This window comes from Staurois parvus, unplaced genomic scaffold, assembly GCF_062004578.1.
Source record: "Staurois parvus isolate SC_StPar_1 unplaced genomic scaffold, SC_StPar_1.0 ptg000018l, whole genome shotgun sequence".
In the NCBI taxonomy this organism is placed as follows: Eukaryota; Metazoa; Chordata; class Amphibia; order Anura; family Ranidae; genus Staurois; species Staurois parvus.
Genome location: NW_028317814.1, coordinates 20,917,196 through 20,989,284, shown reverse-complemented (window position 1 = coordinate 20,989,284; position 72,089 = coordinate 20,917,196). Strand labels below are relative to the sequence as shown.

The window sequence follows — 72,089 nt, the reverse complement described above, 5'->3', positions numbered from 1 at the left end:
AACTTAAATACAAAACAGTCTTCAATCATATCAAAGCAAACCAAGCCCTAGCAACCTGAAGGTTGCAGACTGATAGTGCTAAGCCACTATCTTCCAATTGACAGTGGCATTGTCAGTCTGCTGTGCAAGTTGCCTTAGTTGTCCATTTGGCTGCCTCTCTGACAAATCTGATAGGCTGCCCGATGGCCAACTGAACGAATTCACTCATCAGACTGGAAATGGTAACTGGAAACACAAGGGAAATGTGAAAAATATTCTGAGAATTACATGGGACGAAAGTGATTAAAAGGTGAAGATTAGGTGGCCAAAGGAATATTGTACAAGTAGGAAAGATGACAAGGTGAGTTATATGGGGTCATTGAAGGTTTATGAGGAGTTACCTGGAAATAGTGAGTGAGGTGTGGTCAGGCAACAAAGGGTTCATGAAATGGTGTTGGTCAATGTGATTTAGGTGTGGACAGCCAGCACAGGTTTCATGGAGAAGTTCTGTATCAGAAATAGAGGAGTGATGTGTAGTAAGGTAGTAAAGGGTTCATGGAAAGGTGTAGGACAGAGGTAAGCAAGGTGTGGTTGGGCAACAAAGGATTCCTGGAATAGAAACGGAGAGGTGAGTGACGTGGGGACACGAATCAGAGGGTTCACAAAGAGGTGTCGGGAAGAGGAGAGTAAGTTGTAGGCAGGCAGCGGAATGTTCACAGAGAACAGACAGGTAGAGATGAGTGAGGTGAGTGATGTGTGGACACAAAAATAAGAGTTCATGAAGAGGTGTCAGGTTGAGGTAAGCAAGGTGTGGGCAGGTAGGAAGAGGGCTCCTGAGAAATGTGAACGAGAAGTGGGCAAGCAATAGATTGAGATTAGAGAAGGAGAGTGGATGGCAAAAATGGAAACATGAGCAGAATGCTCTTAAAGTAAAAAATATAGGACATATAGGAAATTAATAAGGTGTAGTCAGGCAGCAGGGGTTCATGGAGAGGTGTTAGGGAGAAGTGGGTCAGTTGTGGTCAGGCAGCAGAGGGTTTATGGAGAAATGCAAGTGAGATGTGGACAAGGCATAAAATAGCTAGTATTGGGAGGTGTGGACAAGCAGCAAAGGGTTCATAGAAAGGAAACAAAGAGATGTGAGTGAGGTGTAGATGGCAAGCAGAGGGTTCATGAAGAGGTGTCAGGCAGAGGTAAGTAAGGTGTGGGCAGGCAGAGGGTTCATGGAGAGGAAACAGAGAGAGGTGAATGAAGTGTGGGCAGGAAGAAAGCGGGTGGGAGAGGTGAGAGGTGGGAACAAGTTGGAGAGGGTTCATAGGGAGATGTTGAGAAGAGGTGAGCGAGGTGGGGACAGGTAGCAGAGCACTGATTGAGATTACAGAAGGAGAGTGGAGGGCAAAAATGGAAACACAGGCAGAATACCCTTATGACAAATATATACAGAACAGAATTGGTAGCAGGGGTTCATGGAGAGGTGTTGGGCATTGGTAGATTACGTGTGGTCAGGGAGCAGAGGGTGTATGGAGAAGGGTTGTGTAGAGATGAACAAGTTGTGGACAGGAAACAGAGAATTCATGGATAGATGCAGGTGAGTTGCGAACAAGGTGTGATATGCCAGAAATACAATCTAAGAAACAACAAGAAGCTATTTAAATTGGCCAGTGAGCTCCTAAATCACCAGCCTGGCATGTCCTCTTCATACATTGTGCAGATACACTTAGAGGAGCTCTGCAGATACACTTTTTGCCGGCTTGGAATTAATCTTATTTTCATCCTACTTCTTCTTCTTCTTCTTCTTCATCCTCATCCTCAGAAGAAGAAGAAGAGGATGAGGATGAGGATGAAGAAGAAGAAGAAGAAGTAGGAGCTCCTCTAAGTGTATCTGCAGAATAGAGGAGCTCTGCAGATACACTTTTTGCCGGCTTGGAATTATTCTTATTTTCATCCTACTTCTTCTTCTTCTTCTTCTTCCTCTTCATCCTCTTCTTCTTCTTCTGAGGATGAGGATGAAGAAGAAGAAGAAGTAGGATGAAAATAAGAATAATTCCAAGCCGGCAAAAAGTGTATCTGCAGAGCTCCTCTATTCTGCAGATACACTTAGAGGAGCTCTGCAGATACACTTTTTGCCGGCTTGGAATTATTCTTATTTTCATCCTACTTCTTCTTCTTCTTCTTCTTCATCCTCATCCTCAGAAGAAGAAGAAGAGGATGAGGATGAGGATGAAGAAGAAGAAGAAGAAGAAGAAGTAGGATGAAAATAAGAATAATTCCAAGCCGGCAAAAAGTGTATCTGCAGAGCTCCTCTATTCTGCAGATACACTTAGAGGAGCTCTGCAGATACACTTTTTGCCGGCTTGGAATTAATCTTATTTTCATCCTACTTCTTCTTCTTCTTCATCCTCATCCTCAGAAGAAGAAGAGGATGAGGAAGAAGAAGAAGAAGAAGAAGAAGAAGTAGGATGAAAATAAGAATAATTCCAAGCCGGCAAAAAGTGTATCTGCAGAGCTCCTCTAAGTGTATCTGCAGAATGTCATTTATGGAAACAAATAGATACAATGTTTCAACCGCTGTATGGAGTGAATGTCCCAGAACTGTCAGAAATAGGCTATTTCTGACAGTTCTGGGACATTCACTCCATACAGCGGTTGAAACATTGTGTAAGGGACCGCCCGGCGGTACTACTAGCACTCCACTGAATAGGCGTCCCCAGCGCACGGAGTCTAAGTCCCAGGGTGCTTGTTCACCAGGGCCCCTGATGGTGGGGATGGACTTGGAGCTCCCTGAGACCAGGTCGTGACTACCGGGTGCGTCCGTCAGTGGTAGTAGAATGCGCAAGGGGCTCCCACGGGGAAGAGTCTGATGTGAGGAGGTCAGAAGACCCCACTGCACGGGATGGATGGATGGATGAGCAGGGTCAGACGGGCCCGGGTCGGTAACAGAGAGGGCGGCAAGGTACAAGGCAGCGGGCATAGAATGGTCGGGTCACACGCCAGGTCAGCAACAGCAGGTCAAATCCAATAGGGGGCATTCAGGAGAGAGGTCAGGCAAAGCAAGGGTCAGAACAGGAGAAAACAGCAAGGTCAGGTACAATCCGGGTCAATAACTTACAGGGTACAGGTTCACAGGATTCAGAATGCAGGAAAGACCAGAAGGCACTGAATGACAGCTCAGGGTTGTTTAAATATCCCGCCCTGCGCTGCCATTGGTGCCCAGCGGGCGGCCGCGGCTTCTACTGCGCATGCGCGAACTCGAACGCCGCGGCCGGCCCGGAACCAGTGCTCGAGTCCCTGCGCCGGGCGGCATACTGCGCCTGCGCCGGGACCAACGCGGCGGGGATCGAGGGGATCCCTGACATTGCCCCCCCCCTACGGGCAACCTCCGGATGCCCACCCGATCTCTCCACCACGGGTGATCGCGAAAGAACCTCCGGACAAGTCTGGGTGCATGGACATTATGGGCTGGTTCCCAAGAATTGTCCTCAGGACCATAGCCCTTCCATTTGATAAGGAATTGGGTCTGGCCTCCCCTCCTTCGACACTTCAGGATAGTTTCAACCTCAAATTCTTCTTCTCCTTCGACCGTTACCGCTTCCGGGGGTCTAGATTCCCGGTCAGGGAAGGCGTCTGGGACCACAGGCTTCAGAAGGGATACATGAAAGACCGGGTGGATCTTGAGCGTGTCAGGGAGGGCGAGTTCATAGGCTACTTCGTTAACCATCCGTTTAATGCAGAAGGGGCCTATGAATTTGGGTCCCAATTTCTTTGACGGGCAAAGCATCTTTAGATTGGACGTCGCCAGCCAAACCTTCTCCCCAGGCCGCAATACCAGATCTCCTCTCCGTTTCCTGTTGAATGCTTTCCTGTAGTTTTCCTGGGCCCGACTGATGGCCACTTGAAGCTTCTTATTGTTCGCAGTGAAGAACGTTACCACATCTTGTGTTGCTGGTACTGGGCATTCCGACACCAAATCCGGGAGGAAGACTGGGTGAAAGCCATAGTTGGCGAAGAACGGGGACTGCCCTGTTGCTGAGTGGCGAGCGTTGTTATACGCAAATTCTGCTAAAGGAAGAAGTGGCAGCCAGTCATCTTGAGTAAACGAGGTATAGCATCTTAAATATTGCTCTAAGGTCTGATTGGTCCTTTCGGTTTGACCGTTAGTTTGAGGGTGGAACGCAGAAGAGAGAGATAATTTGATGTCCAGGGCTTTGCACAGTGCTCTCCAGAATCTGGACGTGAACTGGACCCCTCGGTCCGAGACAATGTCTTCGGGGACCCCATGCAACCTGACTACCTCACGAATGAAGACTCGCGCGGTCTCGGCCGCCGAGGGGGTCTTCTTCAACGGGATGAAGTGGGCCATCTTGGACAAGCGGTCCACGACTACCAGGATTGCCGTGTGGTCTCGGGATGGCGGAAGCTCGACTATAAAGTCCAGTGAGATCTTTTGCCAAGGCCGTTCAGGAATAGGTAAGGGTCGCAGCAGACCCCAAACCTTGTTTCTTGAGGGCTTGTTCTTCTGGCAGGTGACACAGGACCTGACATAGCCCTTACAATCTTTAGCCATGTCTGGCCACCAGAATGAGCGTCGGAGAAGTTCCAGGGTCTTTTCTGGGCCAAAGTGCCCCGCCATTGGGTGGTCGTGGCAATGCCCCAAGACCAGGGTTCGAGCTTCTTCCGGCACCACAATTCGATCTTCCCTCCATAGGAGTCCCCCCTTGTTCTGGAGCGGCCCTCCGCCTGGGGTAGAGAAGTTTGTGGATGCCTCCATTAGCCTGGAACGAAGGTCCGACTGAAGGACCAAGAAGTTACCCGAGGACAGGATGGTGTCAGGTACTGGGGTCTCTTTGGCGTCTTCGTACATCCGTGATAACGCATCCGGCTTAGTGTTCTTTGATCCCGGCCGGTACGTAATATGGAAGTTGAATCTTGAAAAGAATAGTGCCCATCTCGCCTGTCGCGGGCGTAGACGCTTGGCAGTTCTCAGATACTCTAAGTTCTTATGGTCAGTAAATATTAAGATGGGGTGCACCGCACCTTCCAGCAGGTACCTCCATTCCTCTAACGCCGTTTTGATCGCTAGTAGCTCACGGTCACCGATATCATAGTTCCTCTCCGCTGGGGTCAGCTTCCGTGAGAAGAACGCTACCGGGTGGAGCAGTTCCTTGGTGCCTTTTCGTTGGGAGAGGATGGAGCCTACCGCATTCTCCGATGCATCTACCTCCAAGATGTAGGGCAGAGCGGCGTCTGGGTGACCCAAAATGGGTGCCGAAGTGAACAGTTTCTTTAAGGCTTCGAAAGCTCCCTGCGCTTCTGGTGGCCATCTGAATCGGGTTCCCAGCTTGGTTAGCTGAGTAATGGGGGAGACCAGACCCGAGAAGTTCTTGATGAACTTCCGGTAAAAATTTGCAAAGCCGATGAATCGCTGGACGCCTTTCCTGTCTGTGGGTTCAGGCCAATCCAGTATTGCAGCGACCTTCTGGGGATCCATCGCGACCCCCGCGGTGGAGATAATCAGGCCCAAGAAGGCAATGCTGGATTGTTCAAAACAACATTTTTCTGCCTTGGCGTACAACCCATGCTGCCGCAACCGCCCCAATACTTTTGCTACATGTATTCTGTGTTCCCCCAGAGACGGGGAAAAAATCAGAATGTCGTCTAAATAAACGATCACAAAGACATCCAGAAAGTCCCTAAAAATATCATTTACAAAATGTTGAAACGTGGCCGGAGCATTACACAACCCGAACGGCATGACCAGATATTCAAAATGACCGAAGCGGGTGCGGAAGGCCGTCTTCCACTCGTCCCCCTCCCTTATGCGAATCAAGTTGTACGCCCCCCTCAGATCCAGCTTGGTAAAAACTACTGCTGACTTTAAACTTTGGAACAGCTCAGGTACTAACGGTAGTGGGTAACGGTTTTTTATCGTGACCCTGTTCAATTCCCTGTAATCGATACATGGCCTTAAGGTTTTGTCCTTCTTTTCAACAAAGAAGATTCCCGCCCCCGCCGGTGAAGTGGAGTGGCGGATGAACCCCTTCTGGAGGCTGTCCTCGATATATTCCTTTAGGGCCCCCAATTCGGGCTCTGAAAGGGGGAAGATTCGCCCAAAAGGAATTTCTGAGCCGGGTAACAGGTCAATGGGGCAGTCATAAGGGCGGTGGGGGGGTAGAGTATCAGCTCCCCGTTTGCTGAACACATCTAGAAACCCATGGTAGGCCGCAGGGATTACTTGTTTTAATTCAGCTTCCCCCTCAGAGCACAGGAGGATTTGGGGGGTCCCCGGGCCCGAAGTGCGGCAGTATATTCGACAGTATGGGGAAGGGAATGTGATTACTCCGGTCTCCCAGTCAATCTGGGGGTTATGGGCCCGTAACCATGGGAGCCCCAGAATGACTGGGAAGAGGGGTGAAGCTATAGCATCCAGGCGGAGGAGTTCCTGGTGCTGGCCGGCAATGACAGTGGTGATGGAGGGGGTTTCCTGGTTCACTACCCCCGATTTTATTCGGGAACCGTCGGCCAAATAAATATTGAACCCCTTCTGTTTCAAGTGAAGGGGAATACCCTGCTGGTGAGCAAAATTAATATCCACGAAGCAGCTGCATGCCCCAGAGTCAATTATGGCCGATACTTCCACGGTCTTTTCTGGAAGCTGAAAGGAAAGGGGCACCACTAAGTATTGGGATGGACCAACATTGCCAAGGGATAAGGAAGAAGAGGTGCACTTACTCAGTTTCTGCGGGCAGGAACGCGCCATATGACCAGCTTCTCCACAATAGAGGCACAGGTTCTGGGATCGTCTGCGCAGATGTTCCTCTGGGGATAGTTTAGGCCGTGCCAGGCCGAGCTGCATGGGTTCGGGGTTGTCTCCAGGTGGCCGGTTTTGGATGACTGGCCTAGGTGTTTGACTGGGACCCTGAAATGATCCCCAGGGATTTCCGTGACCCTGGCCGGACCTCTCAAACCTGTGTTCCCGCAGTCTACGGTCAATTTTAATGGTCAGTGCTATTAGGTCCTCTAAAGTCTCAGGTACCTCCACCCGGGCGAGCTCGTCTTTCAGGCCGTCTGATAGGCCAACACGGAACTGATGCAGGAGTGCGAACTCGTTCCAGCGAGTATCCCCCATCCACCGCCTAAATTCAGATGCGTACTCCTCCGCCGCTCGGCGGCCTTGCCGGAGTGTGTACAGAGTAGCTTCAGCAGAAGCTGCCCGCTGCGGGTCATCATAAAGGATGGCCATAGCATCAAAAAAACTGTCAACCGAACCAAGGTGAGGGTCATTTTTTCCCCGTAATCGATGGGCCCAGTCTTGGGGTTCACCCTGCAGGAGGGATATGACGAACCCCACCTTCACGGATTCAGTCACGAAGGTTCGGGGTTGTAGCTCAAAATAGAGGAGGCAGGACTCGCGGAATGATCTGAACCGAGTGCGGTCCCCGTGGAAACGTTCTGGTAAGGGTACTCGGGGGTCGGCCGCCGGGAGTGGTGCGGATGCCCCTGACACCAGCACAGGGACTGCTACAGCTGGAGGTGTGGGGACCGCGGCCTGTGGGGCAGGAACGGATATAGTGCAGGCCTGGAATTGAGTTTCAATCTGCTGACATCTATCCTGCAGGGCCGATACGGCCTGTGTCAAATTGGATAGGTGCCTGCAGATCTCCTCCAGCGGCGAGGGACCTCCTCTAGACTCAGTCATGGCCTTCTGGTACTGTAAGGGACCGCCCGGCGGTACTACTAGCACTCCACTGAATAGGCGTCCCCAGCGCACGGAGTCTAAGTCCCAGGGTGCTTGTTCACCAGGGCCCCTGATGGTGGGGATGGACTTGGAGCTCCCTGAGACCAGGTCGTGACTACCGGGTGCGTCCGTCAGTGGTAGTAGAATGCGCAAGGGGCTCCCACGGGGAAGAGTCTGATGTGAGGAGGTCAGAAGACCCCACTGCACGGGATGGATGGATGGATGAGCAGGGTCAGACGGGCCGGGTCGGTAACAGAGAGGGCGGCAAGGTACAAGGCAGCGGGCATAGAATGGTCGGGTCACACGCCAGGTCAGCAACAGCAGGTCAAATCCAATAGGGGGCATTCAGGAGAGAGGTCAGGCAAAGCAAGGGTCAGAACAGGAGAAAACAGCAAGGTCAGGTACAATCCGGGTCAATAACTTACAGGTTACAGGTTCACAGGATTCAGAATGCAGGAAAGACCAGAAGGCACTGAATGACAGCTCAGGGTCGTTTAAATATCCCGCCCTGCGCTGCCATTGGTGCCCAGCGGGCGGCCGCGGCTTCTACTGCGCATGCGCGAACTCGAACGCTGCGGCCGGCCCGGAACCAGTGCTCGAGTCCCTGCGCCGGGCGGCATACTGCGCCTGCGCCGGGACCAACGCGGCGGGGATCGAGGGGATCCCTGACACATTGTATCTATTTGTTTCCATAAATGGATTCATTTATGGAAACAAATAGATACAATGTTTCAACCGCTGTATGGAGTGAATGTCCCAGAACTGTCAGAAATAGGCTATTTCTGACAGTTCTGTGACATTCCCTCCATACAGCGGTTGAAACCGCTGTATGGAGTGAATGTCACAGAACTGTTAGAAATAGACAGAAACTGTCACAGAACTGTCCTTCTTCTCATCCTTCTCCTTCTTCTCATCCTTCTTCTCATCCTTCTTCTCATCCTTCTCCTTCTTCTCATCCTTCTCCTTCTTCTCATCCTTCTCCTTCTCCTTCTTCTCATCCTTCTCCTTCTTCTCATCCTTCTTCTCATCCTTCTCCTTCTCATCCTTCTTCTCATCCTTCTCCTTCTTCTCATCCTTCTTCTCATCCTTCTCCTTCTTCTCATCCTTCTCCTTCTTCTCATCCTTCTCCTTCTTCTCATCCTTCTCCTTCTTCTCATCCTTCTCCTTCTCCATCTTCTCATCCTTCTCCTTCTCCTTCTTCTCATCCTTCTCCTTCTCCTTCTCCTTCTCCTTCTTCTCATCCTTCTCCTTCTTCTCATCCTTCTCCTTCTTCTCATCCTTCTCCTTCTTCTCATCCTTCTCCTTCCTCATCTCCAAGGGCATTTAAATTAAAGGTACAGTGTTCTGCACTAATTTAAAGGCTCTCTGAAGCCTAGAAACCCTTTTTATAAGTTAACTTCGTAGCGAATAAATTCGCATCGAATCGAATTTCTTCCTGAAATTCGCCGAATCAGCCGAATCGAATTTTTGAATAATTCGCTCATCTCTAGTTGGGAACATGGTACAGTGAATACGGAGCAGCAGTAAAGGTTATTTTAACAACTTGGTACATTTGATAACAGCTTACCCTGGCAGGTTCTCCCAGCTTTACAATGTGGCATGTGATTCAGAACATTCTTCATGGTAAGACAATGGGGAAGACTGCATACATGCATGACACCACTGCCTTTCTGCTGTCGTTGACACTTGTGTGCATGTAGCAATAACACCAACTGCTGCTGGATAAGCTTGCGACGTTCTAGGCCAGTAAAGGTTCTGGTTCCCATTGAGGAAAGTGTACCTGTGCTGGTTTCAGTGGTAGGAGTTGTGGCTACCGGGTGAACCCAAGCCTGTAAAGGGGGCTGGAGAATGGAAAGAAGACATCCAAACACTGTAAAGTACATACGCTAAAAATAAAGCATACTTTATTCAATCAATAAAGTGTATAAGCAATAAAGACATGGGGCAGACATAGAGAGAGCTGACAAAAACTTACCCACTTCAATCAAAAATTAATAAGTGCAGTCAGAAAAAACAAAAAACCTACAACAAAGTGTTAGCTTTATGCTCCAAGCATTGCCTTGAATCTGTCGGGGAAGGCTCTTGATTTAACTTAAATACAAAACAGTCTTCAATCATATCAAAGCAAACCAAGCCCTAGCAACCTGAAGGTTGCAGACTGATAGTGCTAAGCCACTATCTTCCAATTGACAGTGGCATTGTCAGTCTGCTGTGCAAGTTGCCTTAGTTGTCCATTTGGCTGCCTCTCTGACAAATCTGATAGGCAGCCCTATGGCCAACTGAACGAATTCACTCATCAGACTGGAAATGGTAACTGGAAACACAAGGGAAATGTGAAAAATATTCTGAGAATTACATGGGACGAAAGTGATCAAAAGGTGAAGATTAGGTGGCCAAAGGAATATTGTACAAGTAGGAAAGATGACAAGGTGAGTTATATGGGGTCATTGAAGGTTTATGAGGAGTTACCTGGAAATAGTGAGTGAGGTGTGGTCAGGCAACAAAGGGTTCATGAAATGGTGTTGGTCAATGTGATTTAGGTGTGGACAGCCAGCACAGGTTTCATGGAGAAGTTCTGTATCAGAAATAGAGGAGTGATGTGTAGTAAGGTAGTAAAGGGTTCATGGAAAGGTGTAGGACAGAGGTAAGCAAGGTGTGGTTGGGCAACAAAGGATTCCTGGAATAGAAACGGAGAGGTGAGTGACGTGGGGACACGAATCAGAGGGTTCACAAAGAGGTGTCGGGAAGAGGAGAGTAAGTTGTAGGCAGGCAGCGGAATGTTCACAGAGAACAGACAGGTAGAGATGAGTGAGGTGAGTGATGTGTGGACACAAAAATAAGAGTTCATGAAGAGGTGTCAGGTTGAGGTAAGCAAGGTGTGGGCAGGTAGGAAGAGGGCTCCTGAGAAATGTGAACGAGAAGTGGGCAAGCAATAGATTGAGATTAGAGAAGGAGAGTGGATGGCAAAAATGGAAACATGAGCAGAATGCTCTTAAAGTAAAAAATATAGGACATATAGGAAATTAATAAGGTGTAGTCAGGCAGCAGGGGTTCATGGAGAGGTGTTAGGGAGAAGTGGGTCAGTTGTGGTCAGGCAGCAGAGGGTTTATGGAGAAATGCAAGTAAGATGTGGACAAGGCATAAAATAGCTAGTATTGGGAGGTGTGGACAAGCAGCAAAGGGTTCATAGAAAGGAAACAAAGAGATGTGAGTGAGGTGTAGATGGCAAGCAGAGGGTTCATGAAGAGGAAACAGGGAGAGGTGAATGAAGTGTGGGCAGGAAGAAAGCGGGTGGGAGAGGTGAGAGGTGGGAACAAGTTGGAGAGGGTTCATAGGGAGATGTTGAGAAGAGGTGAGCGAGGTGGGGACAGGTAGCAGAGCACTGATTGAGATTACAGAAGGAGAGTGGAGGGCAAAAATGGAAACACAGGCAGAATACCCTTATGACAAATATATACAGAACAGAATTGGTAGCAGGGGTTCATGGAGAGGTGTTGGGCATTGGTAGATTACGTGTGGTCAGGGAGCAGAGGGTGTATGGAGAAGGGTTGTGTAGAGATGAACAAGTTGTGGACAGGAAACAGAGAATTCATGGATAGATGCAGGTGAGTTGCGAACAAGGTGTGGTATGCCAGAAATACAATCTAAGAAACAACAAGAAGCTATTTAAATTGGCCAGTGAGCTCCTAAATCACCAGCCTGGCATGTCCTCTTCATACATTGTGGGGGACATTTAACAATTTTATTGCACAGCAAGGTAGTGCTAAATAGGGATGAACTCTGGTGTGTTTGGATCCTAGTCTAAACTCTACTACTTACTCCGCATTATATTCACATCATCCTCTGCCTCGGAGCCTCTATACTGGAACACAAGACTAAGATTCCAATACTAGAATCTACTTATCTGAGACCAGGGTTCAGAATGAGAGCCCTGCTTAAAGTGGTTGTGGGGTTGCTAAAGCTGGAGAAACACTCCCTGAGCACAAAAGACAATAAAGACTTCCATGTGATCTCATACCAACAGACTTAAGGATACAAACACGGGAACAGAAAATGAAATAGAATACATACATGATACCCCGGTTTTCTCCTGTTCTCTCTGCATTGATCTGAAGTATTCCACTATATTACGTAGCTTCCTGTTCTTCTTCAGACAAGTCCTCTTTGGGTACTTTCCTCTGCATTCAGGACAGGTATAAGATCTACCCCCTTCCTGGGTGTCTAGTGCCTTCACTATGCAGTCATGGCAGAAGTAGTGACCACATCTCAATGATACGGGATCCATGTAAATTTCCAGACAGATACCACAAGTCAGTTCTTCTCTCATAGCAGCAGACGCCATACTAAACAGAGCAAAATGAAAGTGAAAGAAATCTCAGGAATAGGTGACTTCTCAAGGACTCCAGATGGTGTCAATACTGAGCCACTGGCCTGAAATAAGCAGAGAGGTAGAAAAAATTACAGCACCTGATCCGCATTCTTGTCTTGGGTTGGTGATTCTTTACTTCTGACCTTCAGCCAGCAGTAAACTTGTACAAATACGGGTAGATAAGCGTTGCCTTATTGGATATTCAAACGCATAAGTGCAACACAACGTGTAAACAAATATCACTATAAAAAGTCCATCATATCAAAAGTACATTAATATCAGTGCCAGTGTGCTGTTCTCCATACAATTAGTGGCAAATTCACATGCTGTGCTCCCCACCAATGATCCCACTCACTCACCGACTTCAGCGGACTCTTAGACTTGGACTCTAAAGCACTTAGTGGGAAATTCTGGCTCTGCTGGGGCTTGTAGTGCTCCTTGATTCAGACGATATCTTAGAATGTAAGCTCCAAGGAGCAGGGCCCCCCTAACCCTCTTGTATTGAACTGTATTGTTGCTGTATTGTCTCCCGTTATATTGTAAAGCGCTGAGCAAACTGTTGGCTATATAATAATAATAATATAATCTCCACATATTTATTTATTTCAGGTACTTATACAGCACCATCAATTTACACAGCACTTTACATATATATTGTACATTCACATCAGTCGCTAACCCTCAAGGGGCGTACAATCTAAGGTCCCTAACTCACATTCATACATACACACACTAGGGCCAATTTAGACAGGAACCAATTAACCTACCAGCATGAGTGGCGGACCAATGGACTGTAGAGCCTGTGCAAGAGTTTGGAGTGGAGAACTAAGAGAGGAGAAGGAATAAGGAGTTTGCCAGGAGGGATATACCACTGAGGTGGAAACAGCTCTGCGGCCCTGTGAGGGTCAAGGAGGGGAGGTGAGCAGGCATTGCTGCCATTTGGAGGATTCATTTTACACCTAGAAGTGGAGAACACGAGTGGTTTTAAAAGCACAGAGTCACATGCATGGACATTTCATCACCTATGATGTATATATAATGTGTGTAAATTAGGCACGATATTTTAGTGGTTAATTGATATATTATATGAGTTTTTATTCACTTGTATATTCACTCTTAATTTGATTTGTGGAGTCCTTTTGATTATATGCCCTGCAAAATAGTATCTTTCACAGTGTGTGTTAATTCACCAATTTAATAAGTTTGGTTGCACCATTTTTCTTCCTCCACTAGAGGGAGATATTAGCGTATATTATATAGAGTTGTCACATATTATTATATTTATTATCATTTTTGAAGGCACTTTTTATTTTATATTAATTTTTATGTAATGTAAGCGCTTCACTATTTTTCTTTATTTATTGTTGCTGTATTGTCTCCCGTTATATTGTAAAGCGCTGAGCAAACTGTTGGCGCTATATAAATCCTGTATAATAATAATAATATAATCTCCACATATTTATTTATTCCAGGTATTTATATAGTGCCATCAATTTACACAGCGCTTTACATATATATTGTACATTCACATCAGTCGCTAACCCTCAAGGGGCGTACAATCTAAGGTCCCTAACTCACATTCATACATACACATACTAGGGACAATTTAGACAGGAGCCAATTAACCTACCAGCATGTCTTTGGAGTGTGGGAGGAAACCGGAGTACCCGGAGGAAACCCAAGCAGGTACAGGGAGAACATGCAAACTCCAGGCAAGTGGTGCTGTGGTTTGGATTTGAACCAACGACCCTGTACTGCCAGGTGGAAGTGCTAACATTTTAGCCACTGTGCTGCCCAACATATACCAGGATGTCCCGGTTTGCACAATCACAGGTAATGGATGCTCATGTATGGAAAATAAAGGATGGGGGCCATGTAGTGTAATTTATGAAAAGCGACATGTTTACTTACTTTCCCTCACCCCACCCACCTTGCTTAAAGTGGAACTCCACTTTCTCAACATTGATTATTTTAATTTTTTTGCTGCCAGCAAATGAGGTCATACATCCCAGGAGTCTTCGGGAGGGGAGGAGGGGTTTTCTCAGCTAAGCACACCTTCCTGCCTGTATTCCTGAGCTAAGGGCAGATAAATTCCAGGAAGTGAATGTTACATGAATCATCTGCCCTTACTCAAGATGGCAGCAGCCAGAAACGCTAGGGAGTTGTTTTTCAAAGTGATTTATAAAAGGACAATAAACCATGGAGACATGGCTTGATGGGGGAGTTTGCTTTGCATATTAAAAATGAATTAAATAGCGATCTTGGTTTGTGGTGCTCAAATGCAGTGTAGTTCCACTTTAACTTAAAGGAATATTTTACTGAAATGAAACAGAATATAGACAGATAGCTAACACTTTGTCTGAGCCTACCTTGAAGAAGAATTTCATTAAAGTGCTTCTAAACGCAAAACCTTTTTTACCATTAAAGTTAAAAAAGTACTGCAATACCTGTACTAGCCCCCCTGCCCCTAAACATCTAGCTGGCTCATCTCACCAATCCCGTGCTGTCTTGGCTGCAGCACTGCCCCTCCACTTCCTGGGTTCAAAGGCTCCTACTGCTGTCATCAAACTTCTGAGGAGGGAGCACAGATGTGGCTTACCAGTGCTGTGTGTGTCTATGGATGCATACAGCCTTGCTCGGAACCGCTGCTGCACGGGTGCCCCCTTAGCACACGGCTTACTGAAGGGGCACCCAGAGGAAAGGGGAGCAGACAGCACTGGCAGGGGACCCCAAAAGAGGAGTTAAGGAGCCGCTCTGTGCAATATCACAGAATATCCTTCTACAGAGCAGGGAAGTATAACATCTTTTTTTATTTTAAAGCAAAAAAAGTATCCTTTAGTATTGGTTTAAAATAGTTACAAACTACACAGCAATGAGCAACTTTTGAGAAAATAAACACTTTATGCATAATTACTGTATGTAAAACATAACATAGCATATCAGGTCTATGTGACGCTCTAAACCAGTGGTTCTCAACCTGTGGGTCGCGCCCCCTTTGGGGGTCAAACGACCCTTTCACAGGGGTCCCCTAAGACCATCAGAAAACACATATTTCCGATGTGTAAAGAGCAGCTACTGTGTAGAAAGCAGCTGCTGTGTTGAAAGCAGCAGTATTGGAGGTAAAACGACACTCATGAATTATAATTACTGGATAAATAATTTTATGGTTGGGGGTCAACACAACATGAGGAACTGTATTAAAGGGTCACGGCATTAGGAAGGTTGAGAACCACTGCTCTAAACCGTATATAGAGCATAGCGGTCAGGACTATGCAATGTACATAGCAGTGCTGGAGAATGTACTTACATTTCTGGTCAATGGCAGAACAAATACCCCAGCATCAGTGGAAGGAAGAAGCCTCAGCAGCAGTGGTCAGTAGGGGAAAATGCCTTAGCTTCAGTGGTTAGAAACAAATACTTGTGGTTAGTGGGAGGCTGAATATCTGGCATCATTGTCTGGTGGAAGAAGAATGCCCTGACTTTGGTGGTCAGTAGGAAGAAGATTGCCCTGGCGAACATGAGCAAATTAGTTTTTTTTTCAAAGTGTAAAATCTTCAGATCCCCCTTTACATTGGTGGTCAGTATGAGGGCTTTCTACCCCGACCACCAATGTAATCTGAGCATTACAATGACCACCAATATAATGGAACATTTACATTAACCACCAATGTAATGGAGCAATTACGCTGACCACAGAAAAAAAATGGAGAGTTCTACATTGACTTAAAATTTAAAGACGATCCTACACTGCCCCGACCTCCTTTCATCCACTGATCACCTCTGCACCCCCTCCACCTGCTGGTCAATTCTTCCCCCACCTCCATCCTCTGGTTACCTCTCCACCTCTTTCCTTAATCCACTGGTCACCTCTTTACCCACCTCCCATCATCTACTGGTCACCTCTGCACCCCCTCCATCCACTGGTCATCTCTGCACCCTCTCCATCCGCTGGTCACTGCTGTACCTCCTTCCTTCTCTGCTTACCTTTGCACCCCTTTTCCATCCATTGGTCACCTCTACCCCCACCTCCATTCACCAGCAATCTCTGCATCCCTTACCTTCATACGTTGGTCATCTCTGCAACCCCCCCCTCTTCTATCCACTGGTCACCTCTGCATCCTTCCTCTATTGGTCATTTCTGTACCACCCTCCATCCACTGGTCACCACTGCACCCCCCATATCACCTCCATTGCTCACCTCTGCAGCCACTCCCTTCCTCTGTTCACCTCTACACCCCTCCCTCCATACACACTATATTGCCAAAAGTATTGAGACACCCCTCCAAATCATTGGATTTAGCTGTTCCAATAATTTCCATGGCCATAGGTGTATAAAATCAAGCACCTAGGCATGCAGACTGCTTCTACAAACATTTGTGAAAGAATGGGTCGCTCTCAGGAACTCAGTGAATTCAAGTGTGGTACCGTGATAGGTTGCCACCCGTGCAATAAGTCCATCCGTGACATTTCCTTGCTACTAAATATTCCACGGTCAACTGTTAGTGGTATTGTAACAAAGTGGTAACAACAGCAATTAAGCCATGTAAAATCACAGAGCGGGGTCAGTGCATGCTGAAGCGCACAGTGCGCAAAGTCACCAACTGTCTGCAGAGTCAATAGCTAAAGGCTGCCTTCATATTAGTTCAACAACAGTGTGTAGAGAGCTTCATGGAATGGGTTTCCATGGCTGAGCAGCTGCATCCAAGCTTTACATCACTAAGCGCAATGCAAAGCATCGGATACAGTGGTGTAAAGCATGCCGCCACTGAACTCTAGAGAAGTGAAGATGTGTTCTCTGGAGTGACCAATCACGCTTCTCTGTCTGGCAATCCGATGGGTTTGGCGTTGCCATGAGACTGGTATTTGGCAAACTGCATTGTGCCAAGTGTAAAGTTTGGTGGAGGGGGGATTATGGTGTGAGGTTGTTTTTCACGGGTTTGGCTTGGCCCCTTAATTCCAGTGAAGGGAACTCTTAAGGCGTCAGCATACCAAGACATTTTGGACAATTTCCTGCTCCCAACTTTGTGGGAACAGTTTGTGGATGACCCCTTCCTGGTCAACTGTTAGTGGTATTATAACAAACTGGGAAGAACAGCAACTCAGCCACAAAGTGGTAGGCCACGTAAAAGGACAGAGTGGGGTCAGCGAATGCTGAATCGCACAGTGTACAGATGTCGCCAACTGTCTGCAGAGTAAGTAGCTAAAGGCCTCCATACTTTGTGTGGCCTTTAGATTAGCACAACAACAGTGTGTAGAGAGCTTCATGGAATGGGTTTCCATGGCCAAGCAGCTGCATCCGGGCATTACATCACCAAGTACAATCCAAAGCATTGAATGCAGTAGTGTAAAGCATGCCACCACTGGACTCTAGAGCAGTGGAGATGTTTCTCTGTCTGGTAATCCAGTGGACGTGTCTGGGTTTGGCGGTTGCCAGTAAAACGGTACTTGCCTGACTGCATTGTGCCAAGTGTAAAGTTTGGTGGAGGGGGGATTATGGTGTGAGGTTGTTTTTCACGGGTTTGGCTTGGCCCCTTAATTCCAGTGAAGGGAACTCTTAAGGCGTCAGCATACCAAGACATTTTGGACAATTTCCTGCTCCCAACTTTGTGGGAACAGTTTGTGGATGACCCCTTCCTGTTCCAACATGACTGCGCACCAGTGCACAAAGCAAGGTCCATAAAGACATGGATGAGTGAGTTTGGGGTGGAAGGTATTGACTGGCCTGCACAGAGTCCTGACCTTAACCCGGTAGAACACCTTTGGGATGAATTAGAGCGGAGACTGTGAGCCAGGCCTTCTCGTTCGACATCAGTGCCTGATCTCACAAATGTGCTTCTGGAAGAATAGTCAAACATTCCCATAGACACCCTCCTAAATCTCGTGGACAGCAGAAGAGTTGAAGCTGTAAAGGTCGGGGCCAACTAAATATTGAACCCTATGGACTAAGACTGGGATGCCATTAAAGTTCATGTGCGTGTAAAGGCAGGCCGAACAATACTTTTGACAATATAGTGTATATGGGAGTGGCCTCATAATTATTTTGAGGGGTATTTTATGTGGTGGAGGGGAGGGAGGAGAGTGGACACACGTCCACTCTCCTCCCCTTCTTGCTGTGACCCAGAAAACTATGTGTATGACATCTTTTCCAGGTCACTTGTCACTTTCGTTGGCTAGCAGAGTCGGGAAGGAATGTATTGCAGTGCGATTTGCATTGCAGTACACTCAGTGAAGTACAGAGGAGACATCTTTTAGACTGAGAACCTGTCACCTAAAAATCATCAGCAGGTAAGTAACTTCAGTGCAGAAGAGACAAAGCATGTCTTTTCTGCATTAAACTTCCTGCCTGTTTGCCCATTTTTATTATTTTAGCTAAAGTACCACTTTATTGACTGTAGGCATGTGGCCCTTTCATATATGATGTGTGGCCCTCAGACCTTAGTGGTCTATAGTGGAAACATCGATTGGGGCAATAGAATTGATGTTTACTAGTTTCATGTAACGTGTTCCCTGTTTTCTATTGTCTTCAAAAGCACACCCCCAGCCCAAAATGTGGCACGTCTACACTCTCTAGCCCTCATTTTCATCTATTAAAGTCTGAAGTCTCCGACAGTCCACTCAAGCATTATATATATTGAACAGTATGTGCGGTCCTTTGGTGATGTCAGGGGCCACATTTGATGCCCCCTTTATCTCATACGTTGACAACCACTGATCTAAAGTGACTATAGATCTTTCCATAGGGTGCGAATGAGCCAGTCATTAAAACACACAGGCACATTTTCCTTACTGCAATGATTGGAAACATATTTTTATTATAAATACTTTACTGCCAAATAACAGTACAAAAGCACCAGTGATTATGTACTAGGAATTTAAGTCCAATACCAGTTCTGGATTGGTTGAGGTCATGAACAGCCAGATGCGTCGTGACAAATCAGGACCAATGCGCCTCTCTCTTGTCTGGTCTTGGTCATTAGACTGTGTGACATCTTCATCTGGATACTCCATATCGTCTGTGGCACCTCCAGCACGTGGTACCCTCAGGTTACTGAGGAGAGATAGTCTCTCTTTATCAGTATTACATGCCACGTATGCCTGGATAGAGAGAAAAGATACAGAATTTACTTTCTTTGAATAACATCAGCTTTATACACCGACTACTAGAATTAATACGGAACAGATGAAATGCGTACATGTGAGCTTATTTACCTGCTAAAGGATTTGTGTTTCTGTCCATCCGGTCTTACCATTTACACAGCTCTGCCTCACAGCACATCCCTGCCTGGAAGGGGAGGGGACTTGATTTGTCTCTGCTGTGGATTCATTTTTACTTACAGATCTATTTTCCACCCCACCCTGTGTCAGGGCAATGAAAGGAGAAGCAGCACACTGCGCTCATCCCTTCATCACTGCTCTTTTATCAGCATGCTCCTTTTGCACTGCAGCAACACCTGGCTGATTGTGCTTCCTCCTTTCTGAGCTCTGCTGTACAGGGGAATGCAGGCTGATACCAAGCCAAACATGGTGCTTACACTGCTGACACTGAAAAAAATACATTAATATGATGTAATAATGATTACAGAACAGCATCAATGTATGTTTCTATTAAACTAGTAAGGTAAAGTCTAAGAAATACTTGAAGCACTTACCTTTTAATACCTTCCAGACTAGTATGGTAAAGTCTAAGAAATACTTGAAGCACTTACCTTTTAATACCTTCCAGACTAGTATGGTAAAGTCTAAGAAATACTTGAAGCACTTACCTTTTAATACCTTCCAGACTAGTATGGTAAAGTCTAAGAAATACTTGAAGCACTTTCCTTTTAATATTTTCCAGATCCACCAGAGATCCCCATATTCTGGGGTGCTCGAATATGCAAATATTGCCTTAAAAGAGTAATGGTGAGGGTTGACACCCCCTCCCCCTCTCCTGGCTCCTGTGCCTCCCTATTGGCCACTGAGCTTACCTGTCAGTGGGGAATAGTAGATGAGAGGGGCTTTGGGAAAGATTGTAAAATTTCAAAACCATCTTATACAAGCAATTAAAAAACAAGGTCTATTTTTATATATACTGTACATCAGCTTGATGTAACTAAGTAAATGTCTTACTTCCAGTCAATTTCAGATATGTGCTTTTCTACGGCATGCCTTAGAACAGTGGTCTCCAAACTGTGGCCAGGGGACCAGATGCGGCCCTTTACTTGCTTTTATCTGGCCCTTGGGGAACTATTTCATCCAATGATACCAACAATGGGGCATAATTACCCTCACTGACACCAATGATGGGGCACTATTCCTGCCAATGACACCAAGGATGGGACACAATTTCTCCCAATGACACTAACAATAGGGCCATATGACATTAATGATGGGGTACAATTCATCTCAATGACACCAACGATGAGGCACAATTCCTCCCAATGACACCAAAGATGGGACAGAATTTATCTCACTGATACCAATGATGAGGCAAATTTCCTCCCAATGACACCAAAGATGGCGTCAATGACTTTTCCCCACTAACATCAGGGACTTTTTTTACTCCTAATCCAGCCCCCAGAAAGTCTAAAGGACATTACCCCTTGGCACCGGCGCCTCCTGGCCCTTTAAGGGTTTCAGAAGTCGGGAGGCGGGGCAGGGTTTAGCGTCATGTGACCGCCGTGACACACTGTCACATGATCGGGAAAGGTCGCGATCGAAAGAGGAGATTGGGACCTTTCCATGAGTACTGGACATGTGTGCTGGGAGTGCGCAGGCGTGTGCTCTCAGCACATATGTTTTTTTAATAGAACGCAAATGTGCGGCCGCTCAGCGTCTAGGCCCAGACACCGGGAGGCCGCACATTTGCATGTGTCAAGAGGTTAAACTGGCCCTTTGTTTGGAAAGTTTGGAGACCCTGCCTTAGAAGATGGTCCATTGTTTTGATAGGAGTGACCAATGATCCCTATGGCTATACACTCCTCTGTCTAATATCTGCAGATGCTCAAGCTTTCCCTTTAGTGTGAAAAATAGTGGGGGAGATTTGCTAAAACTGGTGCACACAGAATCTGGTGCAGTTGTGCATGGTAGCCAATCAGCTTCTAGGTTTTATTGTCAAAGGATAACTGAACAAGCTGAAGATTGAAGCTGATTGGTTACTATGCACAGCTGCACCAGCTTTAGTAAATCTCCCCCATTGCATGTGGATCCTGGGCAGAAAACACATTACACAAAGACACTGACCTGCATAAGGAGTTGTGGAGAAGGATAGGCCTCTGTTATAGTTGCAGCCATTGCTGGACTGACTCTATTAAACTGCTGAATCTGTCTCTTCCAGGCCAATGGTAAGCCAGTGAGCGATCCTTTGGGTCCCCACCCTCGCCAGGTGCCTGCTGAGGTGCAGAAGGAGTAGCTCTGAGCCTCCCAGTGCAACCTGCAGACAGAGAGAGAACGTTGTTTACCACGGTCCACCTTGCTGCACCATCACTTATAGGTCATCTGACCTCAATGTTTGCTGCAAAGAAAAGAAAAATTTGGGGCATGCATGCGTGTGCCCACTGCTGACCCCCACTGAGACTGGACACTGTGCAATTTTGTCAGCAGGTTTCATCCAATGATTTATGGCTGACACCTGCTGATTGGCTGTATCCATTCACAGCACACAGCCCTGTGTTTACAAACACACAGGACTCTGTACACAGAACAGCGATCTGTCTGTTTCTTCTCCCTGAAAAGCAGGGAAAAAAAACAGCCAGATCTCTTGGGCCCCTTTCACATAGACGTTCTGATCGGGTCCATCTGCCCGTTTTTCAGGTGGACCCATTGAAACCTCTATTCTCCTCTATGGAGCGGCGGGTGTAAATGGACATGTGTCTGTTTACACCCAACGACATCCAATCCGATTTGATCCGTCGAAAAGAGATGGATGGGGATCCATTCCCCTTCTGTCCACCGGATCGGATGGGATGGCAGTTGGATGGAAACACACAGGCGGTTGTTTTCCATTCGACCGCTCATAGAAGACAGTTGATCCGCTGACTGGTCCACCCCGTCTGAAAGGGGCCTTAGTAAAAGCAGCACATATTACACATACAACACTTGTTAGGCACACAGTTAACCCCTTGACTGCCCCTTGATGTGAACCCTTTCCAAGCCAGTGTAATTAGTACAGGGACAGTGTAAAGTATTATATCTGATCACTGTATTAGTGATGTCAGTGTCATTTAATTTACCTCCCAGTGACGGTCTGTTAGCACTAGATTGCCCACCACACTATCACAGTCCAACTGTAAGTCACTGATCACCAGCACAGCGTTAAAGCTGCGTAAATTCCAGTATATATACACCATAGTTTTTAGATGCTATAACTTTCAAACAAACCAATTATTATACACTTAGTGGGATTTTTCCTTTACCAAAGACATGTAGCAGCATTTTGGCCTAAATTTATGAAGAAATTAGATTTTTTACATTTCTTTATTTTTTATAACAGAAAGTAGAAAATATTGTGTTTTATTTCCCCAAACTTTTTTGGGGTTTTTTTTTGTTTATATAATAAAAAATAACACCAAAAGAAGACTCAAATTTCACTTGGGTACAGTGTTGTATGACTGAGCAATTGCCAGTTAAAGTAGCACAGTGGTGAATATAAAAAAAATTCCCTGGTCATGAAGGGGGTAAAACCTTCGAGAGGTCAAATGATTAAACAGAGGCTAAGAAAATAGCTTCCTTGGCTGTAAAGGGCAAGAGGGTTTAGCTCTGCTCTAAGTGTATGTTATTTCAAGATGTTGCAGTTTGGTTATTGGCGTACACCTAAAACGGAAATAATTTAGTAGGCATTCAGTGGATTCAAAATAGACAATTCATTTTAAATGTAAATTCTTTTTCCTTTATACCACCTGAAAATGCTGATTTGCTGAAAAACAGAAATCTAAATAATCCATTAAAGCAGGGCAATGATTATAAGGCTGCTCATGTCACTTGTATAACCTTTCACTCACAAGGAATTTACATTGTCCAGTCACTTTTTTGTGAACTCACCGGAACGGGCGCTGAGCTATACTCTTGGTCACAGCACACACATGTTGCCCCAGTTCTCTCCATGTATCCAAGAATAAGACTTCGGTCTCATGGTACAGCTGTAGAAAGATAAGTGCCTACCTCCACAGAGGAGGATAACAGTTATCAAAGAAGGTGACATCACAGAGAAAACTTTATTAGAATATACATAATGCTTTCACATTAAAATTTAGATTTGACAGCATGCCTAACAGTGATAATAAACTAGAGAAAAATCAGAGTTAAAGGGCAACTCCATCTTTTTGCACCATGTTACGCCCATATTTAGGTGCTGCCCCAATCTAAAAGGATCTTGTAAAGAGATGCAAAGGTCGCTCCTTTTCTTACAAAATAATTTTACATTCATGACTACAAAAAGTAAAAAAAAAAACAAAAGAAAAAAAAACACCTAAGCCGGGGCCACTGATGCAGAGAAGGTCTGAGATTCTTATTACAGCTCTGAAACTGATCAGAAAGAGGGCTGATCTTGCCACTTGGCAGTCAGTTTGCAAAAAGTTTTGACAATAACTCAGTTTCTACTGTAAATTACACAGGAAGGTTAAATAAAGTGACAAATCTTTAGTAAATTCTCCCCAGAAGCTAGTTTGAAAAATATATTATGGCTTCAACATAAAAGCCTCATTGCTCACTGGGTGTTTAGCCCCCCGTGCCTGAAATCCTGGCATTTTGGTGCAAATGAAAAGTTCACCATCCAGCCCCACTGCTGACAGTCTGAAAAAATCTATGAGAGGCTGAAAGCTGCTGCGGATGGATGGGACTGGATGGTGCGCAGAGTGGTACTAACATTTAGGGCAGTATGTTCCCAGGAACGAATACCCAGAATACATGCAGTGTGCACTCCCAGCATTCATCCTTGGCCACATACTGCCCAGGGGCGGACTGACCATTTGGAAACTCGGGCACTGCCCGAGGGCCCGGGGTCAGTAGGGGGCCCCATGAGATGCCCCTGGTACCTTTTTCATAGGCTTTTTTGAGTTTGGACAAGGACACAGGGGCCCCATAATCCCCTATTGCCCGGGGGCCCCATGAGTTGTCAGTCCACCCCTGATACTGCCACAAACATTAGGAACACTCAGTGCAACATCCAGGCCTGTCCAGCCGCAGCAGCTTTCAGCCTCTCATAGAGTTTTACAAGTTGCCGACAGTGAGGCTGGATGGTGCAACCTTTGCCTTCCGCCCGCATCAAGATGCTGGGATCTCATGCTTCGTTGCTAAATGTCTAGTGTGCATGGGACCTGAGGTGTCTGGAACATGTAAACTTAAAGTGGAACTAAATGTAAAATAGAAACATTTGTGAACAGGCAGTCTTTTTATTGCAGAAAAAAAATGCAATGTTACACTTTCCTGCCTATTTGCAGTCCTCTGTAGAATGTACACTGAACTGCACAAACTGGCAAACTCCCAGCGTGCCCGGATGACTGCACTCCTGCACATGTATGGGAGTGATGTCATCCCACATCAGCCAATCAAAACAAACAAAAACCAGGGTCCAAAAGAACCCAGGGAGAAGAGAACAGCGCCGAGCAGGGACTTTATGGGTGTCAGATTGTTGGAACTAGAACTAAGGTAAGTACGTGTGCCTTTAGTTCCACTTTAAGACAAAAATGTATTGCATAAGCTCACTGGGCCACATAGTCCCCCCCCCCCTTTAGGACACAATGCAGCAAAGTAAAAGAACTATGTAGCAAAACAAAATTCATTTTAGGCTCTTGCTTAAAACAAAAAATTGTATTCAAAATTTAGTTTCCAAAACTAATCCTAGAAGATGATACTAAAGAAGATGATGTATGGAGAAGTCTTTAACCGAGGACTGGTATTTAAATGTAGATTAGCTACCAACCTCATCTATATGTCGCCTGGTCACTTGGCTTTCTGGCTGTTCATCATAGCAAAGGCTTGGCTCTAGAGAGTGTCTCTCCATCTTACACGACAGTCTTTGACATCTGGTGGTCAAAAAAACATTTACTATTAAAGCTCAGTCAGTTCACTTATACCATCTCAGTGTTTTCCGTCTTCAAGCATAAAAAGAGAACCCCAAATAAATAAATAAAAAAGTGAGTGCTTTCAACGTCAGCAGCTATGCACTAAAGGTAACCAAATAAAACTTCAGTCAAAACAGTAAGTAAAGTGCAGCGCTATAAATAATTAAATAAATGATAATAATGTCCGTATAAAATGAATATTCTTATGGTGACAATCCGTGTGTAGAGTGCCCACTATGGCGGTACTTCAGTGCTTGTGTTTTTAAAAGTGGGGTAAGAATACGCACTCACCAGATGTGTAAAGAAATTACGCATTTAAATCAATCATCAGAGGTCCCCTTTAAGGAAGCGGATTAAGCCATGTATAGAGATATCCTCCCTCTGTATGGGTGGTATGTCAGGCACTTCTGGGTGGTATATGGATCCAGTAAACCAGAGGTCCCCTTTAAGGGATGAGTGGGTGTAGCAACCTGTGTAGCAGGAACTCCCTCCTCTGTGTAATAAGGTAGATCTTGATTCAGGGGTGAGCTCTAGGAAATCAATGACTCCACTTCATTAAAGGGGACCTCCGATCATTGATCTATATGCGTAATTTATTTACGCATCTGGTGAGTGCGTATTCTTACCCCACTTTTAAAAGCACAAGCACTGAAGTACCGCCATAGTGGGTACTCTACACACGGATTGTCACCATAAGAATATTCATTTATACGGACATTATTATAATTTATTTACTTATTTATAGTGCTGCACTTTACTTACTATAAAAAGAGAACCCACCTCTTTGTTACGTTAGCTTTTGGAACCAGAAGTCTGGTGTTGTTAGTGCACGGTTTTTAGCAAAAAACTGAGGACTTGGGGTAAATAATGCAGGTGCCTGTGAACTACACCCACTATGCACTGATTACACTTGCAATGCTCTGCAGGACTGAATGCATATATTTAAAAGAGAAGCATTGCCAATCGTCTCCTATGGATCATAGGTGTGCAGCTTGTTCTGCACTCCTGTGATCCATTTTCTGACCTCACAGAGCCAGTCCAGGCTCCGAAAGATCCTAACCACATGGTTGGAATCCACCCAGAATCCTGGACCGGCAACTGACTCAGCTTCTCAGCAATCCACTGATATCCTGAGCCAGCCACTCCCACCCCCGCCTATCACTCCAGTGAGTGCTGGAGGGGCAGAGCAGAGAGCCAGTCACTGACAATCACTGCTCCCTTCTCAGAGTGGAGGGGAGAACTGAGCGATCAGCAGTGTCTGATCACTTAATTCTCAGTGGATAGCCGGTGGGGGACAGATGCAGCATCAGATTGATGCTGCATCAACCTAGGTGAGTAGAAGATTTTCTCTTTGTATAGCCCATACTTCTCTTTTAATAAATGCACATTTTTGATTTTATTAATGTGTGTGCAACCTCACCTTCAACACTTAACCTTTAAGCAGAAATCGGGGCAAAATGTTTTTTGAACCATTCAGTGGTGCTGTGCCCATACTGCATGGGCCATCTGCTCGTTTTTGTCTAGGGGTCATAAGAGTGAAAATATACTTACCGAATCAGATGATCCTCAGAGCGCAACACTGGTCCTTGCCGCTTCCCCCCCCCCCCCGCATACTAGCGGTCTTGTCAATGGACTGTTCCTGACGTCATCATGCCAACAGACCGTCTCAGAGCCTGAGGATGGCAGGAACAGTCCACCGCTGGACTTGGGGGAGCGTGGTTTTCCGGAGGATCGGAGGACGGGATATATATAGCTTTTCCACTAAACCCCTGGACAAAACGAGCAGTTTTCCCATGCAGCGCACAGCCCCACTGCATGGGAAAGTAAAATTTTACATGGAGTTCTGCTTTAAATTTCAATCTGTAAACCAGACTTGCATCTTAAAATCAGACTGACTATTGAACACTGTAGCTTTGAACAGAAAGTTTTTTGGACAAAAAAATGTAAATAAAAATGTTTAACTTGAATCAGACTAATGGTATTATTTCAAAAGTGAAAGGTCCTCTTTAATGAAAGTTGCAGTCTGTAATCCAACTTACCTTCTATAATCATGTAGCCCCAAAACAGCCAAGGTGATCTTCTTTCCAGAACACTTCCTATCTATTCCAAACACAGAGGTCGGAGTCATGGCGTTTTCAGGAGCCAGGAATGGAGAGGGATCAGCTACTTTAGATCTTACAAGGCTGTTATTAACTTTTTCACTGCTGGGCCCGATGTCCATTTTTTCACCTCACATACCCAGACCACTTTGGCAATGTTTTCACTGGTTATGATCGGCAGCTGCTGATTGTGGCCCTTCATGAATTAGGAGAGTCTCAGGTACCACTCTGCCATAAGTTCATGATCAGCGTAGTGGCTATTAGCTTATAGACTAAGGCAGTGGTCTCCAAACTGTGTCCCGGGGGCCAGATGCAGGCCTTTGCTTGTTTTTTCCAGCCCTTAGGGCACTATTTCTTCCACTGATACCAACCATACCTCCCCCCATCACTGATCCCAATGAAGGGACACAACTCCCTTTAATGACATCAACAATTGACACCAATGATGGAGCACAATTCCTCCCACTGACACCAAAAATGGGGCATTGCGTTTTCCCACTCATGTTAGGACCTTTCTACTCCCAAGGGCCACAATCCGGCTCCCCAAAAGTCTGAAGCACAGTAATGGCTCTTTGTTTAGGAAGTTTGGAGACCCTTGGCTTAAGGGAATGCAACTGCAAAAAGGATTACTGACATGGCCTACTGCAAGCAGTTCTGCCCTTACGTCAGTGCCAGTGAAAGGATTAAACACAACCTCCACCCCGATCATGCCATGCTTTTAATACCAATGAAAGCGGATCTATCATTACAAATTAGAAAGCACATGAATCAATATGGGAACATTTTACCATGACATTCTTTTGAGTAAAAAAAGTACCTTTTTGTTGTTATTAAAAAAAATGGCTGCTCAGGTGATCTAAAGCCTGAGTGGAAGAAAATGTGGGTTCAGTTCGCATCACTCCCTTGTTTTCCCCTTTGTTCTATCTGTATACTTCATATCTTTTCTATATCCATCTACAGTACATGCCTTTTCTTACATATTCCTTTGTAATTAAACTACTTCCACGTATAATCTCCCAAAATGAAAACAACTGAAATATACATAGACATTTAGCAACATTTTACTACTTCAAGTCTCTCTAAGGTAAGATTCACACTACTGTTGGTTGTGAACAAAATTGTGCGCTTTCCTGACGCAAAACATCCTGTACAACAAACACTTTACTCCTGCGCTAGGAAAGGACTCAGTAGACCTAATAAGAATGTTCTGGAATTTTCTGGAATATGCACTGCTTGCTGCCCTCAACAGACCGGGGTGGTCCGAATACACTGGATACAAATGGAGAAACAGAAAAAGGGCGCACCGACCTAGTGCATTATCGTTTAAAATAATGTATTAAAGAAACAAAAATAGGTATCATACTCACAATGGACATAATAACACAGGTATGTCAAACTGAACAAGGTGTATGATCCAAACAACATCTGAGTCCATACGATGGAACCCTGGATGACCAACTGGCTAACGCGTTTCGAGGACACAACCTCTTCTTCAGAGCCAACACTACAGGAGTCTGTACTTCTCTTTATATAAGTTACTAAATGGTAACAAAAGGGCTGTCCTTTGGCAGACACGTGGCAGTGCCAATATTTCTGAATTAATTAATTATTATTATTAGTAGTAGTAGTATTTATCAACTCCTAATGGCACTCCCATGCGTCTGTTTTCACACATACTGAAATGCAGGGTACGTTTTGATGCGGCATAATTTTTAACAGGGGTCAGGGGCTTCTTTACCATGATTCCTACATGTAGGGAAGCCCACTGAAATTAATAAACTGATCCACACATAACTCACAGGAACTTGATAAAAACGCAGTTAAACGCACAGATGTAAACTGAGCCTTAAGGCGGAGCTCCTCCCAAAAGGTGAAGTTACGCTTTAAGGACTGCTCCCCCGCTCCCCATTAAGGACTGGCACCTTTGGGTGCCCAAATTTGACAGGTACCTGCTCCCATTTCCGGTCTGATTGCCTAGGCGATTGGAAACAGAAGTTGTCCTCCCTCCCTCTCTGTAGTCTTTTGGGACACGTGACAGGTCCCAGAAGACTACAGGACCATTCAGGAAGTGCAGCACTACTCGCGCATGTGCAGTGGGTACCCGGCTGTGAAGCCGCAAGCTATCACAGCTGGGTGCCCACACTGAAGATGCCGGCCTCCTGGAATACATGACGGCCTGCTGGCCTCCTGGAATCCAGGACGGCCGGTGAAACGGGCTGCGGGAGACACACCACAGGACCGAGGGACAGGTAAATGGCTGTTTTTTAAAAGTCAGCAGTTTTTGTAGCTAATGAGTTATTTTTTGACAAGTGAGTAGAACTCCACTTTAAAGTGTTACTAAACCCTGGACCCTGCATTAACTATATCTGGCCTCCCACAGTACATAGAACATGGAAATATAATTATTTTAGTAAATATAAACTGCTAAGTACCTTTTATTTTATCAGCGGGTAGAGCAGTCCTGAGACTTCTATCAATGTCCAGCAGAGTACTGGATAAAGATGGTAGGAGGAGTTTTCATTCTCCCGACTGACTTATGAGGCTGCATGACCCCTAAACCTCTGTCTGGACAGTGCTTATTGACCCTGTGCTGGATATATGCACTCTCCCAAGAAAATAAAAAAAGGTCTCTAGCAATACACACCAAACTGTGCATGTGCAGCTTGTCTCCAAGGCTCTGTTCTATCAGCAGATGGATTGGGGACAGCAGTAGAAGGGGAGGATCAGAGAAGTCTGGATCAAACATAATTTTTACACAGTGCAGAGGATTAACCCCTTAGGTTCCACAGTGAGTATAACAAGCATGATTTACTGCATATACAGACTGATTTTACTGTTGTGGGTTTAGTAACACTTTAAGCACAAAAAAATTAAAAATCTAGGACACATACTGTAAACCTTTTTTTACATCTATTATAATTGACCTCAGCAAATGCAATTATTGTACATATGGCACATGGATATTGAGCTATATGCCCCATGGGTCCCTATATTATTATTAGTATATTATTATACAGGATTTATATAGCGCCAATAGTTTGCTCAGCGTTTTACAATATAACGGGAGACAATACAGCAACAATACAAGAGGGATAGGAGGGCCTTGCTCCTTGGAGCTTACAATCTAAGAGGGAGGGGCTAGTGGTTCAAAAGTTAGTAACTGTGGGGGATGGACTGGTAGGAGGAGTAGAAGATTCCATTATTAGCTGAGGGCAGGATAGGCTTTCCTGAAGAGATAGGTTTTCAGAGATCACCTAAAAGTGAGCAGAGTAGGCGATATTCTGATAAATTGGGGTAGAGAGTTCCAGAGCATGGGGGAAGCTCTGGAGAAGTCCTGGAGATGAGCATGGGAGGAGGAGACAAGGGAGCTAGAGAGTAGAAGGTCGTGCAAGGAGCGGAGAGTACGGTTTGGATGATATTTGGAGACAAGATTGGTGATGTAATTTGGGGCAGAGTTATAAATGGCTTTATATGTTATTGTTAATGTTTTGAATTTTATCCGTTGGGCAATGGGAAGCCAGTGGAGGGATTGGCAGAGAGGGGTGGCAGATACAGAATATATATAAATCTGCATGTTCTTCACCTTTCCAAATTTTACCTGAATGTAATAGAAGACACTCTTGAGAAATTCTCTAGGCTCCACCAGAATCAGCATTTGCTCTTCTTTCCCTTTACATAGATCCAGACCATCCTGGAATATAAAAACAGCGATTGGAAAATCCATAAATATTTTTGTGTTAGCTGAATGAAAAGAGTTCGGAACTTAATTTCTGTGTTTCTCGTGTGTAGAGCAGTCCATGGAAATGAACAGGCTGCCATTCATGCCACACATGGAAATGCACCTGCATTTGGTTGCATCTGCAGGTGTGAACCAAATCTAAGAGGAAGAGAGGACACCCCAAGATAGCAGCTCTCAATAGCTGGCATTATATCACCATTCTGAGTAAATATTTGTAGTAGGTCTTATGTGCACTCCTTATCCCCCCCCCCCCCACACACACACACACATACTTCTTTTTGCCTCATAACATATTATTATTACAGTGCTAGTGTTACTGTTTGTGTTCTTGTTGTATAATTTTGCTGTTGTTTTGGTAAAAATTCTCTTCTTTGGTCCCGGTAGAGTAACAATTTTCTTACTTAATCCCCCAATACCAGGGTGGATTTGATTTAAATCAAACTGATTTAAATTACGATTTAAATCACTAGTCAGTAAGGCTTGATTTAAATCAGAGTTTTCTACATAAAGACTAATTCTTGCTGGTATAACTTTAATATGCAAGTAGATGAAGATTTTTAGAATAACAACTTTTCATATTAGTTTTTTTATCCCCAGTTTAATAGGTTAATCATTCATATTTGGACAACTTTTCTGTTGTACTTAGGAAGGAGAAAAATAATCATTACCTTAATAATAACAATTTAAATAGATTTATTCAACTGAAACAATAACATTCCAGCATATGTTATTTGCTTAAACAAACATCCATGTTTATTTACTAATTTGGCTAAACAAAATATATATATTTTAAGAAACTTAGACTGTCAGCCCCTTCCTCCTCACACTTAGTTTCACTTTTTTCTTGTGCAGATCTATTCCACTCCAAACAATCAGAAAAATATTGTTTCTATTCTATTCACTGAACTTCTTGAAACTTAGCAGTGAAGGGGTTGATTCTGTATTCATAGGTTTGTAGAAGTTAGGATGAAGGTCTTTTTCTTAACTCTGTTCATGTTAAAACATTTTTGCTGTGAAGAAGAGGCATGTGATCTCCGCTGAGTCAAATTCAGTTTTGAGAACTGCAAAAGTAAACCAAGCATCTGTGATAATATCTTGTAGGCAGAGAAACTGCCCAATAATCTTACAAAAACCTCTGGAAGAGCAAGACATTGTGAATGGATTCATGGAATTTATTTACCCAAAAAATTAAACATATACAGCCTTATTCTACATAATTAAAAAACTAATCTTTATTTCATGATGGAATAACCTTTGGATGGTAATATATTTTCCTCAAAAAAAATTTTATTAAAAAAAAATCAGATTTAAATAAAAAAATCAGATTTTTTAAAAAAAGCATTGATTTTTATCCACCCTGCCCAATACTGATGATCTCATCCCTCTGATTCCCACCCTTGGAGGCTGCTCCCAGTGTTAGCCATGATAAGCTCAGAATACCTCTCTCAGTCTTAGTGCCCCCTGTGCAGGCTGATATCAAGTCAGAGGATTTTCAAAGTCCCCCCAAAAAATTAAAAGTCAGCAGCTACAAATACTGTAGCTACTGACTTTCATTATAAGGATATTTAGATATCCATGGATCAAGTGCCGCCCTCACCTGGGCTGGTTACTCACTGGTCTTTGGCAGCCCGGTGCAAGCATGTTTATTAATTGAAGTGCGCAGTGAGCCCTAACAGCTTCACAGCCAGCTACCTACTGCGCATGCACAAGTTGAGCTGCACTTTGTGAATGGTCTTGCAGCTTTCTGGGACTTGTGATGTGTCCCAAAATGTTGCGGGTTAAGAGGGGGGTGGGGGTGAAGTTTCTCTTGGATCGCCTGGGCGAAGTTTCACTCGGATTGCCTAAGCGATCCAAGTGGAAGTGGGAGCAGATACCTGTCAAAACTAGATACCCGCTCGACCCCCCCCCCCAGTATGACCGTAACGTAACAACGTATGACCAAACATGTTGGGGGGTGAGTTGGCGGCAAAAAAAAAGAACTCCCTCTTTTGTGTGAAATTCCACTTTAACACTGTATGCTAGTTTTATGATACATTGATTATAGTTTACTGAATACTTACCAGATTACATGATGACATTATATACATGCTTAGCATTTGGCATTCAGGTTTAAAAAATGTATTCTGCATATAGGTAAAAGGAATTACAGAAAACAGTGTGTGAGAATTACATTGTGTGCAGTGGCTTGCTGTTTGTGCACAAAGGTGGTGCCATAAAAAGAATACAATGGAAACCTTTTCTCATAAAATATGAATTATTAGAATGTATTATTCTCTTTTTAACATAATAACATAAAGGAAACCAGTACTGACACAGCCTGGATGCCTTCATTACTGACCTTCCCCTGAAAATGTTTGTTGTTTGGCTATTTTTGGCATCAATAAATTCAGAGCTTCCAACTAGAGATGAGCGAATTATTCAAAAATTCAATTCGGCTGATTCGCCGAATTTGCGGGAGAAATTTGATTCAATGCGAATTTATTCGCTGCGAATTTAACTTATTAAAAGGGTTTCTAGGCTTCAGAGAGCCTTTATATTAGTGCAGAACACTGTACCTTTAATTTAAATGCCCTTGGAGTCTGCTGGGGAAGAGAAATAATACTGTCAGTCAGTATGACATGCAGATGAGTGCCGTCGATCTTAGAATCACCGCACACTTCACTCATTTGGGCAGTCACGGGGCACAACGAAGAAGAAGAAGAAGAAGAATGAAAAGAAGAAGAATGAAAAGAAGAAGAAGAAGAATGAAAAAAAGAATGAAAAGAAGAATGAGAAGAATGAAAAGAAGAAGAAGAAGAATGAAAAGAAGAATGAAAAGAAGAAGAAGAAGAATGAAAAGAAGAATGAAAAGAAGAAGAAGAAGAATGAAAAGAAGAATGAAAAGAAGAAGAAGAAGAATGAAAAGAAGAAGAAGAAGAATGAAAAGAAGAAGAAGAAGAAGAATGAAAAGAAGAAGAAGAAGAATGAAAAGAAGAAGAAGAAGAATGAAAAGAAGAATGAGAAGAATGAAAAGAAGAAGAAGAAGAATGAAAAGAAGAAGAAGAAGAATGAAAAGAAGAATGAAAAGAAGAATGAGAAGAATGAAAAGAAGAATGAAAAGAAGAAGAATGAAAAGAAGAATGAGAAGAAGAATGAAAAGAAGAATGAAAAGAAGAATGAGAAGAATGAAAAGAAGAATGAAAAGAAGAAGTATTCCAGTACAGCAAAAAGTGTATCTGCAGAGAGCTCCGCTATTTCTGACAGTTCTCTGACAGTTCCTTCACATTTACAGCGGTTGAAACATTGTATCTGTTTCCGAATAAAAACATCTGTATCCTAAATGGAAACAAATAGATACAATGTTTCAACCGCTGTAAATGTGAAGGAACTGTCAGAGAACTGTCAGAAATAGTGGAGCTCTCTGCAGGGACACTTTTTGCCGGCTGATCGGGAAAAATTCGATTCGTGCATCCGAAGTTGGCTAATATTCGGATTCGGCACGAATCGAATTTTTCCTGAAATTCGAAACGAATTCCACTTCGCCTGGTTCGATTCGCTCATCTCTACTTCCAACCTAGGGCAAGAATTTAGCTAATGAACCCAGAGAAAAATCAGAACGGCTCATCTAATCTGAGTTATTGACTCAAAGTACTGAAAGCCTTTGGGTTAGCATAATAGTCCAGCAACTAGAATTTCCAAAAGAGACTTTAGTACTGACAGCTCCTATTTGCTCTTACCAATTGTTCAGTGTCTGCCACCCCTCTCTGCCAATCCCTCCACTGGCCTCCATTCAGTGTCCTCCACCCCTCTCTGCCAATCCCTCTACTGGCCTCCATTCAGTGTCCTCCACCCCTCTCTGCCAATCCCTCCACTGGCTTCCATTCAGTGTCCTCCACCCCTCTCTGCCAATCCCTCCACTGGCTTCCATTCAGTGTTCTCCACCCCTCTCTACCAATCCCTCCACTGGCTTCCATTCAGTGTCCTCCACCCCTCTCTGCCAATCCCTCCACTGACTTCCATTCAGTGTCCTCCACCGCTCTCTGCCAATCCCTCCACTGGCCCCCATTCAGTGTCCTCCACCCCTCTCTGCCAATCCCTCCACTGGCTTCCATTCAGTGTCCTCCACCCCTCTCTGCCAATCCCTCCACTGGCTTCCATTCAGTGTCCTCCACCCCTCTCTGACAATCCCTCTACTGGCTTCCATTCAGTGTCCTCCACCCCTCTCTGACAATACCTCCACTGGCTTCCGCTTACTCAACTAATTAAATTCAAGGTACTTACAACAACTTCTAAAGCCATCCACAACTCAGCCCCCAGCTACATCACTAACCTAGTCTCAAAATTCCAGTCTTCCAGTTCTTTTCCTTCCTCCCAAGACCTCCTGCTCTCCAGCTCCTTTGTTACCTCCTCTTATTCTTGCCTTCAGTACTTTTCCAAAGGTACTCCCATCCTCTGAAACTCCCTTCCCCAATGTGTCCGACTATCTCCTACCCTGTCCACTTTTAGACAATCCCTAAAAACCTCATCTCTTAAGAGAGGCTTATCCTGCCCCCTCCTAGCAACGGTACATGTATTTTTCTCTATCAGCCCATCCCCCGCAGTTATTACTTTTTGTATCAATTGACCCTCCCTCTTAGATTGTAAGCTCTACTGAGCAGGGCCCTCTGATCCCTCCTGTATTAATTTGTATTGTAACTGTACTGTCATCCTTTGTGCAAACTGCTGGCGCTATATAAATCCTGCATAATAATAATAGTACAGATTTCCTCAAATAGGACTAACCCTCTCAGATGGATATTTTATTGCAGGTGACGTCTGGCAGACTGAGACTGCCCCAGGTTTCTTTCTTAGATCTTGATTGCTCTTACAGGGAGATCTTCCTGCTATAATCCATGACTGTTCCTGGCCACCTTTGCTCTGGCTATGTTTTCCGCAGTCTAGAATAAATATGAAAACCCAATAGAGAGAATGGGACATCTCATAATGGCCACATCAGTTGTGAAAACCTGTGATGCTCAACAAAGATCTCAATAAGAGAATCCCCAGGAGATATAAAGAACTAACAGGCATTTTATCTCAGCAGCACCTACAAAGAACTAAAATATCAGTTTGGAGTTGACTGATCCTTCCACTTTAAATATAAGCGGCTCTAATACAAAAACGTGTTGTCTGTTCCAATCACAACTTACTACACATGTCCAGTCAGCAGGCATCTCTCTTCTCCAGGTAATGCTCCATGGCACAGAGTGTGGCTCTAAGGAGTAAGTATACCCAGCTGAACTCAGAGCTTCCAGCATACCTTCTGACCCTGCATCTTGGAGAAGACCTGCGCAATAAGAGATCAATCAACAACGCAATGTAGACATATATGTGTGATTTGCAATGATGCAAAAAGTTGATCTGTAATGTTAGCAAGCACCAAAAGACAATTTATATAGTGCCAACTCTCAATGAGTCAAATTTGCTTGTAAACTCTACATGTAAGAACACAAGGCCTAACCTTGCAGATACCCTCTTCTGGTCCTCCAAAAAAGCTGCCAAACACTAATCTGAAATGGTAGCTTGCGCCAAAAGACTATATATATATATATATATATATATATATATATATATATATAGCCAGTTCTCAATGTGCCCCATTTGTTTGTAAACCCTGCATGTAAGAACATAGAGGTGACCAAGAAGTCCTGGCTGGAGCAATTCGATGAGCCTTGCTACTGGAATATTACTAAGGTCAAAGTGGATTACAGAGCTGAGGTGAGGGAGAGTTCAGAAGATCATGACCGCCGTCCTGCAAAATTGAGAGGGTAGAAAGTGGCGCTGACAATCTTAGCCAGAATACACACCATGGTATTTAAGCTCATCAGACTCTAAGGACTGATTCACACTAGGAATCGCACCGGTATGCGCTGCACGTTCCTGTACGATTCATATGCAGTTATGTGCAGTACGATTTCAGCCTATTCATTTTAAATGGGCTGAAATTGTACTGCACTGCACCTAAATTAGTGCATGCACTACTTTTGTAAACGCACTACAACTGGATTGCATGGTACTTTTGTACCATGCAATGTGGTGTGGGCCAATGCACTGTGTTTACTGTGTCAGTAATATTGCACTGACACCCACTGCAGGTCGCAAGGGCAGCGCATTCAGAATGCGGTGCACGAAACCCGCGCAGCATTCTAGTGTGAATCAGCCCTTAAGGATACTGCACACATGGACATGGTAGACAAGACAGCACACTTGCTTGCCTGCCTCTTACGTCTTCTGCATGTTGTGTTCATTTTTGTGGGCTAGAAGCCAAGGTGGGGTCATGTGTAATATGGGGCTGTGGTGATGCCATGGGAACCTCATTTCATTTTTTTTTTCCCTCCTGGTGCATCAAGGGAGGGAGGCCTTGGGGTACTTTACAATGCCACGTCATCAGGGGGCTTGCTGAGGCTCTGGTTCTTGCAGCCAGCCCCCTGATGAAGTGAAACATGCATGCCATCATGAGGCCAGCTACAAGAACCCAAAATAGATAGTTCCCCCCTGATGTTGTAAGTAAATGAGATGGTGGAGCAAGACCTGGAATGCTGCAGTGGATCGGTGGTTTGACCCAGGACAACACTATATCAGCTGGATGTGTAAGTATGTATTTTGAAGGTAACCCTGCTAACAAGATAGGAGGGGAACAAAAATAGAACACAGGGATGGTAAAGGGTCATTGAGGTTGCTCTTTTAATAATACATAGAACCTTCCTAGATCTATTGCCATAATTTTCCCTACAGTTCTACATATCACTATTCTTATAGTAAATTATTTATTGTATGGTGACATAGGTTCAGATGTAACAAATACTCCAGTACAGGGTGGATTTGATTTAAATCAAACTGAGTTAAATCACAATTTAAATCACTAGTCAGTAAGGCTTGATTTAAATCCTAGTTTTCTACATAAAGACTGATTCTTGCTGGTATATCTTTAATATGCAAGTAGATGAAGATTTTTAGAATAACAACTTTTCATATTAGTTTTTTTATCCCCAGTTTAATAGGTTAATCATTCATATTTGGACAAATTTTCTGTTGTACTTAGGAAGGAGAAAAATAATCATTACCTTAATAATAACAATTTAAATAGATTTATTCAACTGAAACAATAACATTCCAGCATATGTGATTTCCTTAAACAAACATCCATGTTTGGTAACTAATTTGGCTAAACAAAATATATATATTTTAAGAAACTTAGACTGTCAGCCCCTTCCTCCTCACACTTAGTTTCACTTTCTTTTTGTGCAGATCTATTCCACTCCAAACAATCAGAAAAATATTGTTTCTATTCTATTCACTGAACTTAGCAGTGAAGGGGTTGATTCTGTATTCATAGGTTTGTAGAAGTTAGGATTAAGGTCTTTTTCTTAACTCTGTTCATGTTATAACATTTTTGCTGTGAAGAAGAGGCATGTGATCTCCGCTGAGTAAAATTCAGTTTTGAGAACTGCAAAAGTAAACCAAGCATCTGTGATAATATCTTGTAGGCAGAGAAACTGCCCAATAATCTTACAAAAACCTCTGGAAGAGCATGACATTGTGAATGTAGTAATGGAATTTATTTACCAAAAAAAATTAAACATATACAGCCTTATTCTACATAATTAAAAAACTAATCTTTATTTCATGATGGAATAACCTTTGGATGGTAATATATTTTTCTCAAAAAGCATTTTATTCAAAAAAATCCGATTTTAAATAAAAAAAATCAGATTTAAATAAAAACAAATCAGATTTTTTTTTAAAAAATCATTGATTTTTATCCACCCTGCTCCAGTATATACACTATATTGCCAAAAGTATTGGGACACCCCTCTAAATCATTGGATTCAGGGGTTCCAATCATTTTCATGGCCACAGGTGTATAAAATCATCACCTAGGCATGCAGACTCCTTCTACAAACATTTGTGAAAGAATGGGTCACTCTCAGGAGCTCAGTGTATTGAAGTGTGGTCCTGTGATAGGTTGCCACCTGTGCAGTAAGTCCATCCGTGACATTTCCTTACTACTAAATATTCCATGGTCAACTGTTAGTGGTATTATAACAAACTGGGAAGAACAGCAACTCAGCCACAAAGTGGTAGGCCACGTAAAATGACAGAGTGGGGTCAGCGAATGCTGAATCGCACAGTGTACAGATGTCGCCAACTGTCTGCAGAGTAAGTAGCTAAAGGCCTCCATACTTTGTGTGGCCTTTAGATTAGCACAACAACAGTGTGTAGAGAGCTTCATGGAATGGGTTTCCATGGCCAAGCAGCTGCATCCGGGCATTACATCACCAAGTACAATCCAAAGCATTGAATGCAGTAGTGTAAAGCATGCCACCACTGGACTCTAGAGCAGTGGAGATGTTTCTCTGTCTGGTAATCCAGTGGACGTGTCTGGGTTTGGCGGTTGCCAGTAAAACGGTACTTGCCTGACTGCATTGTGCCAAGTGTAAAGTTTGGTGGAGGGGGGATTACGGTGTGGGGTTGTTTTTCAGGGGTTGGGCTTGGCTCCTTAGTTCCAGTGAAGGGAACTCTTAAGGCATCAGCATACCAAGATATTTTGGACAATTTCATGCTCCCAACTTTGTGGGAACAGTTTGGGTATGTTCCCTTCTTGTTCCAACATGATTGTGCACCAGTGCACAAAAGAAGGTCCATAAAGACATGGATGATTGAGTTTGGGGTGGAGGAACTTGACTGGCCTGCACAGAGTCCTGACCTCAACCCCATAGAACACCTTTGGGATGAACTAGAGCGGAGACTGTGAGCCAGGCCTTCTCATCCAACATTCGTGCCTGACCTGACAAATGTGCTTCTGGAAGAATGATCAAACCTTCCCATAGACACCCTCCTAAACCTTGTGGACGGCCTTCCCAGAAGAGTTGAAGCTGTTATAGCTGCAAAGGGCGGGGCCAACTCAATATTGAACCCTACGGACTAAGACTGAGATGCTATTAAAGTTCATGTGTGTGTAAAGGCAGGTGTCCCAATACTTTTGGCAATATAGTGTATGTTTAGATAGCACAAACTGAGAGCTGTTGATTTCATGATAGATGTACCAGCTACATCTTGCAGAACTTTAGTTAAACCTCCAGTGTATACTTATGATAGGGACAGATTATAATTTAGAGTTGTTATTGAAAGACTGTCAGCTAAGAGCACGCACACATAAAGAGGTTTAAGGGGTGTTTTCTTTGATGTACTCCAGTGAAGATAGCTGCAGGATTCTAGAATACCACTGAAGAACTCTGAAGACCTAAGGTGACCGAAGGAGGATGGATAAATTTGAAAGGTTATGTTTGCCAACTTGCTTGATTTTCCTAAATAATATATGAAACTAGCTAGGTTTTGTTAACAGTGTGCTCATTCTTTAATCTTAATTTACATATTTTAACTTGTGTTTGTGTCTTCCAGAACATGGACCATGGGCAAGCCTGGGGTTATTTAACATATCGCGGTAGGTCCTGGTACATTAAATGTCATTACAAATTTAAAAAAAAAGCAACAGACCAAAAACATACTGTAAAAAGTTTAATAGAAATCCATGTTAATATTTTAGTTCAACGAAATTATTAAGGGAAAGTTAATGTGTATTAAGGTAAAAAAAACCTTCTGCATGTAGCTTCCCCTTGTACTCACCTGAGCCCAATCTCAATCCAGCAGTGTGCACAGGAGCAGCCGTTCTCTTGGCTCTCTCCCTCCTCATTGGTTCCCACTGCTGTCAATCAGAGCCAGGGAGGAGCCGCGCTCTGTGCGTCTATGGACACACAGAGCCAGCTCGGAAGCAAGCATGCTTGCTATGAGGGCACTCGGTGGGGGCAAAGAGCCAGGAGTGCCAGCAGGGGAACTCACGGAGAGGAGAATTGGGGCTGCTCTGTGCAAAACCATTGCACACAGCAGTTAAGTATAACATGTTTGTTATTTAACCACTTCAAGTCCGGACACTTTTACCCCCTTCCTGTCCAGGCCAATTTTCAGCTTTCAGTGCTATCACACTTTGAATGACAATTGCGCGGTCATGCATCACTGTACCCATATGAATTTTTTAGCATTTTTTTTAAACAGATAAAGCTTTATTTTGGTGGTATTTATTCACCACTGAGATTTTTTTTTGCTATGTAAATGAAAAAGTCCCAAAATTTTGAAAAAAAGTGTTTTTCTTACAAAAGTTTGCAAATAATATTTCATCGTAAATCTTGGCCAAAATTTATTCCGTTTATCTTTTTAGTAAAAAAAATAAATAAATAACACAAATTAGTTTATAACCAAAATTATAATTTTTAAACATTTGTTTGTACATTTTTATTTTATTTTTTTATTATTATTATTATTATTTTAACATACTGTCGCCCTAGCAGTACAGTGTCACCATGGTGACACTACTACTTGTGGGGGGTGATGAAGATTTTTTTTTTTTTTTTTACACTGATTGCTTTTACACCCATAAAGGCTATAAAAGCAATCATTGCTCCTTCTCTCTGGCTGCATTCTTGTAGCCATTGAGAACTACTGTGTGAGCTGTGATTGGTCACAGCTTGTCACATGGTACAAGGCTGTTGTGAATAGCTTTGTACCATGTGACCTCTGTGATCATTCACAGATTTCACACGTAGTAAGCAATGATGTCAGAAGTAACATCTTGCTTAATACTCTGCATGTGATCACTGATTGGCCAATCAGTGATTACATGATCGGTACCTTGCACAGAGGTCCCATACGACGATCGGTGTTCCACTGTGTCCGGAGGACACAGCGGGCACTAGATCACAGTGCTCCCAGGGAGTGCGCACAAGCAGGGGGCGGGGAGGCTGTTTATAAATGTTTACCCAACCCTGTACTGCCACCGTCTGGCCGTTTATATACAACAGCTGGACAGGAAGTGGTTAAAAAAAAATAAAAAGCAATCCTTTACAATTAGTTTAATAATTAAGGTTGGTGGTAAAAATGTCTGGATGACATCTAAAATACTGTTTTCTATAAAGGAAGGGGTGTGGGAGTTTGCTTAAAACCGTGCGTACATGCTCTCTGATGATCCCGTCCAGCTAGTCTTGAGGGAACATATCAATGTAGAGGAATCTTGGGGATGCATTTTGTTATATAATTCTGTTTTCATAGATCCTGTTGTCTGCAGATGACTTTATTGAAGAAAAAAAAAAAAAGCAAGTCTTTCTGGCAGGACTGCTTAGAACCCAGTGCAGCCTTCAAATGATAGCATCTGAAAGGGAGTATGCCATAAAATTTGATTGCAACATCCGACCTTTTACTCATAGGCAAGCAACACAAACTGAAGCCACAGCAAATGAGGGGTTATGAAATGTGAAAAAAAAAAATAATTGGCCAAACTAACTCATTATATTAATTTTCCAAATTCTAGTATAAATTCTTACACATATACATAGGAATAGATTTACTAAAACTGGAGCGTTCAGGATCTGGTGCAGCTGTGCATGGTAGCCAATCAGCTTCTAACTTCAGCTTGTTCAATTAAGCTTTGACAAAACCTGGAAGCTGATTGGTTTCTATGCAGAGCTGCACCAGCTTTTGCACCCTCCAGTTTAAGTAGATAACCCCTATTGTTTCCTTTTAATTCTTTGTAGAGTTTGCAGTGAATTGTTTGGTAAACAGTGTAGAAAAGTAATTGATGAACTAAGCTGTTTAACCACTTGCCTACCAGGCACTTATACCCCCTTATTTACCAGGCCAATTTTCAGCTTTCAGCGCTGCCGCACTTTGATTGACAATTGCACGGTCATGCAACATTGTACCCATATGAAATTTTGATAATTTTTTTCTCACAAATAGAGCTTTCTTTTGGTGGTATTTAATCGCCACTGGGCGCTTTACTTTTTGCGCTATAAATAAAAAAGTGCAAAAAATTTGAAAAAAAAAAAAGTTTCTTTGTTTCTATTATAACATTTTTCAAACAGGCATTTTTTTCTCCTTCACTGATGTGCGTTAATGAGGCAGCACTGATGGGCACTGATAGGCGGCCCTGATGGGCACTGATAGGCAGCACTAAAGGGCACTGATAGGCAGTACTAATGAGGTGGCACGGATAGGCGGCACTGATAGACAGCACTAATGAGGTGTCACGGATAGGCGGCACTAATATGCAGCACTGATAGGTGGCACTGATAGGTGACACTGATGATGGGTACTGATAGACGGCACTGACTGGCATCACTGCTGGGCACTGACTGGCAGCACTGACTGGCACAACCCCTGGGCACTGACTGGTGGCACTGACTGGCAGCACTGCTGGGCTGCACTGGTGGGTGGCACTGGTGGGCAGCACTGGTGGGTGGGCACAGGTGGGTGGCACTGGTGGGCACAGGTGGGTGGGCACAGGTGGGTGGCACTGTTGGGCACATGTAGGTGGCACTTCTGGGCACAGGTAGGTGGCACTGCAGAGTGGCACAGGTGGATGCACTGCTGGGCACAGGTGGGTGATCTGCTGGGCACAGGTGGGCGGAGCTAGTGGGCGCACTGCTGGGCACAGGTGGGCGGAACTTGCGGGTGGCACTGCTGGGCACCGATCCCCGCCCTGATGATCGGTGCCGATCCCCGCTCTGACAACTGCAGGTTCTCGGCAGTACTTTCCTCACGATCTGACAGCGTGAGGAAAGTGCAGCCGAGAACCGGCACTTGCATTTCCCTCTGATCAGCGTGTCATTGGACACCGCTGATCAGGTGGTAAAAGGCGCTGTGATTGGCCTTTTACCACATCACGTGATCAGCTGTGTCTGGGGCGCGCAGGAGAGCGCGTTCTGGGGGGACGTCATATGACGTCCACTCAGAACTGGCCGGCCGCAGTGAAGCCGTCATTCGGCTATCTGCGGTCGGCAGGTAGTTAAGAAAGAGAGTGAAGTACACTATATGGTTAACGATTTGCGGACATTTATTGACCATCAAACCCATATGAGTTTGTTGGACATCTCAGGTTAATTAAGGGTATTCGTATTGAACAATTGCCACCAGATTGTAATTGTCTGAATGTCTTTAGGAACAATCGAGTATTGTCCATGATACTTTTTTTATTTGCACTAAAGCCTGGTACACACTGAATGAGAAAAAAAACGGACAGCTCAGGAGGAGCCACTGTACTAATTATTATTGTTATATAGGATTTTTATAGCGCCAATGGTTTGCTCAGCGCTTTACATTATAGTGGGAGACAATACAGTAACAATACAGTTCAATACAAGAGGGAATTGAGGGCCCTGATCCTTGGAGCTTACAATCTAGGAGGGAGGGGTGAGTGGTACAATAGGTAAAACTGTGGGGGATGGAGTGGTTGGAAGCATAGAGGATTCCAGTATTAGCAGAGGGCGGGATAGGCTTCCCTGAAGAGAGAGATTTTAATGATCGCCTAAAGGTAAGTAGAGTAGGTGATAGTCTGATAGATTTGGGTAGGGAGTTCCAGAGAATGGGTGATGCCTTGGAGAAGTCTTGGAGATGAGCATGGGAGGAGGAGATAAGGGAGCTAGAGAGTAGGAGGTCTTGCGAGGAGCAAAGAGTACGGTTTGGGTGATAGAGATAAGATCAGATATGTAAATTGGGGCAGTGTTGTGGATGGCTTTGTATGTCATAGTATACTAATGATCCGATATTGGTACAGCGAGCTCCCCTGCTGTGCTATTGGGTTCTGACAGGGATGCCCCCCATCCCGGACAGAACACTTCGGTCAACACTGTCAGCCATTGGCTGAGAGCACTGATCAGGAGCTGATCAGCAGACCTTCTTCAATCATGCCTCTTTGACAGAAGCCGACCGAACGTCTGGCTTCTGACAGACCGGCTACCACATCGGGCCAAATATCCAATAAAAATTGGAAGATGCCAAAATACCGCTCGACATTTGGCCCGTGTGTAGTAGGCTTGACATCCAAATCTAAATGTCTTTGTATGCTAGAGAATTGTAGAATGAACAGTACCCTTCACTAAAACACATTCACTCAATTATTTGGAGTGGGGTCCTTGTAGCTTTGGCCATATAGCGTATTTCTCATCCAGGATCATAAGCAGAGCCTATCTTAGGTAGAGTGACTTGATGATCTTATATTGATGGTCATCTTCTTCATTCACCCAGGTAAAACCGTGCCTGAAGAGCAGGAGATCAGCAAAGTCATGAACCATGACTGGCGTCTTATACCACGGCATGAAGAAGAGAACTTCAAGCAATTTATCCCTCTGCCGGAGCCAGAACCTGTCCGCTATGTGCCATACCCACCACTACTGAGGGCTATTGCTCTGGCTCAGTTGCAGAAAGAAGGAAAGCCTTTAACAGAGCCCATGCTGGACATTGGGAGATTACGGGAATCTGATCATGAGCTCCAAAAGGAGCTTAAAGTGAGGAGAGCCAAAACAGGGACACCAGTGTGATAAGGCCATGGACTTCTGCTACTTCCTAGAAACATGGATTCATGTACAGTTTATTGTCAGCAGCGTGACCTTCAAACCAAAATGGCAACAAAGTGCCATGGTAATTGGGGTTGTGGGCTCTGCTCTTTGTTGAGGGTTGTTTTCAGTTATAGACCATACTGAGTAAAGACTACACAACACCTTCCGTAATTGAAAATTGTCATTTTTACTCAATGACACCATAAGTAACTGTTGGACTTTCCTATTTGATGTTTACTGGGCTGTAATAAAACTTTATATAAAATCACACCATTATGTGCTACTGAGAATTTAAAGGCATTCCATATATGCAGTGCTCAGCATAAATGAGTACACCCCTTTTGAAAAGTAAGATTTTATTCAACATCTCAACACAAGAACAATTTCCAAAATGTTGGCAAAACTGAGTTTTATGTAACATTTGTTTTGCTCATTACATGAAAGTAAGGTTAATAGTATAACGTAGATTACAAAATCTTCAGTTTTACTCCAATTAGTTGATGCAAAAATGAATACACCCCACAACAAAAACTACTATATCTAGTATTTTGTATGACCTCCATGATTTGTAAGGACAGCACCAAGTCTTCTAAGCTTGGAATGAACAAGTTGGCAACATTGCAACATCTACATTTTTCCATTCTTCGAGAACAACCTCTTAGAGCCTGGATGCTGGATGGAAAGTGATGCTCAACTTGTCTTTTAAGATTTCCCCATAGGTGTTCGATTGGGTTCAGATCAGGAGACATACTTGGCCACTGAATCACTTTCACCTTGTTCTTCAGAAATGCAACAGTGGCCTTAGATGTGTGTTTTGGATCATTGTCATGTTGGAAAAGTGCACAACTTCTCTTTCAATACAGAGCAGTACATCAGTGAATTCATGATACCATGAATTAAATTCAGCTCCCCGACACCAGCAGCACTCATGCGGCAGCACAGAAGGACATTGCCACCACTATGTTTCACTGTAGGCACCATGCATTTTTCTTTGTACTCCTCACCTTTGCAACACCGTACAGTTTTGAAGCCATCAGTTCCAAAAACATTTATCTTGGTCTCATCACTCCAGAGTACAGAGTCCCAGTAGTCTTCTTTTTGAGTATGCTCCCTGGCAAATTCTAGGCAGGATTTTTTGTGCATGGGAGAGGTTTCCTATGTGGATGACACCCATGCATGCCATTCCTATGCATGCCATTGCAGTATACGCCATATTGCGTCATAGGAAACAATTGCCCCAGTTTTTGCTTTCTATTTTAGACAACTGCAATGAACTTGCATGGAGATTTTCTTTAACCCCTCTCATCAGAAGACGCTCTTGTCGAGGTGTCAACTTCCGTGGACAGCCTGGAAGTCTCTGTGAGATGGTTGCAGTTCCATATTTTTTAAATTTTTGTATCACTTTTGATACAGAATTCTGACTGATAAGTAAAGTGTTGCTGATCTTCTTGTAGCCTTCACCTTTCTTGTGTAAAGAAATTATTTTCTTTCTCAGGCCTTGTGACATTTCTCTTCCATGTGGTGCCATTGCTGACAGCATGAAATGGGAGGGGTTTTCTTTGTTAAGTAATGCCCTTTTATAATCAACTGCTGTACACCTGTTTAATGAATATTTAGACTCACCTGTAGTTGAATTCTTGTTAATTAGGATTTTATTGTCTAAAACTTAGCTTTGCGTCTAAGACTTTCATTGAGGTGTATTCATTTTTGCAATATGGTCTTGAATGAATTTGTTAGGAAAAATATTTTCTTGAATATTACTGAATAAGTTTAAACTAGGTGGAAACTGAACCCACATCAGAGGGAAGCAACTCTGCCCATGGTATCGCAGGACACTAGCACATCGAGGGGAGGGGATATATGAGCCGTGGCATATAGTGTGGCCCCTCTCGGAAGCCACGTAGGCCGTGAACCTCCAGCTCTACGGATGGGGGTCAAACAGAACCCGATTCCCCGCTCCAGGCAGCGGAGCAGGTCTACAGGGATCCCCAATGTCGGCAGGATCCCATTATCCCCAGGATGGAGACAGATGCTGTAAGGTGCTTTTTATGGTGGTATTTATTCACCACTGAGTTTTTTTTTGCTAAATAAACAAAAAAACACAAACTTTTGAAAAAAAACCACGCATTTTTCTTTGTTTCTGTTATAAAATGTTTTAAATAAATAACCTTTTTTCACAAATTCAGGTCAAAATGTATTCTGCTACATTTCTTTAGTGAAAATAACCCAAATTATTGTATATTATTAGTCTGTAGGAAAGTTATAGAGTCCACAAACCATGGTATATACAGTGGGGATCGAAAGTTTGGGCACCCCAGCTAAATATTTGTATTAATGTGCATAAAGAAGCCAAGGAAAGATGGAAAAATCTCCAAAAGGCATCAAATTACAGATTAGACATTCTTATAATATGTCAACAAAAGTTAGATTTTATTTCCATCATTTACACTTTCAAAATAACAGAAAACAAAAAAATGGCATCTGCAAAAGTTTGGGCACCCTGCAGAGTTAATATCTTGTACTGCCCCCTTTGGCAAGTATCACAGCTTGTAAACGCTTTTTGTAGCTGAAAGGAATTGACTCTCGTTCCTCTCGAGCCACTGACCCCCGTCAGTCCCTGGCCTTGATCAGTGTCTGTCCTCAGGCCCGGAGCCCCCTCTGAGACACAGGAAATGCACACAGACACAAGGTGGTATCTCAGAAGGAACTGAATTTATTCTTCCGTGTTTAAACTTATATATGAAACTTAAAACAATGCATGGAAATAGAAGAACCAATCAATTGTCAGATATGCATAAACCAATCAGAATATTACATACGTCAGTCATGCCCAATCATTTGGCATTTATGTAAATTATTATTAAGTGCGTCAAACATGAAATTTTGCTCAGTATAGAAAGTAGACAATTTCCCTATTTAACATTGGCTATAATTATTAATAATCTTGCAACAGGATATATCCAACCGCAGACTTTCAGTCTTGTGCTAGCTAAAAGAAAAAGGGAAGTTACACCTGAAGGGAAAAGAGGAACCTTAGGCTCTTATCGAAAGTAAAAAACAGTCTTAAAACACAAATTCATCTTTAAGTACTGACTAAGTTTTAAAATGGATACTTATCTTAAAATGGCAGAGCTTAGGCTAAGAGACAAAATGGCGGTATGGTAATGCTGAGAGGCTGATTCCTTCAAACCCCCTCTTAGGTCACGCACGTGACCTTACACCTTTTTTACAGGTTGGTACCTGGGGCCCTTAGTAGGTCCTTTATCAAGATACTGATTCCACATGGTTCTAGTAATGGTGGCGTCAATAAGTTTCTGCATTAAACCTCGGATGCAGGGGATACAATAGCAACCACACAGAGTTAATACTGCAGCAGCCATTACTATGGAAATCAGCATAGTTTTCATCAGGGTTCCCCATTTACCAAACCAATTTTCAAATAAACCAGCTAGTGGATTTTCTACTCCTGAGTTTTCAGCCAATTCTTCAGACAACATTTGGAGGCCTTGAAGGGCTCTAGTAATGCTTCCATCAGGAGCGGTGTTATTGGGGATAAAAGTACAGCAGTAGGAACCTAACATTTTACATACCCCTCCTTTCTCAGCTAATAACATATCAAGAGCAATGCGGTTTTGCCAAGCAGTAAGGGATGTTGCATCAAGTTGGGCAGAGACCCCCTTTAGAGCATCTCTAGTATAGTTAACAAACCTTTGTTGATTATAATAAATGTAAATAATCCAATCCACATTTTTGTTAGGCTGTACCCATATAGCAATAGAGGCAAATCCTGCAGCAATCTGGTCCTGAGCTTTAAATTCATCAGGGACTCCTCTTGGTACACCTATAGCATCTATGTAAACTCTATTGTCAAAGGAACCACTGGGTGCATTTCTTTTATACCTTCTAGATCTGGATTTTTTCAAGATGGGCAAGCTTCTTATCCCATCTTCTACTTTGATCATAAAGAAAGGCATGAGAAGATGGGTCAGAGCGCAGCTTCCCTTCCATCTGCTGGGGAGTCTGGCTCTGAGTCTCATATCTCCACACAGCCACCACACATCTGACAGTTGCTGCCGGTGGTCCTGAAACCATTCCTTCCGGTAGCCTTCTGCGGAGGTGCGGTTGGTCTTAATACAGTAATTAGGTGGAAATGTACCTAAATCTTTACCCTTAGCATCATCATGTTCAAAGCAGGTGAAATTTCCTGGTACCGGTTTAGAGGCCAAAGGTAAATTTCGTAATCCGGTAACAGGGAACTTCTTAACAAAATCAGAACATTCCTTCTCAGTGATGTTATCTTTATACATTCTAATTAGGCAGGACATATTAGTTTCTTCTTCTAACAAAGGAACTGTGGCAAGTAGGGGGCGGGGATTGGCACATGAAACACAGTCTCCCTGTCCCTTGCTCTTAGTGGTCCATCTCACCCATTCAATCCATTCATTTTTGTCAGAGTAACCAGTTTCAATGCTTAATCTGTCTTCTGATTGCATCACTACTCCTGTCACCTCATTATCCAGTCGATCCCTAACTTTGGGGAATGAATTGTCTATGGTATTGACATGGACTCTTGGGGAGGGTTTTACCTGTAATATGAGGTTGGCCCAGGGGTCTGTTCCTGACACAGTTATTCCCAACCTATATTCCCCACTATCTCTGACCTGTGGGTTCCTTATTGTGAAAATGATATTCCCTTGGCCTTTTGCTATAGAGATTCTTTGATAGGTGCCTATGTCCTCTAGGGGAATTCTAGCTGATTGGGTCTCCCATTTATGAGGGTCTGTTGTCCACCATATATTCTCCCAGTAACCACAGGGCTTATTCCTCCCACACATGTACACATTATAAGGTCCAATATCATAAGTAACTTTAGTCGGGTCAAACACCTGGTTTTTAGTCAGAGTAAACACTATGGTCTGATTTACATCCTCAGTAGTCAAGACTGGTGTTTCCTGTAACCCCCATCCCTTATCTTGTATTGACATTCTTCTCATCCTTCTCTTAGTGCGGGTTAGACCTCGTTTCTTTCTGACACTAGAATGTTGTGTACTATGGTTTTGTGTGTGCACTGGTTCTGCATTATCTGGGTCATTAGCTTGGATGGGGGTATTACATATACTCTTAATCACTCCATAATCATCTGGGTGATAAATACAGTTAGTTATTGTCCATACTGGGAGGAACACAGTCAGGGTTGCTAGTATGAGGAAGCAAAATGTCTGCCCAGAGTTCTGTGAGAGCATCAGAAAGGTCATCTTCTTCAAAGACTTTTACACCGGCTTCACTTCCTTTTTCTTCTTCTCTATCTGTGTCTTTGTCTTGCTTCTTAGGGGCTTGGTTCACCCTTTTTACACGACTGGCATGGATCCAGGCCTTGGAATCCTCAGTCAGGACAGCGGTCCTGGTGACAGCGATCACAGAAGTAGGGGGCCCAAAGGGATACTCTTGCTTCCGATTCCTATGGAGGGCTTGTATCACCACACGGTCCCCGACTTGGAAAGAGTGAGTTGGTTCCTGTGAAGAAAGAGGAAAGGTGCGAGCAACATTTCTTTCAACCTTGTCCAAAGTTTCAATACGTTTTCTCACATATTCCTCCTGAATCAATTCCAAATCCCCTCTTTCTACCATGAGTGGCTGTCTGGCCCAGGGAGTGGGACATTCCTGACATACCTTGGCCACAAATGCTGGACCGTTGTCAGAATTAATCTGGAGTGGACATCCCCACCTGGGAATAATTTCCCGTGTGAGGATCCTCACTACAGTTTGGGCATCTTCTTTTGTGGTTACAAAGTTTTCTACCCAGCGGCTAAACATGTCCACAATTACCAAAAGATATTCTTGTCTTTTTTGCTACCTTTGGCATGTGTGTAAAGTCTACTTGTAGGTGGGTAAAAGGTGTTGATGGGTATGTCAGGTGTTCATGTCTTGCCTTGTGACTTGTGAGGATTGTTTGGGTTATTCCTTATGCATGTAATGCATCTAGACACATAAGATTTTACCAAAGAGGGAAGGCCAGGAATGAAAAAATCATTATCCAGCAGTTCACATGTAACCTGCCATCCCCTGTGACCTACTCCATGATACTGTGAGATGAACAGAGGTGCACTAGCCTTTGGAATGCATGGTCTCCCCTCTGTGACACAAAGTCCAGTTTATGGATCTTTGGTCACACCAGCTGCATTCCACTGCTTAATATCTTCTGAGGTAGCATATGTCTGTAAATCCTGCAATGTTTGATCCAACAGTGGCATTTCAGGGGTGAGCATTGGCATCTGGATCATGGCAGGCTGGGTAAGGGCCGCCTCTTTTGCTACTTTGTCAGCTAGAGCATTTCCCTTTGCAATATCAGTTTGTTCATTTGTGTGTGCCCTACAGTGTAGGATAGCAAGGGATCTTGGCAGTTGTATGGCTTTGAGTAAAGCCTTCACCAGAGATGAATGTGAGATGGATTTTCCTCTCTTTTCCCAAATTATTCCAAAATCGTGGCACACGCCAAACGAATATCTGGAATCTGTGTAAATATTTACATCCTGTCCCTCAAAAAGCTGACATGCTCTTGTAAGGGCTATCAGCTCAGCGGCCTGAGCTGACTGGTATGGGATGGGTTTTGCTTCAAGTACTTTATCTGGCAACTGCACCACCGCATATCCTGCATGGTAAACAGTATCAGTGGGTCTCGAGCAAGAGCCATCTACAAAAACATTCTGTGCCTCTGGAAGAGCCACAGAAGACATATCCTGTCTTGGGGAGGTGTCCTGATGAATCAATTCCAGGCAATCATGCTGTGGAACAACTTCATCCTGCTCTCCCTTTAAGCCTAATAAGGCATTCAAAATTGGAGCTGGACCTGAAGTGGGAGAGGTATATTTTATTCTCAACTTAGGGTTTGACAACAGTATAACCTCATATCCACTAAGTCTCTGGGCTGACATGTGTTGGGTATGTATATTCTTGAGTAGAATAGACACATTGTGGGTGGTATGTAAGGTGGTCTCATGTCCCAGAGTGAGTGACGTAGCCATTTGGACCACCATAGCGCATGATGCTAGTGCTCTGAGACACGCAGGCATGCCTTGGACCTGTACTGGAACCATTTTTGAGAAAAAAGCAACAGGGCGGAGTTTTCCTCCATGCTCCTGGGCCAGGATCCCTGCCATAGTTTTACAATTTTCCCTAGCATACAGATGAAACATTTGATCATATGCGGGCAGACCAAGACCAGGGGCTATTACCATAGCATTTTTCAGATACACAAAAGCATTGCACATATCATCTGACCATTTCACAAGATCTGACATTTCTGAACCTGTGGCTTGTCTCAAAATGTTGTCATAGTAGGAACAGTCAGGTATCCATTGGCGGCAGTAACCAATCATACCAAGAAAGGTGAGCATGTCTTTCTTGGTCAATGGGCGGGGCAGACCCATAAGAGCCGCAGCTCTTTTGTGGCTGACTTTCCTTTCACCTTTTGTGAGAACAAAACCAAGGTATTCAACAGTTTTCTGACACCATTGTAGCTTTTTCTTAGACACTTTATGACCACATTCATATAACCAGTTCATGAGATCTACACTATCCCCCTGGCTGGCTGCCCGATTAACACTACAGAGAAGCAAATCATCTGCGTATTGAACCAAAACTGAACCATGGCGAGGAGTCCATGGCTTTAAGGTAGCCTGGAGGACGACAGAGTAGACCACAGGCAAATCTACATACCCTTGCGGTAACTTACACCAAGCAAGGGTCTTTCTCCTGTAATGAAACGCAAAAATTGGGCGTGTCTCCTTGGCAACAGGGATTGAAAAAAATGCATTTGTCAGATCAATCACTGTGAAAAACTCAGCATCAGCTGGGATGGAGGAAATGAGTGTTGGTACATCAGGCACTATTGGGGCAATGGGAATCACAAGATCATTAATGGCCCTCAGGTCCTGCACAAATCTGTAAGAGCCGTCCGGCTTCTTAACTGGATTTATTGGGCTGTTGTATGGTGAAATCACCTCTTCAAGAACTCCTTCCTTGAGAAAGTGTTCCACCATGGGCGTTATTCCTTCCTCCTTTTCTTTTGACAAAGGGTATTGTTTGTGAAACACAGGTTGAGCCCATGGTTTCAGTGTGGCCTTATATGGAGTGCAGGAAATGGATCCCACATCCAAGGCACTTTTTGCCCAAACTTTGTCATTAATTATTCCAGCAGGAAATGAGGGGTCTTCTTTAGTAATCATTGTCATGGCAGGGATGATTGGCATTTTGGCAGAGTGAGCCACAATACCACCTCTCTTTGTGGATTTCAAGTTGATGTTCAACTCTCCCAGGAGGTCTCTCCCTAACAAATTAACTGTACAATTGGGTATGATTCTGAATGAGTGATCTAGCAGAGTGATTCCCTGTATGGGGTCAAAAATTGGAAGAGGCGGTGTTTTATAAGTCTTGGTCAGTATCCCATTTATTCCCATGGAAGGTTCAGCATTCATTACCTCTCCCTTATAATAATCCTCACTCAGACTCGAACGAGTGGCCCCGGAGTCCAACAAAAATGGGATTAATTTGCCCTGTATATGTAAGGATACAAGGGGTTGTTCCTTATAAGAATGAGAGACAAGCGGGAATGCTGGGATACCACCTTCTGGGCACCTTCATTTATTTTGTGATTGTGTCTGCCAAGAGATAGGAAACCTCACATTCTGCTGTGGGAGGTCCCTTTGTGGTTGGCCTGGGGAGGGGCTATGCTGGGCGTGGTCCTGAGTTTCATATGGACATTGATTTCTCCAATGATCCTCAGCCCCACAGTTGAAACAACCCGTGTCCCGTCCCCTATTATTCCTCCCTCTTCCCCTAAACCGGCCTCTGCCTCGGTTATTGAAACCCCCCCTTCTCTTGTACGGCGGGTTTGTGTGGGGAAAAGGATCTTCCTGAAAATGAGTGGCCACCGCCTTGGGTATCTCTAGACATCCGGCAGCATCTTTCTCAGTCAATTTTAATTGAAATTGTTCTCTGGTACAAGTGGGCCATTCAGAAATCATCTGTTTTACAGTTAACATGACACTGGGTTTTAGATTGGACAGGAAAGTCTGAATCAGTAGACTATGCATGGTGTCTTGCAATGTCAATCCTGCCTCTTGTGTCTATGTCTCATTAAATCTTTTCCAAAAATCTAACACAGTTTCTCCTGACTTTTGCTTGCAGGCTACTGCGGTAGGGAGGGAGGATCTAGATTGGAAAGCTCATTCCATTTCTTCTGAGACCTCTCTCCACATATTGTCCCTATCATCTTCTGTGTTTAATTTATAATTTGTGGCAGTAATGTTGCCTGCTTCTAAGATGGATATGGTCCCAACATTACCCCAATTCCAAGGGGATGTTTGTCCCAATATTCCATCGAGGATAAGGCGCATATCCTCTTGTGTGTAATTTCTACCTTTACATGCTTTCTTCAAATAGCTCACAGTAGCCGTTGAAGAAACAGTGGGTCTTGGACAATGTTTGACAATCCTATTTATGTCTTCTATCTCAATGGATCTTTAATAGATTGTCTCCTATTGTCATGAAGGGCATCTGTTGTGTATTGGAATCAATACCATATTGGGTATTATGGCGTGTGTGTGATGGACTTAGCATGTCCACTATACCTAGACTATTAGCTGCTCTGAACAGCAGAGAGCCTGAACTAGCGGAATCATCAACAAGTGAGTCATCTGCTTCAGTAGTTGAAGAAACAGCTATTCCCCCTGTCACTCCCTGTGTGGTAGGAATTTGAACCACACCCTGGGAGTGCGCGGGAGTTTGAACTGTACTAGGCTGTGTGGTACAAATGTAAACAGCACTAGGTATTTGAGGGGTCTGTGGAAGTGTTGGTGCTGGAGGTGCAGTGGGGTGCTGGACTGCATAATGTCTGGCTAAAAAATCAATATCTTCTTAGAGATGGATAAAGTTTTGTGGGCTGTGGGACAGGTGGGACATATGGGGGAGGGAATGGCATGAGAGGGTGTGTGGGTCTGTCTATTTCTGACTCTAATGCATGTCTTTTAGTGGCATCTACATTTCTAGCTTTGGCTTTATTTTGTTTCCCAGTTTGTCTATGAAACCAGAGAGGGGCAAATTCTAACCAATTTTGTCCTCCTCTGGCCATATATTTCTGATCCCACGCAGGATCTCCCTCATACCATGGAAAAGCCTGTTTATCCCCCAGACAGAGACCCCTAATCATATCCATATGAAAAGTATCATTACTCCCATCACGGGGAAACGGGTCAACACTTCCCATGAATTCACTCCAGTCTGCTAATTTATCCACCCAGGGGTTAACTAGATAGTAATCTGTCCCACAGATACGGGCTACATAATCTTTACATATCTCACCAACATTTGGGGGGGGGGAGTTTATCCTTACTTCGACCACTTCCCATTTTTTACACTTACAAAGGTCTGTGTTACAAATCTGTCCTATAGGCTGTCCCAAAAGACAGGGGTCAACTTCCAAATGACAATTTACTTTATAAAAATGTCTGGACTTAAGATATTGATTGGGTCTTTCTCTAGTGGTTGACCAAAAGTGGAGATTATAACCTGGATATACAATACTTCTAATAATATCCTGACTCTGACTACCTCCCACTTTTTCTAACAATAAGCCTACAACACAATTTGAACAAGACATTTACATAGGCACCCAACTCAGTGTTGCCACGCAATCACCCCATCCAGATCATCAACCAATAAGGTTTAGCTGAAGGGGTGGGGCATGTCACACTGAAATTGACAATACCTTCAGTAACCGCTGGTCCATACACTTACCACCTGGACACTTGTGTCACACAAACAAATTATCTTATACTTCTATGCGATAGGAAGAAAAGCAAAGAGTTGCAGGACAGAACTGATCAACCCCGGACTTTTTCTGGTTTCTTCTCAAAGAAACTCTTTTCAGTCCCTTCTCTTAAGAGACTTGCAGTTCCCAAAACTGCTCCGGTCTTTCCAGAGTGCTTCCCACAGCACTCTGCGCCTGGCCACTGGCGTCTTATGACGTGAGGTCCAGTGCTACAATAGGGCATGAAATTTTTATCAGAGCCTTAACGGCAAGAGACTTATTTGGCAGAATGACAAAAAATCTTACTTACCGAAGGGTGATTATCTCATCCCGGACACGAGCCCCCAATTGAAAGGGATTGACTGTCGTTCCTCTCGAGCCACTGACCCCCGTCAGTCCCTGGCCTTGATCAGTGTCTGTCCTCAGGCCTGGAGCCCCCTCTGAGACACAGGAAATGCACACAGACACAAGGTGGTATCTCAGAAGGAACTGAATTTATTCTTCCGTGTTTAAACTTATATATGAAACTTAAAACAATGCATGGAAATAGAAGAACCAATCAATTGTCAGATATGCATAAACCAATCAGAATATTACATACGTCAGTCATGCCCAATCATTTGGCATTTATGTAAATTATTATTAAGTGCGTCAAACATGACCTTTTGTTCAGTATAGAAAGTAGACAATTTCCCTATTTAACATTGGCTATAATTATTAATAATCTTGCAACAGGATATATCCAACCGCAGACTTTCAGTCTTGTGCTAGCTAAAAGAAAAAGGGAAGTTATACCTGAAGGGAAAAGAGGAACCTTAGGCTCTTATCGAAAGTAAAAAACAGTCTTAAAACACAAATTCATCTTTAAGTACTAAGTTTTAAAATGGATACTTATCTTAAAATGGCAGAGCTTAGGCTAAGAGACAAAATGGCGGTATGGTAATGCTGAAAGGCTGATTCCTTCAGTAGCCAGCCAAGAGTCTTTCAATTCTTGTTTGAGGTATCTTTGCCCATTCTTACTTACAAAAGTCTTCCAGTTCTTTGAGATTTCTGGGCTGTCTGTCACGCACTGCTCTTTTAAGGTCTATCCATAGATTTTCAATTATGTTGAGGTCAGGAGATTGTGAAGGCCATGGCAAAACCTTCCGTTTACGCCTCTTGATGTAATCCCCCATGGATTTTGAGGTGTGTTTAGGATCATTATCCATTTGTAGAAGCCATCCTCTCTTTAACTTCAGCTTTTTCACAGATGGCATCAAGTTACCATCCAAAATTTGCTGAAATTTTATTGAATCCATTTTTCCTTCTACTCGTGAGATGTTCCCTGTGCCACTGGCTGCAACACAACCCCAAAGCATGATTGATCCAACCCCATGCTTAACAGTTGGACAGAGGTTCTTTTCATTAAATTCTGTGCCCCTTCTTCTCCAAACGTACCTTTGCTCATTCCGGCCAAAAAGTTCAATTTTAACCTCATCGGTCCACAGAACTTGTTTCCAAAATGCATCAGGCTTGTCTATATGTTCATTTGCAAAGTTCAAACGATGATTTTTGTGGTGAGGACGTAGAAGAGGTTTTCTTCTGATGACTCTTCCATGAAGACCATATTTGTACAAGTATCTCTTTATAGTGGAATAGTGTACCACAGCTCCAGTGTCTGCCAGATCTTTCTGGAGGGATTGTGCAGTCAAACGTGGGTTTTGAATTGTTTTTCTCACAATCCTGTGAGCTGTTCTGTCTGATATTTTTCTTGGTCTTCCAGATGTTGCTTTAACTTCCACTGTTCCTGATGATTGCCATTTCTTAATTACATTTCGAACAGAGGATATTGACATCTGAAAATGCTTTGCTATCTTCTTATAGCTTTCTCCAGCTTTGTGAGCGTCAACGATTTTCAGTTTCAGTTTTCTAGACAACTGCTTAGAAGAACCCATGGTGCTGATTGTTGGGGCAAGGTCAGATGAGTCTGGGCATTTAAAACCTTTGAGCTTGACATCACCTGGTCTTCCCAGACGATGATTGAGAACAATCCATGACAATGGCAGGTCTCAGATTTGCAAAGGGGGCAGTGCATGCTATAAATTCTGCAGGGTGCCCAAACTTTTGCAGATGCCATTTTTTTGTTTTCTGTTATTTTGAAAGTGTAAATGATGGAAATAAAATCTAACTTTTGTTGACATATTATAATAATGTCTAATCTGTAATTTGATGCCTTTTGGAGATTTTTCCATCTTTCCTTGGCTTCTTTATGCACATTAATACAAATTTTTAGCTGGGGTGCCCAAACTTTTGATCCCCACTGTATATCTACCAATCAATCAATTCTAATGTACTGATGGCCAATCTCAATTCTTGAGGCCCAAAAATGCCAGGACAGTACCAATACCCCCCAAATGACCCATTTTTGGAAAATAGACAGCCAAAGTTATTTAGTAAGAGGCACGGCAAGTTTTTTGAAGTTGTAAATAAATATATATATATATATATTTTTTTTTTTAACATATTGTCACCAGTCCAGTCCAGTATTATCATATAAGTGGTGTGGTGGTGATTAGGGACACTGACCTGGTGACAGTATGTAAAAATAAATAATAATTTAATTATTTTTTTCAGTTTTTTTATTACTTTTTTATTTTATTACCATTTTCAACACATGGTGCCCAAAGCAATACAATGTTACCATAGTAATATTGTACTACTCTGGGCAAGGATTTTTTTTTTTTTTTGCATTTCATTGGTTTTAGCAACCATTGTTACTGAATGAAACTGAAATAGTCTGGGGGAAGGGTTCGATTTTTGTCTTTTTCTTTTTTTCTATTGGTGTCCCCATCTGGGGAGATTCACCCTTCACCCTCTCTATGCATCCTGCAGACCACTGCCACTGGGACAGAAAGTGCGACAAAATGCAGAATGTTAGCATTTCCACTAGAGCAAGAAGTGAAATGAAATGGCGTAGTGGAGACACCTGTTCCTGTGAAAAAAATGAATTAAAAAAATTGTTTTAAGCCGCCACCCCCACGCATATTTAAAAGTAAACACGTATGTAGCATGTGCCCAGGATTTTTATATTATTGTGGATCATGTGTTTCCTACTCTAGGTGGGAGGAGGATACATTGTATCTTTCTCTTCTTGCACGAGAGGAAGAAGTAAATAAACAAATGTGTGTAAAGAAAATATATTAGAAAAAATGAAAACAAAGACAAAATTAGCTATACCATGGTACGATCTAAATCAATGCCAGGGTCAGCATTAGGGTTAAGGTAAAGGTAAAAGGTCAAGGACAGTATATTTTAAGTAGGATTTAAAAAATAAAATTTTTTTTAAAATTATTAATTAGTACTGTTTAGGTAGGATAAAAAAAGCAAAATACACACTGTTGTCTATGGGCTGTACTACGGGTACAAACAAATAATGTACACATATGTGGTATCGCTGCGATCATCAGGAGTAGGAGATATTATTTTGGGTTGTTTCTTGGTGGTAAAGCATGGTAATAGCAAAAAATACAAAAGCTAAATTTTTAAAAATAAGTTTTTGCTTTTCTTTTTAAATAATTTGAATCAGTTTCCCTTTGATAATAAAAATAAAAATCAGGAGCTATCCATTACCATTTACCACTATAAGAAAGCCCCATTTGTCCTGAAATACACCATGGTATAATGGACCTGGATACAATAAGTAGTCGCACCGATATGTACAGTTGTACTAACACTTGCCAAAGTTGCAAAATGGTGTTCAGGCATTAACATTTGTTTTACCTTTGGTCACCAAGGGGTAATGCCCCCCACCGTCTACATAAGTGCATGCACATACAAATGTAAACACGTATGTAGAGTGTGCCAAAGAAAAACTGATTGTATCACACATATTAAATATGAATGAGAGAACAATTCTAGGGCCATCATTCATGGTTAACTGTGAACTGAAGAACACCAAAACTACTGCTCCAGGCTGGTCCACCCTTGTCTGCCAGGACTATCAAGTGCTAGTCTAGCTTAGATCTAAGGATGGAGGAATGACTGCCATCCGATAAAACCATTTCTTTATTAGGACAGATCTAAAAAGACAAAACTGATGACCTGCAAAGAGCCCTTTAAAGCATCACCTATGGATAATTTGGGGTATCAAAGTTTGTTGCCATTTCAATTTTATGGCTTGACATGTTGGGTTTGTACTTGGCTCAACCTTATCTTTTATATTTCATCAAACAATGAGAATTTTTTAGTGTTTGTATACATCAAAACTAACTTATATACATTTTTTTACTAACAATAGGGGGTTTATTAAACCGCTGTGCTAGTATGCTGTAAGATAAAAATTTGAAACTAGCATCAATGTGTTCTCCAGAGTCTCTGCTTTCGGAAAATATATAATTTATTAGGAATATAAAGTCATTGTGAGCCACAAATCGTGCAGTTTAGCCGGAGTGCAAGAAAATGAAGAAAGTCTCCAGTGATTGGTCGGTCAGGGTCAGGTGACCTCCACCTGTCACTTCTGACACTAACAGCTCACTCTGCTTTGAGAGATTGGAGAGGAGGGAAGCAGGGAGACTTTGGTAATTTCTAGTCACATCCACAGCGATTTTACAGTGATTTCGTTTCAGAGAAGACCGGAGATGACGTCTGAACGCCCAGAGACAATAAGTGAGTGTTATTAAATAAATTTTTTAAACCGTTGCTATGGTTACCGTTTCTCTGTTTTGATGGGCCTGTCCCCAGCAGTGTCCCTAGGAATCTGAATGGCCCACCAGTAATCCCAATTACAGTGCTAGCCCCACCTACAAGGCCTACCCCTCCTCTAGAGGACTAGTTATTCTCCCTGTGGGTGGGGTTTGGTGTGGTAGGCCTGCCCTGTGGTTTCCAGGCCCCTCCCATATGCCATGATATAGGATGTAGTGATGAGCCTGAGGCTGGAGTCTGTGCAGACTACAAGTCCCAGCATCCCTTTGGGTATCAGGGCTGTGTGTTATCATCCCTATGCCATCATCCCTATGCAGCAATCACTGAAAGCCCTGTCTGGGGATGATGTAGGAGAAGTGTGCTGTGACAGAAATCTCTTGTTGCCCCTAGCAACCAGTCAGCCTCTAGCTGTCAGTGCTGCACCAGGCTGTGAAATGAATTCTGACTGGTTGCTAATAGCAACAATAGATTTTTCCTTATAATACACTTGTCATACAATGCATTTTTAATCCCCTAATTATGTAGAATTTGTAGAATTCATTCACTAGATCAGATTTTGGTGGATGGGGTTGTTTACATTTTGCTAGAATGTTATTGAAGTGTCCCAAGTGACATGTCATTCAGTTCTCTTCATCATTGGGGCCTTGTGATGTGGAGGCTTGAGTCCCTAATGCTGAACAGAAAACATGTCCATGTGTGAGATAGATAGATATATACACAGGGCTTTCCTTCTGGCTGAACTAGGGTCTGACACCCCCACTGATGTACGCGGGGAACGAGTGGGACTTTCTCAGCTCTCTGCAGCTGTGCCGGCCACAGAGTAAGCAGGCGGATGCATTTGCCAACGCTGCCTCTATAGTGCTGGCCGGCGGCTGCAGCAGTTCTGACAGTCTCCAGCAGAGATCTATGTGAAGCTGCCCTCTCCCTGTATAGGGTAGGGGATATGCCTTGACAGGGGAGCCAGGAACAGGCTGCAGGGACTGAGAGAGATCTGCTGCCTGTAGGTTTGCTGCCTGTGCCCACTCCTAGTGTCCTCGCTCCTCCTGGCTGAGTGCACAGTTTCCCCATAACTAATTGTTCATGTTACATAGAGAATGTGGATCTATTGTTGCTGCTGAGGAACAGTATGGGCATCTATTGTTGCTGCTAAGAGGCACATTATTGCTGCTGGGGTATCTATTGTTACTGCTGGGCTATCTTTTCTTGATGCTTGGCTAATTATTGTTGCTGCTGGGGTAACTATTCTTGCTATCTATTGTTGCTCATACACCTACTGTTGTTGTTGGGGTATATATTCTTGCTGCTGGGGTAACTATTATTGCTATCTATTGTTGCTCATACATCTACTGTTGTTGTTGGGGTATAAATTCTTGCTGCTGGGGTAACTATTATTGCTATCTATTGTTGCTCATACATCTACTGTTGTTGTTGGGGTATATATTCTTGCTGCTGGGGTAACTATTCTTGCTATCTATTGTTGCTCATACATCTACTGTTGTTGTTGGGGTATATATTCTTGCTGCTGGGGTAACTATTCTTGCTATCTATTGTTGCTCATACATCTACTGTTGTTGTTGGGGTATATATTCTTGCTGCTGGGGTAACTATTACTGCTATCTAATGTTGCTCATACATCTACTGTTGTTGTTGGGGTATATATTCTTCCTGCTGGGGTAACTATTCTTGCTATTTATTGTTGCTCATACATCTACTGTTGTTATTGGGGTATATATTCTTCCTGCTGGGGTAACTATTGTTGCTAGAAGGGGCCTATAATTCCCGTAGTCAGTGGGCGTTATCGTTCATGCAAAGATGTGTTCTAATGGCTCATGCACATGGGAACTGAGAGCTGTACTGTATAAAAACTGGGCATGTTCCTGTGCTAGCAAATAACAGGTCTTGCATTCAGCTAGTAGAAATCAATGCCAAGGTGCAACACACAGCAGCAGTTCCCATTTATTAATGCCCATCCCCCGTGGTACTGGAGTTTTGTGATTGATGTGTATAGGGACATATGCTCTGCATCCCTGTAGGTATTTGTCCCTGTATGGAATTACTGCTGGGATGTGTAAATATGAATACAGCTGCTGCGTATATCATTCTGGTATTGATTTCTACAGGCTGTTGGCAGCCAACTATACATAAGACCTATGGCAAAGATATGCCTGGTATTACACTATATGGCTCAGAGGGCCTATGTGCATGAGCCCTCAACGTCTCTGTCACCCACCAGGCACGGAGTAGTAGAGCGCAACAATATGAAGCGCATCCATGCCAAATATCGCAATTAAAGCCTCATTCAGATGGGCATTGGACCCCGTCCTGTGTGCAGGCTGCCTTTGCCTGCATGCAGCTCAGGGTGGATGCAGAAACAAACTACAGAAGCGGATGCAGATGCAGCAGCTGCAATGACACAGCCACATGTCAAAATGTGATAGCTGCGCAGCCCCAAATGCAGATTGTGTGCACACAGGGCCGTGCAGATGATCCAGATTGTGACATGCATCTACTTCTATAGGCTGTTTGCATGTAGCTCAGGCAGATGTAGAGCAATGCTAGAAGGAGGGGGCGGCTCAGACAAGGGGTTGTGCTAGGAGTGGGTAGGAGGTGGAGAACAGCCTGACCTAGAGGCAGGGGGGTGAGTAGTTCTTCCACCTATACTTTGAGGAACTTTAGACAGATTTTATATATATATTGCTGTCAATAAGGAATGCTTTCAGAAATAGAAGTGTTAATCATTTATTTTTATTAATGAACAAAATGGAAAGTAATTGAACAGAAGAGGAATCCAAATCAAATCAATATTTGGTGTGACCACCCTCTGCCTTCAAAACAGCATAAATTCTTCCAGGTACACCTGCATACAGTTTCTGAAGGAACCCGGCAGGTAGGTTGTTCCAAACATCTTGGAGAACTAACCAAAGATCTTCTATGGCTGTAGGCTGCCGCAACTCTTTCTGTTTTTTCATGTAGTCACAGACAGACATGATAATGTTGAGATCAGGGCTCTATGGGGGCCAAACCATCACTACCAAGACTCTCGTTCTTGTTTACACTGGAGATAGTTCTTAATGACATTGGCTGTATGTTTGGGGTCATTCTCCTGCTGAGGAATACATTTGGGCCAATCACACGCCTCTCTGATGGTATGGCATGATGGATAATTATCTGCCTGTATCTCTCAGCATTGAGGACTCCATTGATCTTAAGCAAATCTCCAACTCCACTTCCAGAAATGCAGCCCCAAACTTGCATGGAATCTCCACTATGCTTCATTATTGCCTGCAGACACTCATTATTGTACCGCACTCCAGCCCTTTGGCAAACTACCTGCCTTTTGCCACAGCCAAATATTTCATATTTTGACTCATTGGACCACAGCATCTGCTGTCATTTTTTTTCACGCCAGTTTTCATGCATAGTTGAGTCGCCTAGGCCTTGTTTCCATATCTTATGCATGAAAACATAGGAACCGGGGTGCAGAAAAATGGCAGCAGGTGTTCTGGGCCGATGAGTCAAAATTTGAACTATTTGGTTGTAGTAGAAGGCAGTTTGTTTGCAAAGGGCTTGGGAGCAGTACAATAATGAGTGTCTGCAGGTAACAGAAGCATGGTGGAGGTTCCTTGCAAGTTTGGGGCTGTATTTCTGCAAATGGAGCTGAAGATTTGGAGTTGGAGATTTGGTCAGGATCAATGATGTTCTCAAAGCTGAGAAATACAGGCAGATACTTATCCATCATGCCATACCATCATTGTGGTGTGTGATTGGCCCCTAATTTATTCCGCAGCAGAACAACGACACTCAAACATGCAGCCAATGTCATTAAGAACTATCTTCAGTGTACACAAGAAAAAGGAGTCCAGAAAATAATGGCTTGGCCCCCACAGAGCCCTGATTTCAACATCATCCAGTCTGTATGTGATTACATAAGGAGAAAGAAGGATTTGAGGCAGCCTACATCTAAAGATCTGTTGTTATTTCCAAGATGTTTAGGAACAACTTACCTGTCAAGTGCCTTCAAAACTGTGTGCAAGTGTACCTAGAAGATTTAAAGAATTCATGCTGTTTTGAAGGCACAGGGTGGTCACACCAAATATTGATTTGATTTGGGATTCTCTGCTGTTTATTTTTATGAGCAAAATGGAAATTACATAAACTATTAACACGTCTATTTTTGAAAGCTCTAATTTTTTTAGTGTGCTACTAGCAAATGAACCCAGCCGCTGCTTTCAGATGTACCCGCTAGGCAGCTCTACCTATAAGTCTGTGAATTATCACTCAACTTTAGAATATAGTTTCCTAGAATAAAGAACAAGCCATATACAGTATATATATATATATATATATGTGTGTGTGTAGGTGACCCTAATATGCAAACAAAAATAGTGAAGAAAACACAACTGGGGAATAATTCTAGAAAGAAAACCCAGGGGATTTACAAATTGGAAGCCCTGAGCCCACAGGATTTGAAGATAGAGAAAGATCTCAATTGTTTTATCTCCAGTATCAAGGAGGAGATATTTCATACTTCTGAGATTTTATCATTCAAACTAAGCTAGATAGGTGTTGATAGCGATTTTATAAATGGGGAGCACACATTTTTTCATTTTTATTTTCATTTTACTATTTTTCATAAATGGCCACTAGATGACATTAGATTGTATATGCATTTTTGATGATGATGGTTATGTATTACAACATCACTAAATGGCAATTTTCTTAGATAACGGTTTATGGATTTTTATTATTACTGGGTACAAATTGGTTGATCTTATTGGTTCTTAATTGTAATCCTGCTCTTCCACATGATATTTGTAAAAAAATAATTGCTTATAATAATATATCATGGCCCAGCTGGCTAACTTACATGCAGATGGTTCATTGTAAAATAGTTCTTAGCGAGTGGAGGATGTCGCAGCCGTACCTCTGCTTGATGACGTTCGGATGTTGCAAAATGTGTAGGTTGTGACCAGGGGCGGACTGACAACTCATGGGTCCCCCGGGCAATAGGAGATCATGGGGCCCCTGTGTCCTTGCCCAAACTCAGAAAAGTCTATGAAAAAGGTACCAGGGGCATCTCATGGGGCCCCCTACTGACCCCGGGCCCTTGGGCAGTGCCCGAGTTTCCAAAGGGTCAGTCCGCCCCTGATTGTGACTTCAGTTGGTGACCTCACCTCTGCTTAAGTTGTGACACACTCTGGCTCCAGGTGAGTAGTGGAGCAGCGGGGTTCCCTTACAGCTTATGCAGGCTTGTCATTCCGGGTGCAGGATCAGGCACAGGGCAACGTCAATACATATGCTTATGTTTTTATATGTGTGTTAAAAATAATACAGATGGAAAAAGATGAGGGTTCTTTCTGGTCTGTGTCATCACATGAGCTTTATGAAGTGACAGTTTGGTGACCGACTCTGGGAGTCTGATGGTTAAAGGAAAGGAGCTAACTGGCGGTACAGATATTTTTACCTTCCAAGGTTGGAGAAGAGCAAGGTGGAGTATAACAGCAGGAGAGTGTGGAGATTACATCCAACATGCATTCAGACCTGATTATTATTAAGGGGTCCATACAGTCTGATGAGTGAGCATTTTAAAGGAGAAGCAGCACCAATCACAAGTGTTTTTATGTGGATAGAACTGGGCTTTGAATATCTGCTATAAGTTAAGGTTTACATATATCTATGGTTTTCACTTTGCTTTTATATATATGACTGTATATCTCTCTCAGGGATGTGCAATTCATATGGGCCGACGCCGAGGACATGTAGTTCCGGGCGTCGGTCAGGTAGTTTTTTGTTACCTGTAGCCCTGCTGCGGGCAAGCAGCAGGGCTCACCTGTCAGGTGGAAGCATTCAGGTGGCAACGCTGCCGCCCGATTGCTTCCACACAGCCTACTATGTTGCCAGCCTCTGCCCCGGCTCCGCTTGCCCATCTGCGGGCTCAGGACCATTTCAGTGACTGCCAACGTGTATAGCAGAGGGAGGAGAACGAACACATCTGTTCCCTTCCCCTTCTTGTCCTGACCTGGAAGTGATGTGACGTCACTTCCGGGTCCCCGTCGGCAGATTACCGGACATCAAGGCTGGAATAAAATGTAATGCGTTGCGATATGCACAGCATTAAATTCAGTGGAGCACAGGAGGGACATGCAGGGTCTTTTAGACCCTGTATGTTTTTAAAAAAAGAGAATCTGTCACCAAAAATCATCACTTTTTGTCCCATGTGTGATGAAAAAAAAAGTTAAGTAAAAAAAAAAAAAAAGTTTAATTTTTAAAAAATTAAAAGTTACATCCAAATATATAACCCCAACAAATTTTTCAAGGACTCCCCACCCCCACATATGTACGCACGTACAAACATAAAAGCGTGCGCAGGGGCGTCTACGCATGAAAGCGATGATTGCGATACACGTTACATATCGCAACACACGCCAGAATGAGAGCAATAATTCTAGCACGAGATATCCTCTGTAACGCTAAACTGATGACCTATAAGGGGCTTTAAAAGTGTCACCTATAGAAAATATAGGGTTACTAAAGTTTGTTACCATTACACAAGTGTGCGCAAATTTAAGGTTCGACATGTTGGATATCTATTTACTCGATGCAACCTCGTCTTTTATATTTTACTAAAAAAATAGATAATTTTTTGCTTTTTGTGCCCTAAAATTAACTTAAGTGTATTTTTTACTGAAATTTTGCATTTCATAGAGCTTTGCGATAATATCGTGTGACATAAAAAAAACTGGAACTACCACTATTTTATTCTCTAGGGCAATGGGTCCTCAAACTATGGCCTGTGGGCCAGATACGGCTCGCCAAAGTAATCTACCTGACCCAAAAAAAAAAAAAAAAATATGGCGCCAGCAAATAGCTAGGCTGCTTGCTGGGTTCTCGGCTGTGAGGACCAAGCATGCGGCAGCCTGGTGAAGAATCACCCCCTGACTTAAGGCTGATTTCTCTGCAGCCAGAGGAGCAACAGGAGAGGAGGAGGAGAGCATACAATGCACCAGGTCCAGTGCATTACAGTGTACAGTGCATTGCGGTGTCAAGTGGGTTACAGTGTACAGTGCATGTTGGTGTCCAGTGCGTTACAGTGTACAGTGCATGTTGGTGTCCAGTGCGTTACAGTGTACAGTGCATGTTGGTGTCTAGTGCGTTACAGTGTACAGTGTATTGTGGTGTACAGTGAATTACAGTGTACAGTGCATTACAGTGTGCAGTGCATTTTGGTGTCCAGTGAATTACAGTGTACAGTGCATTTTGGTGTCCAGTGAGTTACAGTGCATTGCGGTGTCCAGTGCGTTACCGTGTGCAGTGCATTTTTAATATTGTATTGTTTTTTCCTGTTTTTTTTGCACTACAAATAAGATATGTGCGGTGTGCAAAGGAATTTGTTCATATTTTTTCAAACTATAGTCCGACCCCCCAACAGTGTGAAGGTCAGTGAACTGGCCACCTGTTTAAAAAGTTTGAGGACCCCTGCTCTAAGGTCTCTGATTTCAGAAAATATATATAATGTTTTGGAGTTTTGTGTCATCTTTAGGCCCTAAATGATTTTTTAAACGTGTGCAAAAAACGCAAAAACACATATATATACTGTATATAAATATATAGCAAAGTAGCACGGCATATAATAATATGTTAGATGATTTATCTTCTTCAGCTTCAACAAGCCGCTCTACAGAGGACCCACCTACGTTGGAACGCCAGCAGGATCGTGGAAAGAGGAAAAGAAAGAGGCCACCATGTAAAGACAGCGAGCCACAGGCGAAGGTTTTAAAACTTGACCCTACTGCAGCCTGGATCCCACAATTGGGACTCCGCATGCAGGACAAGGCTAACATTGAAAATGATCAGTCTGTCAGCTTTGCTGTTGTCCAGGCTGTAGTCAAAATAATGAAAAATCAATTTCAACACACACAGAACATGCACATAAGAATGGTTGGCTCACTTGTAATACCAGTGTTAAAACCAACCATTCAGTTACACCTACTGCCAGGACATGTTTTTGTAACGGCCTATAATGGTAATCGGGTGGTGATGGCCGACAGTCAACTGGTGATCGATTATACATCAGCTGCCTTTAAACAGACTGAACAATGCTATAGAGTTCTTCTGAAAGACCGACTAAAACACATTACATTATTAAAAGTGCAGCAGCAGCCAGCAAATGATCCCAGTTGTGTCATGTATTCAGCTGCAAATATGGTTGAGCTTTTGACTCCTGGAGGTAATCCAGAGTGTAAGTACAATATAAAGCTCCTAAGACCACATTTTATTCAATGCCTGGAAAATCAAAAATTTACCCGATTTCCCAGGAAACGCAAGCGTCCACCACCAAAACCACCCAAACCCACATAGGCATAATTTTGGTTGGACCATCCAATTTCTAACAACTGATTTTTCATATTCACTATGCAACAAATCATATACCAAATATGAGGAGGTAAGTATTGAGTACAGCAGCAGGCTAGAGATACAGTACAGTAGAGAAAGAGGAGGAGAAGGAGAGGAGTAGCATAGGAAGAGGAGTAGAGTAGAAGCAGGATATGGGAGGAGTAAAGTGGAGGAGGAGTAGAGAAGGAGCAGGAGAGGAGTAGAGTAGAAGAGTAGCAGGAATTGGAGTAGAGTTGGAGTACACAAATGTAAACTACTACTACTACTAATGTAAACTAGTAAAAATGTAAAAAGTGGAGGAGGAGTAGAGAAGGAGCAGGAGAGGAGTAGAGTAGGAGAAGAGTAGCAGGAATTAGAGAAGAGGTGGAGTAGAGTTGGAGTACACTAATGTAAACTACTACTACTACTACTAATGTAAACTAGTAAAAATGTAAAAAGTGGAGGAGGAGTAGAGAAGGAGCAGGAGAGGACTAGAGTAGGAGAAGAGTAGCAGGAATTAGAGAAGAGGTGGAGTAGAGTTGGAGTACAATAATGTAAACTACTACTACTACCACTACTACTAATGTAAACTAGAGTAAACTACAGTAGAGAAGATTAGGAGTATGGTAATAAAATTAAAAACTATAAAACATATACAAATATAAACAAATATATATATATATATATAAAATACATATACATATATATATAAAAATAAAAAAAAAAATTAGTTTGAGTAGACTAGAGTTAGAGTAGACTAGAGTTAGAGTAGAGTAGGGCTGGCCAGAGAGGGATTACTTTGACGCAGTTGGCCAGCTTAAACATGTATTGCAATGCATGTGAACTAAAAATTGCTGTGTTCATGCAAAGATTACTAGAAGGGGGCTATAGCACCATGCAGAGGGTTCATTTAGTATTTTTACTGGTAACATATAGTCCTTAGACACCTAATGTGTGTGTGTGTGTGTGTGTGTGTGTGTGTGTATCTCTCTCTCTCTCAGAGATTAAGTTATGTGTAATAAAATGAAATGACACAGGGAAAAAGTATTGAACACATTAACTGAAGTTTAATACTTTGTTCAAAATCCTTACTTTGTAATGACAGCTTCAAGACACCTCTTGTATGAAGAAACTAGTCACATGTACTCCTCAGATGTGATTTTGGCCCACTCTTCCACACAGTCTTCATACCTTGAAGGTTCCGTGGGCCCCTTCTAGGAAATCTGGTCTTTAGTTCTTTCCATAGATTTTCTATTGGATTCAAGTCAGGTGATTGACTGGGCCATTCTAGCAGCTTTATCTTCTTTCTTTGAAACCAAATGAGAGTTTCCTTGGCTTTGTGTTTGGGAACAATGTCTTGCTGAAATGTCCACCCTCGTTTCATCTTCATGATCCTGGTAGATGGCAGCAGATTCTTATCAGGAATGTCTTGATACATTTTTCCATTCATCCTTCCTTCAATGACATGAAGTTTGCCAGTACCGTATGCTGAAAAACAGCCCCACACCATGATGTTCCCGCCTCCAAATTTCACTGTCGGTATAGTGTTTTTGGAGTGACGTGCAGTGCCATTTGACCTCCAAACATGGTGTGTATTATGGCATCCAAAGAGTTCAAATTTGGTCTCATCTGACCAGACTATATTCTCCCAGTATTTCACAGGCTTGTCTAAATGTTGTGCAGCAAACTTTAAATGTCTCTTTCTGTCTGAAGCTCTCCACAAGTGGTCTTTGGCTCTTGGACAACCTTTTTGAAAATACTTTTCACTCTTCTATCAGAAATCTTGTGAGCACCACCTGGTTGTGGCTGGTTTATGGTGAAATGATGTTCTACTTCTGGATTATGGCCCCAACAGTGCTCACAGAAACATTCAGAAGTTTAAAAATCCTTCTGTAACCACTGCCATTAGTATGTTTTGCAACTGTAAAGTTGCAAAGGTCTTGAGAGAGCTCATTGATTTTACTCATCATGAGATGTTTCTTGTGTGACACCTTGGTAATGAGACACCTTTTTATAGGCCATCAGTTGAGACTGAACCAGCTGATATTCATTTGCACTGACAATGGACAGGATTGCTTTCTAATTACTGAAAGATGTCAGTTGGTGTCTTGACTTTCCATGCCTTTGTGCATCTCCCCTTCTCCATGTGTTCAATACTTCTTCCCTGTGTCATTCCATTTTATTACACATACCTTATCTCCTGAACATATTTGTTTTGGTCTCTTTGTATGTATTGATTGCATGGGTTTTTATCGACATGTGGTGAAAAGTTCATGTCAATTGCAACTTTAGAAATACATTTACCTAAAAAAAATGGTGACGTGTTCAATAGTTATTTTGCCCGCTGCATGTAAATGTATAGCTGTTGGGATTTGAGCACAGGTATATTTAATTTATATTGCATAGTGCAGGTCAGTGACCAGATTTCAACCTATAGCTCTTCTACATCTTGTGTCTATTTGCCCCATATTGGCACAATATCAACTAAAGTTTTCTATAAGCAAGTATTTTGCATTTTGAGTAGAGAAGAGACTGGCCAGAGAGGGGTTATGGTGATGCAGTGGACCAGCCTAAACATGTATTGCAATCTATGTGAACTAAAAATCCCTATTTTTATGCAACGTTTGCTAGAAAGGGTGTTTAGCAGTGTGTAGAGGGTTCATTCAGAATTTTTAGTTTTCATACATAGGTGCCCCTAATGGGTGCAATGACATTCCTGTGTGTATTTGGGGGCAGCATAGGCTCAAACATTTTTAGGGGAGATATTTAGCTTAGATGAAACTTTATATTTTGAAGTTGTTTTACTTTTACTAAAACTTTATTCATATCTTATAGGGAAAATCATCCAATAGAAGATAGAAAT

General features: G+C 43.2%; 2 protein-coding genes across 2 annotated transcripts; one reads left to right on the top strand and one right to left on the bottom strand.

Annotated features, from left to right (window-relative positions):
* Positions 1 to 18,947: 18,947 nt before the first annotated feature.
* LOC149473162 (structure-specific endonuclease subunit EME2-like) lies at positions 18,948 to 27,344 on the bottom strand. The gene is made up of 5 exons (XM_089681745.1): positions 27,163 to 27,344; positions 24,982 to 25,084; positions 23,103 to 23,218; positions 21,306 to 21,495; positions 18,948 to 19,178 (listed from the first exon to the last, which is right to left on the bottom strand). Exons 1-5 carry the CDS (start codon positions 27,342 to 27,344, stop codon positions 18,948 to 18,950), a joined length of 822 nt encoding a protein of 273 aa, XP_089537871.1.
* A 512-nt stretch (positions 27,345 to 27,856) lies between these two features.
* On the top strand, positions 27,857 to 45,348 carry LOC149473161 (small ribosomal subunit protein mS34-like). Its single transcript, XM_089681744.1, has 4 exons — positions 27,857 to 27,886; positions 36,605 to 36,697; positions 40,382 to 40,424; positions 45,056 to 45,348. The coding sequence occupies exons 1-4, from the start codon at positions 27,857 to 27,859 to the stop codon at positions 45,346 to 45,348; spliced, it is 459 nt and encodes a 152-aa protein (XP_089537870.1).
* Positions 45,349 to 72,089: the final 26,741 nt, after the last annotated feature.

Excerpts from the sequence above, each read along its gene's own strand:
- LOC149473162 (XM_089681745.1), bottom strand. The coding sequence starts at position 27,344 with ATGGACATCGGGCCCAGCAGTGAAAAAGTTAATAACAGCCTTGTAAGA. Across the intron at positions 21,496-23,102 it reads ATAGCTCAGCGCCCGTTCCG|GTTGCACTGGGAGGCTCAGA; the intron begins GTGAGTTCACAA and ends CTCTGTCTGCAG. Across the intron at positions 19,179-21,305 it reads CTCCACAACTCCTTATGCAG|GCATACGTGGCATGTAATAC; the intron begins GTCAGTGTCTTT and ends CTCTCTATCCAG.
- LOC149473161 (XM_089681744.1), top strand. The coding sequence starts at position 27,857 with ATGGCCTACTGCAAGCAGTTCTGCCCTTAC. Across the intron at positions 27,887-36,604 it reads GCAAGCAGTTCTGCCCTTAC|AACATAGAGGTGACCAAGAA; the intron begins GTCAGTGCCAGT and ends CCTGCATGTAAG. Across the intron at positions 40,425-45,055 it reads GGGTTATTTAACATATCGCG|GTAAAACCGTGCCTGAAGAG; the intron begins GTAGGTCCTGGT and ends TCATTCACCCAG.